At 33.8% G+C, this 72,089-nt stretch overlaps 4 protein-coding genes and 1 long non-coding RNA gene across 7 annotated transcripts in view; 1 reads left to right on the top strand and 4 right to left on the bottom strand.

The window, feature by feature from the left end:
• LOC115700249 (S-type anion channel SLAH1) overlaps positions 1-2,413 on the top strand; it is a 2,683-nt gene extending 270 nt beyond the window's left edge. The window contains exons 1-2 of the mRNA XM_030627816.2: positions 1-992; positions 1,921-2,413. The exon at positions 1-992 is cut by the window's left edge and continues 270 nt beyond it. Of these exons, the coding sequence (XP_030483676.2) occupies positions 93-992; positions 1,921-2,226 (1,206 nt within the window). The 5' untranslated portion in view covers positions 1-92 and the 3' untranslated portion in view covers positions 2,227-2,413. The remainder of the gene's footprint in view (positions 993-1,920) is intronic.
• Positions 2,414-20,444: 18,031 nt separating this feature from the next.
• Positions 20,445-22,051, bottom strand: LOC115701328 (mitogen-activated protein kinase kinase kinase 18). Its single transcript, XM_030629089.2, has one exon. It carries the CDS (start codon positions 21,868-21,870, stop codon positions 20,620-20,622), a length of 1,251 nt encoding a protein of 416 aa, XP_030484949.2. The 5' UTR covers positions 21,871-22,051; the 3' UTR covers positions 20,445-20,619.
• A 788-nt stretch (positions 22,052-22,839) lies between these two features.
• On the bottom strand, positions 22,840-31,797 carry LOC133030316 (uncharacterized). Its single transcript, XR_009684168.1, has 2 exons — positions 31,329-31,797; positions 22,840-24,381 (listed from the first exon to the last, which is right to left on the bottom strand). It is a non-coding gene; the product is annotated as an uncharacterized LOC133030316 (long non-coding RNA).
• A 22,441-nt stretch (positions 31,798-54,238) lies between these two features.
• LOC115699630 (aspartic proteinase A1) lies at positions 54,239-58,439 on the bottom strand. 2 transcript variants are annotated; one of them, XM_030627134.2, is made up of 14 exons: positions 58,126-58,439; positions 57,377-57,742; positions 57,236-57,296; positions 57,053-57,147; positions 56,853-56,965; positions 56,576-56,744; positions 56,425-56,464; positions 56,245-56,309; positions 55,616-55,729; positions 55,445-55,509; positions 55,178-55,337; positions 54,966-55,085; positions 54,728-54,816; positions 54,239-54,533 (listed from the first exon to the last, which is right to left on the bottom strand). In XM_030627134.2, the coding sequence occupies exons 2-14, from the start codon at positions 57,728-57,730 to the stop codon at positions 54,449-54,451; spliced, it is 1,530 nt and encodes a 509-aa protein (XP_030482994.2). In that variant the 5' UTR covers positions 57,731-57,742; positions 58,126-58,439; the 3' UTR covers positions 54,239-54,448. The 2 variants fall into 2 exon arrangements, with proteins under 2 accessions (XP_030482994.2, XP_060958931.1); XM_061102948.1 differs by having other exon boundaries at positions 57,377-57,844; positions 58,126-58,190.
• Positions 58,440-65,949: 7,510 nt separating this feature from the next.
• On the bottom strand, positions 65,950-69,369 carry LOC115701153 (probable WRKY transcription factor 31). Of its 2 annotated transcripts, XM_030628862.2 has the most exons (6): positions 68,595-69,275; positions 68,402-68,506; positions 68,154-68,310; positions 67,747-68,081; positions 67,521-67,634; positions 65,950-67,053 (listed from the first exon to the last, which is right to left on the bottom strand). In XM_030628862.2, exons 1-6 carry the CDS (start codon positions 69,021-69,023, stop codon positions 66,337-66,339), a joined length of 1,857 nt encoding a protein of 618 aa, XP_030484722.2. In that variant the 5' UTR covers positions 69,024-69,275; the 3' UTR covers positions 65,950-66,336. The 2 variants fall into 2 exon arrangements, with proteins under 2 accessions (XP_030484722.2, XP_030484721.2); XM_030628861.2 differs by having other exon boundaries at positions 67,747-68,310; positions 68,595-69,369.
• Positions 69,370-72,089: the final 2,720 nt, after the last annotated feature.

Raw genomic sequence — 72,089 nt, 5'->3', positions numbered from 1 at the left:
ATCTATATATATATATACCCACACCACACCGCACCATTCAAATCCATTCCAAATAGATATATACTCTTCACAGAAAAAAAGAAAGTAAACAAATGGATGAATCACACACACAAACCCAGATCCAGGTTGTGGTTGAATCACCCAAACTCATCATCAACAACGACACAGCATTAAATCTTCATAATAATAATAATAATGTGAAGACGAAGAGTAGTAGTACAAAGCAACCCATATTATCATCTATATTAACCAAGTTTCACGCTGGTTACTTCCGAATAAGCATGTCACTCTGCAGCCAAGCATTGCTATGGAAAATCCTAGTGGAACCAAACGACGACGTTCACTCATTACGACAAGTGTTTCGCCTGGTTCCCTCAACGGCCTTCAACTTCTTATGGTCCTTAGCTCTGTTCACGTTGGTCTTACAGTCCCTTCTCTACATCCTCAGATGTTTGCTACACTTCCAAATGGTTAAGACCGAGTTTCTTCACCAAGTGGGAGTCAACTACCTATTCGCACCGTGGATCTCCTGGCTTCTTTTGCTTCAATCCTCACCCTTCGTTACTCCCAACACGCTTTACTACCAAGTGTTCTGGTGGGTTTTTGTCGTCCCCATTGTGGTTCTCGACGTTAAGATCTACGGCCAGTGGCTGACCAAGGGGAAGAGGTTTTTGGCGACGGTGGCTAATCCAACGAGTCAGCTGTCGGTGATCGGGAACTTAGTGGCTGCTCGGGCGGCGGCGGAAATGGGGTGGAAGGAGACTGCGGTGTGCATGTTCTCGTTGGGTATAGCGCATTATCTGGTTGTTTTTGTTACTCTTTATCAAAGATTATCCGGGGACAATGCCTTACCGGCGATGCTGAGACCGGTCTTTTTCTTGTTCATTGGAGCTCCAAGCGTGGCAAGCTTAGCTTGGTGCTCCATTAGTGGCAAGTTTGATATCGCTTCTAAGATGTTCTTCTTCCTCTCGCTCTTCCTCTTCATGTCCTTGGTAAGAGTTTTTTTTTTTTAATTATTAATTAAAGCACTTAGTATTAAGAAAATTCTTAGAAATAGAATGAAAAGTGCATGTGTCATTTTTTTTAGGAACAAAAAGTCGTACTTGTTGGATACGGAAATATTTTGTGTCAAAATCTTCCACTAAAAGTTGTTAGGCTAAATGATGTCCCTTGAGTTTTAAAGAAGAATTAAAATTGTTTTTGAATTATTGAGATTGTTTGATTTAAAGACTTTTGTCAAATTTTAATAAGAAAAATCTAATATAGATGAAAGTTCACGAGCATAATTTAACAATATCAAAGTTCCAGAGACATGATTTGTTAGATATCAAAATCTGGGGAACATGATTTAGTAGAAAATTGAATAAAATAATACAAATATCTTTATATTTAATAATCTTAATAGTTCAGGAGAAATTTTTAAAAGCCAAAAAAAATTAAAAGACATGATTTGATGTATATCAAATTGAAGAACAAAAATCTTAAATAATCAAGGTCTTAAATAATCAATATATGATATATATTGCATAGGAAAAAAAATTCTAAAAATTTCATAATGTTAATGACTAAATAAATATATAATATTTTTTTTTGAAATGGGACTAAATAAATAATTCAAGTATATTTAAATTAAACCATTATGGCACTGTAGCGGCATCTTTTGTATTCACATATTATACATATGCTTTGTTTTTCTAATTTGTTGTTTGTCAACACTAGCTTAGTATTTATTGCACATAGTTCTCATGTTCAAGTGGACTACATATACGACAAAGAAATAAAAAGAGTCAAATAAGGATAGTAATAATATTATTAGGATCGAATAATAACTAATAATATATAGCATGGTTATATCGATCTCGTACATAAATTTGTATAGATTATATGTTATTGATATTAATTAATATTGAAATTTTGCAGGTTGCAAGGCCAGAATTGTTCAGGAAATCGATGAAGAAGTTCCACGTGACATGGTGGGCCTACTCGTTTCCGTTGAGTTTGCTGGCATTAGCTGCAATTAAGTATGCAGAAGAAGTAAAGGGAGGGATAGCACACGCATTAATGGTAGTTTTATCGGCACTCTCAGTCTTGGTGTGTGTGGTCTTAATAGCTGTCACTGCAGTTAATTCAAACATTTTGTTACCACCATCATCAACTTCTTCTACTACTAGAAGTAATACTAAAACTTCAAGTATAAGTAGTACTAGTAGATGTGACTCAAGATAGCAAATACATATATATTATAGGTACTTACTAGCTAATACTAAGTAGTAACATATTTAGTATAACTAATTAATTAATCTTTTGTTGAAATATTTGTTCGTAAATATGTATAAATTTTATTGGGTTTGATTATGACTTTATTAGTTATTAAGATCTTGACATCAATAATGTAGAATTTTCTTTTTTCTTTTTTTTTTCTCAAAAAGTGTTATTTCAAAGAAACAAAAACGGTTACGTAAACTGAGCTGTCCAATTGATTTCTTTCTTTCTTTCATTCTTTCTTTTTCGCCAACTTTCCACGCACGTTCGAAGGAAAGTTCGTAGCCTTTTTAAGATATATGAAAATGAAATAATTGATATAGGCTAAAATTTTGGAAAATTATATAATAAATCTCTTTACAAGGATGTACCGATACATTTCTATCCGTTTAAGTATTTGAAATAATTTTTTAGTCAAATTCTTTTTTCGTGGTCATGTAAATTATAATTATTTATGATATCTTGCAAAATTTTAAAAAATTTTAAAAAGTTTAATACGCTGAAAATTACGTTCAAATACTATGTTGTACGCTTGACTATTTTATTTTATAAGCATGTAAAATAGACTGTTTGAACATTATTTTCTATTTTATAAATTATTTTGAATTTTTCAAAATTTTATATGATATCTTAAATAGTTATAACGTACATGAATATAAAAAAATTAGATTAATTTTTTTTTTTCAGAATGTTGAAATAAATAAAGGGTACAATAATACATTCTTTTTAAAAAAGTGCATTGTAAAATCACTCTAAAATTTATATATGCTTTCAATTAAAGTAGCAATTCATTATTTTGTTTTGTTTCAAATTTCAAATCAATGTGTAACAGTTAACTATTAAGAATATAGGGATATGATTTTGTCCCATGATATATTTTCACGGAGTATATTCCGTAATACATTAGATGGGTCTCGGGGTACATTAAATGAGTATCAGGGTACGTTTCTACTTTTTAACCCTAACTACCCCTAGATCAATCTCAGCCGTCAGATCAGATAACTCTCTCATCTGACGGCTATCATACATCACGGATTACAATCCGTGAAAGTACAATAACATGACAAAATCCTAAGAATATATTCTTAGAAAAGTAATAGGCCCGATGGATATACAAAGAGAACAATTTTATTAGGTATGATATTATATAAAAAATAGTAAAAATTACCCAAAATATGAGAAAATTTTAAAAGTTTACTTTTTTATTGCATAAATAAATAAAGTTAAGTGGTTATGGATTTTTTATTTTGTTTTTCTTACATTTATATGGTTTTTTTATGCCATATTTTTGTATAAAAAGTAGAAATCTCATATTTTAAAACAAGAATAAGTTTTGCCGGAAAATTTGCTGGCACCGGAAAAGTCGCCAAAAAAGTTACCGGCACCGAAAAAGTCGTCAGGAAGATTACGGTCGCCAGAAAAGTCGTCGAAAAGTCACCGAAAGTCAACAGAAAAGTCAACGTCACCGGAAAAGTCAACGAAAAAATCAACGTTGCTGGAAAAGTAACCAAAGTAAATGTCTCATATATAACTAAAAATATAACCGGTTATATGAATAAAAACTAATAACTGAAACCGGTTATAATTGAAATATAACCGGTTCTGTAACATAATAAATAAATATAAATAACATAAAATAACTCAAACCAGTTATAATTAAAATAGAATCGGTTTCATAACAGTGTTATAATGAATAAAAATAAATAACACGAAAGAACTCAAACTGGTTATAACTAAAATAGAACCGGTTATATAACATAATGAATACAAACAAGTAACACGCAATAACTCAAACCGATTACAATTAAAAACAAAGAAGAAATCAGTTCCTAAAACATTAAAATATAAATTAAAGACAAAACTAGTTTCATAATAAAATACTTCATAACACATAATACCTCATAAAAATTAGTTATAATTTTTTTTAAAAAAAAATGTGGGGATCAAATGTCTCGTATATAATAAAAATAGATCCAGTTCTATAACTTAATGAATAAAAATAAATAACTCAAACTGGTTATAATTTAAAAATAACCGGTTCTGTAACATAATGAATAAAAATAAATAACACAAAATAATTTAAACCAGTGATAATTAAAATAGAACTGAATCTGTAATAGTCCTATAATGAATAAAAATCAATAACACGAAATAACTCAAAACCGATTATAACTAAAATAGAACCGGTTATATAACATAATGAATACAAACAAGTAACACACAATAATTTAAACCGATTACAATTAAAAAAATAAAAGGAAAATCAGTTCCTAAAATACTAAAACATAAATTAAAAACAAAACTAGTTCTACATCGTAACACATAATACATCATAAAACCGATTATAATTTTTTTTAAAAGGTGAGGATCAATTTGAAAAAATACTGAAGCATAAATATGAAAAGAACCAGCTCCGTAACAAAATAAATAACACAAATAATAACACACAATAACTAAAAATATAATATAAAAAAACCGTTTATATTTTAATTATAACCAGTTTGAGTTTTTGTGTGTTATTTATTTTTATTCATTATGTTATTGAACCGGTTCTATTTTTATTGTATCTGAGACATTTGATCCCCGCTTTTTTTTTAAAAAAAAATTATAATCGGTTTTATGAGGTATTATTGTTGCGATATTTAGCGCACGCAAGTGTACGTATCGTTTAAAGTAGTAGACTCACTAGGAGTGAGGTCGATCCCACAGGGAGTGTAGTTAAGTACGTTAAAATTAAACTTTTACTTCTATTTGGTTAAATAAAAAATAAAGAAAGAATTAAGAATAAGAAACTAGTAAGAAACAATTATACAAGAAAATTGAAAGTTAATAAAAACTAGGGCTTCGATTTCAATTGTTTTTATTGAAAGTTAATATGCAATAGCAGGCTTACTAAGGTAATTTATAGTCTTCTCAGATATATAAATCTCAATTACATGCAAACTTTCTACTCTCGTGATAAATTTAACATGCAACAGGCATTAAACACAGAAACCCTATAAGCTATCTAAACCATATAGGTACTCTCGTCCTATATCGAAATTCAGTTCTATTCTACTATAGCATATTTGACACTCACTTCTCAGATCTCGCATCAAAATCATAGACAGTTAATTGGTGATCAGGCAATTAAAAGTAATTAAGCACAAATAAAATAGAATACATAGAAATTAGGGGGAAAATTAATCATATTAAAACCATAAACAATGTTAAACAATATCCATCTAACCCTAATTAAAGTGTTTAGCTACACATGTTCATGAGAGCACAATCACACATATTAACTTTAAGAAAAGAGATGAAAATAGAGAAGAGAAGAATGCTGAAAACCCTCTGAAGAATGCCTCCAATATTGCAGTTGATCTCTCCACTTTGCATCTGTATTCTCTCTGTTTTTCTCTCTAAAATTGCTTGATGAAATCAATTCCATTCTTCCCTTTATATAGGCATTGAAGGCCTAAAAATATGGAAAAAAACGCAATATTTAAATTCCCATTCGGATTTAAATTTTTGGGAAACCTCAAACGAGATATTTTTTTTTCTGCTGCGTTGACTGATAGTATTTTGGCCATAACTCTCTCAATATTGCTCAGAATCGGACGATTCAAGATGTTCCGGAAAGATAAAAGAGAGATCTAGAACTTTCATGTTTTGACTTTTTCCAAAATCTGAACAAAACATCGTCGAATTAAGGCTTGAAGTTTCGGCTTGCACAATTTTCTCTATTTTAAATATCATGATATTTTTATCTTTTTCCCATCTTTTTCTCTGATATTTTTCTAATCTTCTTCTATTTTAAATCTGTAAAAATAAAAGATAACAAGCGTAAAAATGCTCCAAACACGATTAAAACTTAATTAAAAATATACTAAACTTAATCTAAAATTAATACTAAAAATAACCTAACAATTATGTGTTATGAAGTATTTTATTTGTGAAACTAGTTTTGTCTTTAATTTATATTTCAGTGTTTTAAGAACTGATTTCTTCTTTGTTTTTAATTGTAATCGGTTTGAGTTATTGCGTGTTACTTGTTTGTATTCATTATGTTATATAACCGGTTCTATTTTAGTTATAACTAGTTTAAGTTCTTTCGTGTTATTTGTTTTTATTCATTATAACACTGTTATAGAACCGGTTCTATTTTAATTATAACTGGTTTGAGTTATTTTATATTATTTATTATGTTACAGAACCGGTTATATTTCAATTATAACCGGTTTGAGTTATTAGTTTTTATTCATATAACTGGTTATATTTTTAGTTATAAATGAGACATTTACTTTGGTAACTTTTCCAGGGACGTTGACTTTTTTGTTGACTTTCCGGCGAATTTCCGGTGACTTTTCCGACGACTTTTTCGACAACCGTGATTTTCTGGTGACTTTTCCGGCAAAACTTATTGTTGTTTTACATATATGGGATTTCTATTTTTTTTTTACAAAAATATGGTATAAAAAAACCCATATAAATGTAAAAAAAATAAATAAAAAAAACCCATAACCCTATAGTGTTATTTATTTATGCCATAAAAAAATAAACTATACCCTCAATTCCTATATTTATGAAAATTTCCCTAAAAAATATTATATTAAGTTATATACATACTTAATTAAATTAATAATAATATAATACGGTTTTAAGTACTATTAGAAGTCAAACAGAATTGTTAATGAGAAAATTATATTCTATACTTATTTTTTATTTTTTATTGTAATTTTTACTTTTATTTTATTATTCTTTAATTTATATTCTATTTTATATGCATTCGAAATTCTAATTTTGATAAATTATGTGAGGTTATATTTGATATTTTGATTATAAAAAAATATTTATTAATAAAAATTATTTTAAAGTTATATTTAATTAATGTGTAATAAAAAAGAATAATCAATTTGCTTTTTTTTTTTTGGGCTTAATAGTATGCTCATTTGAAAAAGGCCCACACATGATATATAGAAGGAAAATTTACATTATGGCACGTTAATAGTAATTTATTTACTTAAATCATGTGATCTAATTTAATATAAAATATTATCTTTTATTATACCGTTTGAAAATTTTAATTATTTTGCTTTTAATACAATAGGTGTTAGGTGCTAACATCATCAGTATATTATAATTTTAGTGGCTTTAATTTATTTATTTTTTATTTTTAAGTAGGGATTGTAGAATATAGTCTTACTTGAGATAATTCTTTCTTATTGATTTTTTAAAAAATATTTTGCCACACGGTAAGTCTTTTGGGCTAAAGAGTATTATCATCACAACCTACATTTTATGGTGATCATTTTAATATGTAGGAAATATATATTTTATCGCCGTCATAATAATTTAAATAAACTATATGGTTGCTTATAGTGCTAATTATTAAATGCTCATTGATTACCTTTTTACAAAAGAAAACTTTATTTTATTTAATTGACTCGAGTTTATGTTTAAAAGTAGAAAATAAATTATTTTAATTAAGTGACTCAAGTTTATTTTTATAATTGGTTGATTAGTTTAGGTTATATGTGAGACATAAATTTGTAATTCTTTTTCAATTTATAGGTGGAATTTAAATTAATGAGTCCTAAAAATGTACATTATTTTCCATTTTGTTTGTTGTTTTACTTGTTCGTTAATCAGAATACATTTATATATAATTCACGTTTTATGATCATAAGTGACTAAAATATGTATTATATATTTTTTATAAAAAATATTACTACGCAATATATTACATAGAATCATTTACTAATTATGCAAGTTTCATAGACTAATAAATTAATTGGCGTATATCATTATGTTTGATTATAGTTTACTCTATTAAAAAATATAAAATGTTGTTCCAACAAACAGAAACTAGTAGGTTTATTGACATATATAATGGTAGACTATATGAAATAAAATAAATTGTCGTTCCAATATATATACGAAAAGAAAAATAAAAATTTATTTCAATATGCCAAAATAAACTAATAGATTTATTAGCATATACGATGGTAGGCTATATGAAAAATATAAACAAAGAATAAAAATTTGTTTCAATATGTTAAAATGAACCAACACTACAAAAAATTGCTACTTTTAGTGACAACTTTTTAGTCACAACATAATTTTTTTGTGACTAAATGTGACTTTTAGTCACAATAAAATATTATTTGTGACTAAAATATAGTATTTAGTTACAAGTTGTCACTCATTTAGTTTTAGTCACAACAAGTATTGTGACTAAAAATACATTTAGTCACAAAGAATTGTAATTTTTGTGACTAATACTTTTATCCACGGACCTTTTAGTCACAACATATGAATCATAATTTATAATTAGTCACAATTTTTTCACTTTTAGTCACAAGTTTTGTTGTGACTAAAAGTAAGATTTTTTGCAGTGCAATAAGTTTATTTGGCATATTTGAGTATATGCATATCTTTTTATTTTAAAATTGATGATTTTATCAAAAGTAACCAATTGGTATCTTATCGAAATCATAACTAATTGGTCTAAAAAAATATGTCTTATTAGTAATGATTTAAAAGTTATTTGTAACTCTAATCTTTACTCAATTAATCAAAATGTATATATTAATTTATAAAAAAATATATATTTTTAAAAACAGATTATTAAAATGGTAGTTTATTAGATGACAACTCATTATTTTGGAAAAATAAACTTAAAGTTATTCAAATATATATTAATATAACCTAAATAATTAATTAATCATTAAAATGTATACATGTAAGTTTTAGAGATAACCAAAAAATATCTCAAATTATATAATATAAAAGTGATACTTTTTTTTATGAAAAAGTTACTTATTGGTTTCTTATCAATATCATAAGTAACCAAAAGGTTACTTTTGAAACGCAGGAAATTAACAAAAAAAAAAAAAAGAAATTTCAGGATTAGTTTCATTTCAGGCATATTATTTTGAAATTAAGGTATTTTTTAATGATGTGGCAAGATATTATTGTAATTGAGATTTGTTAAGTTATTTTTGTAATTATTTTATATTTTATGTATATTTTTGAAAAAATCCCTATATAGAAAATCCTGTTGTTTAAGTTTCAAAAAAATCCTCTATACTTATTAGCCGTATATCTTTGAATACCTTTTGTTCTATTCTTTTGACTAATGCTAAAGCACCATGAGAGGCATTATTAATGGTGGTGATTGGAGAAATGTTTGATGATGCTTACAAGAAGCTAACTATAAAGATATTTGGATGCCAAATTAAAAAGGTAAATGCCAAAACTTAATAAGAATGCCATACTCATTTTTTAAATAAAATTATTTTAAATAATATATTAAATAGTAATTTATGATATTATAGTAACAAATTTGAATAGGGTTTACTATTAGAGTATTTTTAAAAGGAAGAATATTAAAAATAATATAAAATTAAAATAAAATAAAATATTAAATTATTAGATGATGTAGAGAATTTTTTGTAACTTTTGAAAAGTGCCACAATTAGAGACGCTCTAAAACGTGGCGTATCATTATTAATACATTTTGATCTCGAAATTTATATATTTTAACTTTATAAATAATATGAGAAATCACTACTAAATTATAAGACTCCACATTAGTATAATATTAAGTATTTTAAAGTGCCAAATAACATTACTCGTATATTACCTTAGTTCTGGAATTAGTGGAAATCCAATAATTATGCAAGATGCAAGGCTCATTTCTAAGCCGATTCGTTGAGACATGACAGGAAAAAAAAAAATTAATTAACATAGGTGTCGTTTGGCAACACTTATATTTTTTAATTTTTTAATCACAAAATGAAAGTAAAATTTTTGTTTTTAAAAAATTTATTTTTGAAAAACAAAAATGCCTTCTGTAACCACTTTTGTTTTTCAATTTTAAAAATAGAAAATAAAAGTGTGTTCTATAAAGTTCGTTTTATTTTTATTTTTTGATTTTATTTAAGTCGGGTCTAGATCCAGGGTCGGATTCGGGTTCAAGTCAGAAGCCGGGTTCAGCGCCAAAGCCGTGGGGAGGGAATTTGGGTCCGGATCTGGTCGTAATCAAAAGATTGATTAAGAAAAAAAAACTGTTTAAAAAAATATTGAAAGTGATTTTTTTTGTTTTTAAAATTTTGATTTCTAATTATAAAATTGAAAAGTAAAACCAGTTTTATAACATGTTTTTGAAAAATATTTTTACTTTTTCACTTTTAAAAATAGAAAATCGATTAAAAAAATGTTACCAAACGCTACCATAGTGAACAATCTGTGAAACAAAATGGTATAGTGAACGAATAAATAAATGAATGAAAATGATTAGGCTTTGTTTTTTAGTTATTTTGTGAGATATTTTTTAGTGGCTAATCTCTACTCCTTTTAGAGCATCTCTAATCGAGATGTGATGATGTAAAACTAAAATAAAATTTAGAAGAAAATTTATATATATACTGCTATAAATTAATGCAAATTTGGTATATCATTTTCTTGATGCAAAATTTGTATTCTCATAAGTAATATGTATTATTTCTGTTTATATTTATGCTATTTTGATTATTTTAATATTATATTTAACTATGGCATAAAATTACTAAAATAAATAATAAAGTTATTATTATTTATATTTGTAATAAAAATATTAATTAATATAAAAATTTTCAATTATAAATTGAAACACAATAAAAGTATCATTTTGAGATTGAGAGATTAAGTAAGATAGTTACTCTACTTTGATTTTTGCCCACATGGTATGTCCACATAAGCAAGATTGATGTTACGTGGAGTACAACCTGTTCGCAAGAAGACTAAGTTACCATGCACAACGTACCAGTTCACGAAGAGTCAAAATACCCAACCAGGACAAAGAGACAACAAAATGGCCAACTATAGGGGTCTGGCCGGACCATCCCTGGCCGGCCATGGTGCAGCATAGGCCACCAACTTCTCTTCTTGCAGACACTTTTGGTGTCTCTGTAGCTTTCAACTTGGACAGACATCCTCAGCTACGAATTGACTTCAACAACCCACGAAAATAAGGGTTTAATTTCAGTTATTTACCTATTCTTTAGAATAATTAATAAGTTATTTTCTTATTTATTTAGTATGTAATAAATAGGTGATATCTCCTCATTTTAAGGAATATCAACCTACAATCTTCTGTAAGCTCTCTCCTATATAAAGAGCACTAGGTTAAACCTAAAAGCTCTAAGTTCTTGAGTTCAAGCACTTGAAACCCTAGTTCTCTCTCTCTCTCTCTCTCTCTCTCTCTCTCTCTCTCTCTCTCTCTCTCTCTCTCTCTCTCTCTCTCTCTCTCTCTCTCTCTCTCTTACATGCCACTTGCAGTGTAGTAGAGACTAAGTCTCACTCATCTCACTTCCTTGAGATCTGCCTCATATTCTCACTATTGTAATCCAAAGACAGCCACTCTAGAACTCACAACACTTGTGATATGAGTGGTATTATCTATCATATCAATACAACTAAACGAGGAGTAGGTCATTACGTGCTAACTAAAGAGCCAAACCTCTATAAAATTACTGTGTCCATTTATTTACTTATTCTAGTTATTTACACATGGTGATTCTGATCATAAATAAGACTCCATTGTCTGTTAGCCAAATTTAAGGTCAACATTTTAGTGCTTTCATTGAGAGCGTTGTCTGTTGATCTAATCAAGCACCATGGATGTAATAAGGAGAACTCCGACTACAACTTCTGCTTCATTGGGTCTTCCTCAAGACCCCATGACTGTTGATCCTGATGTTCGTGTTCTAGCCACCACTAGAATTTCCACCAACCCTGCCAACCCAGAAGGCCCAATAAACTCGACCAACATAACTGGTCTGGTCGACCTTGCTAACCCGACTGGTCCTAATGAACAGCCTCTATCGTCCAGGGTAGATCCACCATTGGCACCTCACATAGAGGGTTTAGTCAATGTGGAGCAGCCCCCGCGAACCACGACTGACTCTAGTCCCTAATATTATGCTGGGGAAATAGGGCTAGGAATTGATGAACCTCATGTAGACTTGGGAGAAGACTTTGAATTGGCCAGACTTAGAGAGGTTGTATGCCAAGTCGGCCAAGCTGAAGAACCACACGATGTTGGTTGTGATGCATTTGCACAATAAAGACGCAAATTTCTAAGATAAATGGATGACCAGGAGTACATTTTCTGATCTCATCAGGTGGAGATGGACCACCATAACAAGGAAGCTAGTGACCTGATAAGGTGATTCAATGAAAGAAGTGTCAAGAGAGGTCAGGATCTGATTAGAGATTCTCTCAAAGGGAAACTCATCGAAAAATTGGGCAGGGTCCACAGGAAAACAGTCCAACTAAGCTCTTTAGGAACGAGAACGAACTTCCCCCTGCCTGAAGATGGACAAGTCCTGCCACACAGATCTAGTGGCGGGAGTAGCCAAACTCTGGCACCTGCTGCCATGGCACTACTACAAAACTCACATTTAGCGTCAATTTTAAAGTGACACATAAAGAATGTCTAAACTGACCCTATAACCACAGATGCAAATATTGAGATTTTCGCTTCATTCATTAACCGACGCCAAAAGTTTTTTGCTTCAGTTCATAACTGAAGCAAATAGTAATGTACTGACGCCAAAAGGTTTCTACTTCAGTTATAAACCGAAGCGAAGAAACAAAAAAAAAATCTGAACCGCCACCACCACCACACCTCATCAAACCACCACAAAAACCCATCACCAACAACAAATATTGCCACCAAACCCTATCGGACCACCACCAAAGCCCATCGAATCACCTAAAGTACCACATCGAACCACCACCATCCCATCGGACCACCACCACACGCCTATACTGCCTACAAAAAAAAAAACCAGAGAGAAAAAGAGAGAGTTCAGAGGAGAAAGATAGATCGTAGGAGAAAAAGAGAGACATTAAAGGAGAAGAGTGAGAGAGAGAGAAAGAAATTACCTTCGAACGGTCGTGGCGGCAACGTGTCTGAGTTGTTGGGGGTTTCCACTACCTGCGATGGCGACTTGGCTCCGATTTGAGCTGAGCGGTTTGGGACTTTCAAAAATAAAGAGAGAGAATGAGAGTTGATGGAGAAAGAAAGAATGTTAGAAATGGGGGAGGCGACTGGGGTTACTAAATCTTTAGGGTTAGGGTTTTCTTAAATGGGCCCGAAGCCCGTTATTATGTTTGATTTTTTTAAGAAAAAAATTAGGAAGTTTGCGTCGGTTGTGCACTCAGGCAAAAAGTGAGATTTTTGCATCGGTGCACAACTGAAGCTAATTCTCTAAAAACCGATTCTAAACCTGCGTCTGCCCATAACTAATGTCATAACCGACGCAAAATGTAATATTTGTAGTAGTGTGGGGATCGTCTAGGTATCTCTGGCTCTTTAACACCCCCACTTAGCCAACCTTTGGTCATCAGCCATTTAGTAGTGCACCTTTGGCCAACCTACAAACTGAGATTCCTCTCTAAACCATTTGGGAGCAAGTTGTTCTAAGGCCAATCTTTATCCAGCTAGGTTTGGGAACGGGTGGAAACACCATAGACAACATCAACTCGAGGAGTGAGAATCAAAGTGATATTGTTCCATCATTGAACAATCACTTTAGACAATTGGATCCACCAAACCCAAGCAATTAATGTGATCAACCCCTACCAACACACTGTTGCATCGGCCAATCAGCGGAGCACAAGCAGTCAGTCACTACCCAACATAGGGCTAGTTGGCCATGGCCAGTTGTTTGACCCAGGCTTGGCTGACCAGAGTCTGATTCCAAGCCTGGGGCTGGTCGACCATGAACATACCCTTTCCCAGGGTATGGACGACCAAGTCTTGGCTAACCCAGGGCTACATCCCAACCAAGAAGGGCCACTCAGCCAGGCTCCTACAGCATCAGATCTTTTTGTGCAAGCACAGTTGGACCAAATAAGAAATATGATAAAGGGCTTAGCTGGCCCAAAACCATTAGACCTTGAACTAGATAGGTCAAGGGGCTCTCCATTCTCAGCATACATCAATGCATTAAGTTCAAGATGCCAGTATGGAAGATTTATATTGGGCAAGAAGATCCTCTCGCACACATCAAGTACATTGAGATGCAGACAGATCTCCAAAAAGTTACTGGTGATGTGTGGTGCCAGATCTTTCCGGTGACTGTCGGGAACAACCCAGCAATGGTACTTCAAGCTGGCTCTAGAAAGATTCAATTCTTAGAATGAATTTTCATGAGAAATCTACACACAATTCTCATCCTAGAGACAGATACCATCACAACTAGAAGACCTTGTTGAGGTCAAACAGCAACAAGGCAAACCTTTGAAGGATTCTATCTAAAGGTTTATGGCCTAGGCAACCAAGGTCAAAGGCTTAATAGAAGAAGGCCATTATACAACCATAATGGGAGGTATCCTTCCGTTGAGTGACTTCTAGAAAGACATCCAGAGGATATCAACCAACAACATGAAGGAGTTCCTCGAACGAGCAAACAACATCATAAAACTGAAGGAAGACGTCAGACAAGCCCAAACAGGAGGAAAGTCAACAATATGCAGTCTCAGAGTGCTGTACAACCCCAAGACCTGACAAACAAGTAGGCCAGCACTAGTAGTGCCAACCAACCCTCCAATAGCAAGAATACTAGAGGCAAGCGCAACAACAACAGTTCTGGCTGGAGCAGTGTCAAAAAGGGAAAACCTGAGACCATTTACATGGCCACTCTAGCTACTTTCCCATACAAGAATCCCCTTCCTATTAAAAAAAGAGATGAGTAAGAGGGACATGTCTAAGTTCTGTCTATTTCATAATGATTTCGGCCACAACACCAACGAGAGTCAAAACTTGAAGAGGGAGATTGAATTCCTTATAAGAAAAAACATACGCCTTGTTAAAAATTCTCCCTAAAATATACCTGTTACATAATCATGCTCCTTTTGATAAGTTTTGTTTCTTTTATTGCTAAAATTTAGTATTTTTACCCACTGAACTTTGACCAATACTAAATTTTCTCCCGTTCATTAAAAAAAGTTAAATTTTCAAATTTTAGTTTTCTAATAATTTTGAAATTATTGAAAAAACCTGATAAAATTATTAACTTTATAAGAAAAAAAAATTAAGTTTACTTGAAAAACTTAAAATTATTACTAAAAAATAGAATAATTATCAATTTTGTTAAGAATACCCTAAACTTTTACATTTACAGAAATTTAATCATTCTATTAGGTTCTGTCCTATTATTCCATTTAAATGATGATGTGTCTTTGTAAACTGGTAACTTTGCCCCCTAAACTTTGACGATTATCAAATCGTACCCCTTCAAAGTAAAAATGAGAAAGATTCAATATTTTTTTAAATAAATCTTAAAAAATTAATTTATATCTTAAGAAAAAATCATTTTAAATGATTAAAAAATGAAAAATAAATTAAGGTGTCATTTGGTAATACTTTTGTTTTCTAATTTTTAATCACAAAATGAAAGTAAATTTTTTTTTTAAAAAAAAACAAAAATGCGTACGGTAACCACTTTTGTTTTTCAATTTTAAAAATAGAAAATAAAAGTGTGTTCAGTAAAGTTTATTTTCAATGTCATTTTTTGATTTTATTTAAGTCAGATCTAGGTCTGGGGTTGGATTCGGGTTTGGGTCAGAGGCCAAGTTCAGTGCCAGGGTCGTGGGGGATTTAGGTCCGGGTCTAATCGGAGTCCAAAATATTGATTAAGAAAAAAAAACTGTTTTAAAAAATGTTGAAAAATAATTTTTTTTTTTGTTTTCAAAATTTTGATTCTCAATTAAAAAGTTAAAAAGTAAAACAATTTTATAGAACATGTTTTTGAAAAATACTTTCGCTTTTCTAATTTTAAAAATGGAAAACTAATTAAAAATGCTACCAAACGCCATCTAAAATTTTTAAACTAATTAATTGACTTAGAAAATTATTTATTTTTTTATTAAAAAATTCATTTTGATATTAAAAAAATATATTAAAATTTTATTTTCGTAAAAACTAAATTTTACGGGAACAAACTTAAGTATATTTTGTTCTTCTCAAAAAATATAGATTTGTTTAAGCAAACATAATATTTTTTTAAAAAAAATTTAATTTATAACTTTTTTTCAAAATTAGTTTATATTTTTGTTGAATTTTTAATTATTTTCTGTATTTGTTAAGATATGAGTTTCTAAATATAAATAAGTTTGGTATTTTCTTCAAAAAAATTTAGTTTATTTAAATTATTTATTTAATTCTCAATAATTTAGGTTTAATTTTTAAGATACGTGTTTATAAAGAAAATAAAGTTTGAAATCTTTTTTAAGAATAATTTATTTTTTTAAGTAAAATTAATATTTTTAATTAATTTGATATTTTTATTAGGTTTTTTAAATAATTTTTATTATTTTTTTCAAAATTAATAGAATATTATAATTGTTTTTAAAATATAGAATATTACAATTTTAAAATATTTTTTTTTAATAAAATGGGGGCAAAATTTTGTATCGGTCAAAGTTTAGGGGGTAAAAATGCTAATTTTTAATGGTAAAAGAAACGGAACCTAAGAGAAGAGGCATTATTATGTAATTGTTATATTTTAGGGAGAATTTTTAACAAGCCGTATTTTTAGGGGGTAAAATTAGGTAGTGCCGAAAGTTTAGGGGCAAAAATGTTAATTATTGAAAATCAAATAAAATTATTGAAAATCTAATAAATAATTTAAACAAACTAAAGTTTTGTTAAGAGAAAATCAAACTTATTTATATTTACAAACTCATGTCTTAAAAAATAAAAATTTAAAATTATTTGAAAAAAATAGAAATTAAACCAAAAAAAGTTATGTTTACTCAAACAAATCTAGATTTTTGGAGAAAAAATTGACTCAAACTTGTTCCGGCAAAATTTAGTTTTTACAAAAATTGAATTTGTAATATTCTTTTTTTTATATCTAAATGGATTTTTTATTAAAAAAAATTAATTTTTTAAATCACTTAATTAGTTTCAAAATTTTGATTTCAATTTTAAGTTTCTTAATTATTCAAAAATAATTTTTTTAAGATCTAAACTATTTTTTAAGATTTACCAAAAATAAAATGTTGAATATCTTTCTTATTTTTATTTAAAAAGGGTACAGTTTCATAGTTGTCAAAGTTTAAGAGACAACATTATTAATTTACAAAGACACATGAGCATTTAAACGAAATAATGAGAGAGAACATTACACAAGGACTAAATTTTTGTAAATGTAAAAATTTAAGGAAAATTTTTAACAAACCAGAATAGGATCGTGTTGAAAGTTGAAGACAAAATTGTTAGGGAAAAAAATAGAAAAATACAAAAAAGGAAAAAAAAATTACAAAAATACTTTACGCCGGCCCATTAAATATTTATACAGTCCACATACAAATATTTACAAAAATACCACATGCACTAAGCCTTCAACTGTACAGAGCGAACCATGAAGATGAAAATACCTCGATCGTTTCAAAACCGCAAAACAACCAAAATGAAACCAAAACGAGGAAAATACAACTATTAATTCTGGCGAAATCAACTGGAAAAGAAGACCTGCAATGATCTAAACAGAAAATGACGAAAAAAAATCAGAAAAACTGTGAAGAAACTGAAATTACACATTTGTTTTCTGTTTTATTCGATCAAAATAACTCCCCCTAATATCGAAATCTATATTCATGAAATGTAGATCTGTAACAAACAGATCTGGAGCTCCCACCAAATCCAAAATAATATATGATGTGAAAAATTAAAAAAAAAACCTCATGAATAATACATCTACGTTATATACAGTTGCATTTTGATTGATTACTAGTTTCCAATATAAATATATTTTTTTAGAAACACAATAAGAAGAGTAAATTCGAATTAAGGTACAACCAGTTACGTATAAGTCTGTTTATTTTTTGTTTTGGTTGCCTTATAGTTGCATTATCGTTTTATGATAGTTTATATATTATGCAGGAATTTAATTTGACGGGGACTAAGAAATAGTAGTTATACATAGTAAGTTTTGTGCAAATAGTTGCATATTAGTTTTATAATGAAATAACATATGCAAGTAGCAAAACTATAGTAAAACTACTAAACAACTGTATATAAACTAAAATTCAAGAAAAACTCTTTGAACATCAACATCCATAATAAATCTCATTGTTACCCATTGATGATATAAAAATGGTCAGGAAACAATTAGACAAAAAACATATTAAAAAAAATACATACAAAAGGTGTTTACACTATTAAAAAACTATGAAAAAACTATTACAAAATGAGAAATAATCAAATGAAGAAACTGAAATGAAAAACAATAAAACATCTCGAAAAAGAAAAATAGAAAAAAAAAACAACAAAATAAAATATAAATTAAGACTAAACAAACGAAAATGAAAAACTCATAAAAGAACAAATAAATTAAACTTAAAAAATGGAAGCCCTAAAAACCAAACAAAACTAAAAGAAATGTTAAAATGAAAAACCTAAAATAGTAAAATCAATAAACACAAAACACACTAATGTCAAATACGAAAAAAATTTCAAAAAGGGGGGAAACGAAAAAGAAACCGAAAACAAACCTGAGATCGAACACCAGCTCCATCTTAATCATTTTTTGAGCATCATCTTGATGAATTTTTTCCTGGGCAGCAACCTTTGATTTTTTTTAGGAGGAGCTCGCTCATGTTTCGACAATTGAGGAACAAAATTTGGAGTCATTGTCTTAATCCTATTAGCTACAGATTTCAACCCCATTTTAGAACTTTTCTTTGGCAAAGGGAAAAGAGAAGAGTTCAGCTATGGAGGTTTTATTTTTTTAAAAAAAAAACTGAAAAGAAATTGAAAATAATAAAAAAAAAAAAAGAAGAAAAGAAAAAGATAAGGGAATGATGTAAGGTGTGATTGATATAAGTCATCAATCAATGACGTGTGTGGCTGCATGCATGGATTGTGTGTGCAAGTGGTAAAAGTGTAATAAAATAAAGTTAATCTGTATAAATATTGTTTAACCGTGTGAAGATATATATGTAATAAAGTGTGTATTTCGTATTTTGGTGTAAAAATTTCTTTTTTAATTATTTTTTATATTAATTAAAAAAAAAAGGCACTTTAATTAACGTTTCTCCAAGCAACCTTGTGTAAAGTGTTGTATTCCAAAGATATTAAAGGCCTTTACCAATATGCTCATGACTTCTAGAAACTTAGACAAGGGTTGCCTAAATAACAGGCAACAATTTTTTAAATTAGCTTTAATTAATAGTACAACGATTCTTCTTAGCCAACCCCTACCCCAATTTCGTCCACTCTATTATACTTACCAATAACTCAAATTCTCAATTTTTCTTAATCGTCTTTCTGAAGATAAAAAATTATCTATGATCTACATCATCAATGACGCTGAGTAACTAACTATAGTTGACTAAGATTTTTTCTATCTCTTTCTTGTGATTTGGCCACACTTCTCTATTGTTGGACATTCGTTCTTTTTTACTTTTTTATTTGGTTAATAATAAACTTAAAAATCCGACAAACTAGCTCTAAGATAGCGTAAAAGGAATAAGAATAAGAATATAAATATTATATATTAATAAGTAAATAAATAAAAACCATTTACAGTGCTTTACTCTAGCCAAACCCATTAATTTACACTTGGTAAAGCTTTAGCCACATATAGTGTCCCAAATATGTATAATCAAATACACAATAATATATTTCTACCTTCCCTTAAAGACTTGTTCTTAATAATATATGGGAAAAAAGGAAAGAGGAGAATTATAATTTGGATTACGGAAGTAGGTGATTGGTACTATTCCATCTAATTGACAGTTGGCTTAGTATAGCGATTTAAGAGCTTCCAATTTGACCAACTCATCGATAAAAATGAATATTAAAAAAGAAAAGAAAAATAGGCATTAACAGAAATGACCCCAACCAAGGTTGCACTACTCAGTCTCGGGTTGGTAAATGTGCTGTTATTATAGACATTATTTTTTCACTTCTTTAACTATTTACATTTACATCCAAACCTACCAAAAATGCATGCTCGGGAATCTGTAATAAAGATTGCTCACTTTGGAACTCTTGGAAGTTATAGAAAGTTTCCCAAATTAAATATACCTACTACAAATTACAAACAAAGAGTACGATGTAAGAGTTTTTTTTCTTTTCTTTTCTTACTTCAACAGTAAATTGGTTAGTTAATAATTAATTACCAATTCTCCTTTTAAAATTTTTGGGGGTTCTTTATTAATGATGAATATTTTGAAAGGGAGTTGTTCAAAAATAAACTGTGCCAACATATTAATTACTATGTTTAACATAAACTCACAGAAACTATTTCAGAAATATAATTTTGAAAAATCTCATCAGTGAAGAACAGTAAAAAAAAGATCTTTCTATAATTTCTATAATTTCAAAAATGTTGAACTAAGAGGAAGTAAGAACTTTTGTCTCTCCTTCTCAAGAATGAGATTATTCAAATTGAAAACAACATTTGTCTTCTCTCTAGGAGAAACCTCAAGAATGTCTGCCCTGTTTTTACCACTAAAATTTATATCTAATAATAAACTTGAACAGTCACAACTACTGAATGAAGAAGCTGAGACTGTTTCCCCTGACTCACCAACCGTATCAACTTCTTCGTCTTCATCATTACTACTACTTCTAACCGTGACCCAATTCTGTTCCAAACTCAATGTAGTATAATCCTCTGTTAGCGGTGGAGACGATGACAGCCGTCTGATCCTATCAACCGGCGAATCTCGACCGTTTGATACACTACCGAAATTGCTAAAACTCTCCAATTCATCTTCTAATGAATTCCATATTTCGTGATCGAGAATACTAGTAGGAGAGATAGATTTTGAATTATTCGATTCGTTGTTTTGCTTCAACTCTCCAATGAATGGATGCTTTAAAAGCTGACTCGCCGTCCACCTCTCATCTGGATTCCTTCTTAAACACTTCCCCAAGAAATCCCTTGCTTCGTCCGAAAGAAAACTCGGAATCTCCGGCGACTCACCGGAATAAGCAATCCTATAAAGAATCGCAATTGGGTCACTGCTATCAGGCCACGGCGAGCCTCCGCTTGCCATCTCGATAATAGTGCAACCCAGAGACCAAATATCACTAGGGAGTCCTTGGTGCTCACCACGCGCCGCCTCCGGTGCCATAAACATTGGCGTTCCGGCTATCGGTCCGGCGGAGTTAACCCTTCTAGCGCAGCCAAAATCGGCTATTTTTGGACCCTTTTCGCCGATCAAGATGTTCCGACCCTTAATGTCACAATGCACTATCTCAACAGAATGAAGATACTCTAACCCTCGAACGATTTCCCGCGTGTAATGTCCGATCAACAATTCGTCGAGTCTCCCGTCGCGGCTAGAAACGACGTCGGTTAGAGACCCACCGGGCACGTACTCGAGGAAGAGATTGTATATGGGTTTGTCGTTTTCTGTTGTAATGTCTTGACCAATGTAGCTCACAACATGAGGACTAGTAATAGAAGAAAGAAGGCTCTGTTCTTGTTGCAAAGCTTTAGACCGGGACAACTCGGCGGACTTGACGGCGAACACTTGACCGGACCGGGCAGAGGTAGCGACGGAGACTGTGGCCGAAGAACCTCGGCCGATGACGTGTCCCCTGCTCCAGTCCATTTGGGTGAGCCTAAGAAGAAAAGAGAAATAAATAAAGTTTGGAACTTTGGAAAGGCTTTACTTGGTCCTTTTGAGTAGGTTAAATTGGGGTTTATATATATTGGTGAGTGGTGTGAGTATTTAGTATAATAAGAATTCTAAAATGGTTAGTTTTTATTGGTTGGTTAGGTGTCTCTCCCTACCTCTAGGGAGAGAGAGAGAAAGACAGAGAGTTGACGATAGCTTTAACGTGAGTTATGAACGTGTCGAAATTTGGGTGGAGTTGACGGCAATTTCTGCCTGGTCTGATCATGTCTTGGCATAGTGTCACGTGGGCACGTGTTAAAGGTTGAGGATTTTAGGGTGTGAACAGAACAGGTGATTTATTTGGGATGGTACAAGTAATAGGGGATACGATACGGTAGCTTGGATGGATGATCCAAACTTGATTCTTTGTTTTGTAATTAGTGTATGACAAGGTGAGAGAGTGAGTTTTGCTTTAGGTATTGTTAATAATAATAATAATAATAAGTCTTTGAAAATGCTTAGACGGGTGGGGTTGAGCCACCAATATGGTTGAATTTTAGCATCAACTTTCAACATTTTGTATGAAGTTGAATTAGTGGATATGTGTCCTAACATTGTCAAAATTGATTCATTTCTTTTTTCTGGTATGAGCAAGAGGAATGTGGTCAGGTTTATGAATTTGGATTATTTTGTTACGTATTATTGTACATGTTCCTAATGTGAAATTGTGAATGTTAATATATGTGAATGTAAATTGTGAATTTGTCATAGTGTATGAATATGTGAATTGAAAACTATATAAAAAAAAAATTAGACTTAATTAATACAAGAAATTTGGGTTTTTTTTTTTATTATTTTCGTCTATAGTGATAATTAAAAAGGTGTATTTCACTTTTTTTAAAAAGAAAATTATTTATAGATTGTCAAAGTCAAAACCAACATAGTTTTTTTTTCTTCTTCTAGTTATAATAGTTTTTTAAAACTAGGCGAGTCAATTTACCACAACGCCACATGCTCTCTTTCATTTACATATAAATACTTTTTTTTGTCTTGAAAGATATATTTGACTTGTGTTATTCTTAAGCCACGTTTGCTAATAATTTTTCATTGTTAGGGCCAATTCACATACGTTTTAGGAATTATTTCACAAACACACCAAATAAATAAAAAAATTATAAAAATATAGTTTCATGAAATTTTAATTATTTTTACAATTCTTTTATTTTATTTATAAAAAATATGACCTTTTAAGTTGTACTCTTTTAAATTTTTATTATTTAGATGTTATTTTTATATTATTTTATTTAATTTTTTTTTTATAATTTTTGCGTTATTTTTATGAAAATTATCTTTTAAATATAAAAATATAATTTTTTTTTTTAAAAAATAATAATTTATGTAATTATCTTTTATGACCAATTCAGTTATGGTTTTTCACATTCTTTAACCAAAATTTAAGTAGCCAATTTGGTTAGAAGAAGGTGTCGATGTGTCGTGTGCCCATTTTACCTCATCAAGAAAAGTCAAATTTCGTACCAAATTTAATTAAAATTAGCTAGGGTACTACTTGAACAGCATCATCGCTTTACAATTTGTTTAATTATTGGATAAAAGTATACATAAATCTAATTGGGTAGTATCCATGTATATATGCTGACAAAATTTTGGTACAACTTAAATTTGAAAAAGTTGGATAAAGTTTTGGAATTTACTAAACTAACCCTCCCATTTGTATAATTATTTTCTTTTGCCAAGCATGTGTGCGCCGACAATATTTTTCTATAATGCTTTGTTTCAATGGTTAATCACATCTCAGTATCTTAACTTTAAACACATAACTAATTGTGTCCTCTAAGTAAAGCAATCATGATATGTGCATATATATATATATATATATATATCTCTGGGGTTATTTTAAAAGATATGAGAAAAATTATTAAGGTTATGATAAATATAATATAAAAAGTAAATACCACTAAATATGATATTATTTAACCAATTAAACTAAAAATATTGTTTTTTTTTAGAAAAAAAACCATATAAAACATTAAAAAGATATCTAAATTTAAAATTTATAAAAAATAAAAACTTAATTAAATTACCATAAAAAATATTAAAATTCCTTTCATATTTATTTTTTTAAAAAAATAAAATAAATAAAACTATAGTGATCGCCGAAGTTGTCACTCGTGCCGAAAAAATCACCGTAGTTTATTGCCGGTGCCGAAAAAGTCGTCGGAGTTGCTGCCGGCGCCGAAAAAGTTGTCAGAACTAGCATTGTCGCTGGAAAAGTCACCAAGAAACTGGTTTCTTGATGAAGAAACCGGTTTCTTGGTGATTTTTCCGGTAATTTTACCGGTGACAATGCTAAGTCTGACGACTATTCTGGAGTTTGATGTCGGTGCCGGAAAAGTCGCCGGAGTAGTTGCTGATGTCGGAAAAATCGCCAGAGTTATTGCCGGCGTCAAAAAAGTCGTCAGAATTGCATTGTCGCCAGCAAAATCACTAGAAAAATTACCAAGAAAGTGGTTTTTTCATCAAAAAACCGGTTTCTTCACCAAGAAAGTGGTTTCTTCATCAAGAAACTAATTTTGTTACATAACAATAATAACGATTATGAAAACAAAATAAAAATGATATACACTGAAAATAATTGAAAGCAGTTTCATCAATCAACCAAATAGAGGAAAAAAAATACAAAAAAAAATTACCAAGAAACTGGTTTCTTCATCAAGAAATTGGTTTCTTGATGAAGAAAAAAAACCAGTTTCTTGCTGATTTTTTCGGTAATGTCAATTCCGACGAATTTCCCAGAGTTTACAATCGGTACTGAAAAAGTCACCGGAGTAGCTGCCGCTGTATTAGTCGTCAGAGTTGCTACCAATGCTAGAAAAGTCGTTAGAATTGCCATTGTTGTCAGAAAAGTCACCGGAAAAATCACAAAAAAACTGGTTTCTTCATCAAGAAACCAGAAACCAGTTTCTTGGTAATTTTTCCATCGACTATGCCAATTCTAATGACTTTTCCGAAGTTTGTTGTCAGTGCCGAAAAAGTCGCCGGAGTAGCTGTTAGCGCCAGAATAGTTGTCAGAATTGGCATTGTCAACGAAAAAATCACCTTAGAAACCGGTTTCTTGGTGAATAAACCTGTTTCTTGGTGATTTTTTCAGTGATTTTTTCGGCGACAATGCCAATTCCGACGAATTTTTCGGTGCCGGCAGCAACTCCGATGAATTTTCCAGCACCTACCGCTACTCCGGCGACTTTTTCGGCACCAGCAGCAAACTCCGGTGATTTTTCCAGCATCAATGACAAATAAAACTTCCTAAATAAATAAAAACATTAAATATGAGATTTGAAAACCTAATTACATATATATATGGCATATCAAATACCATAAAAAGACCTAAAAATAAAAAAATACCGTATAAATTGATCAAACTTAAATGTGCCATATTTATCATAAGAACTTTTAAAATCCCATAGTAAGTGTAATTTCCTCTATATATATATATATATGGGTTCACTCTTAATGGGTATTACCCATGAATGAGCAAAATTAGAAAATTTTGAGTTTTTATACTTAATCTTTCTATCTAATTAAAAAAATCTCTCATTTTTATATCATATGGGCTGAGATTGTTCCATCGGGAATTTTTTTTTTTAAAAAAAAAAATAGCAAGAAAAATAAGAAAAGAAAGAGTTGAGTTTGAGTTAAATATTTTTGTATAACATATTTTTGATATAGTGTAAAAAGAGATATTTTTTTATATTTTTTTAATTAAGTAGTTAAATTAAGCATAGAAATTCAAATTTGTGATTTCATTATTCGTTATTAGATCAAAATTCGATGGTTTGATATTTTTAAAATTAATATTTATAGTTAAATTTGTTTAGTAAACATTCATGGGTAATACCCATTAAGAAGTGTTCCATATATATATAAATTAGAGTATGTTGGTACGTATTCACTACTACTAATACAAGAACCCAGTGAATTGCTGGCTACCAATATTAGTGTTTCTCCAAAGAACAATCAATTGATTGGGGTTCTTGTATTGATAGTAGTGCTAGTACCCATATACTCTAATACAACACATCCAATTAGCATATGAGAAACCAATTAATATTGGTGTGAGAAAATTACAATTGAAGGTGTAGAATCAAATCAATAAAATTTTAAACAATTAAATAATTAGCAATGACAAAATTATCAAATCGAGAACTATGAAAAATAAGAGCAAATAAAGTATTAAAAATACCAAAATATATACTGATTCAAGTTCTTTTCATTTTAAATTCTCTTTTGAGTTTGACTTTGATACTTTTGATCACAAATTTATCTTTGCTCATGATGAGCATATCATCCACATAGAGCAATAAGAACACAGCTGTAGATTGCTCCATATTCTTAAAATATAAGCAGTGATTGTATGTCGATCGTTTAAATCCAATTTGATGCATGTACGTATCAATTCTCTTATTCTATTGTCTAGGGAACTGTTTCAAACCATACAATGATCTATTAAGCTGGCACACTAATTTAACTCCTTTCCCTTCCACTTGAAACCATGGTTGCTTCATGTAGATCTCTTCATCCAGGAACCCATTTAGAAAAGTAATCTTGACATCAAGCTGTTCAACTTCAAACTCCAGATGTGCCTCTAAGGATAGCATCAACCTTATTGTCTTGTACTTTACCACATGTGAGAAGATTTTCGTGTAGTCTATACCTTCCACCTGAGTAAAACCCTTAGCCACTAACTTGGCTTTAAACCTCACTGGTTCATTCTCATTGATTCTCTCTTTCACTTTAAGAATCCATTTGCACTACACAATCTTCTTGTTCTCTAGCTTCGGGACAACTACCCAAGTCTTATTCTTCCAGAGTGAATCCATCTCCTCATCCATGGCTTGAAGCCATTTAGACTTGTTTCCACCTGAAACTGCCTCTTCATAGCTTCTGGGTTGTTCAATTTCAGTTTGTTGAACTACCGCTAGCGCAAATGCTATTATGTCTGCTTTCGTGAACCTAATTGGAGGATGAATCTCTCTCTGAGTTCTATCACGAGCCAACTGATAACCTTCCAGACTTGTCTGTCTGAACCCTTTCTATTACCTATGTTTGGTCTTCATTATCTTGTTCTTCGAGCTCCACAACAACTTTTGTTTGTGCATTGTCTTCCGGTTCCACACTATCTTTTGCCTGTGGACCTTCTTTCAGGAGCTTCATTCCATACTCCATTTCCATACTTGTAGTGCCTTTGTTTCCTATTTTTCCTACATCACACGGAGACACACTACCTTTCTTGGAGGTCAAGTGAGGATATTCTAACTCATTAAAAACAACATTTCTAGCAATCACAACCTTCGGTTTACCCTTTCTAGAAATGTAGATTTTATACCTCTTGGTTTTTGAGGAATAACCTAGGAATGTTCCCTTCACGGATCTAGTTTTCAGCTTGTCAATGGATTGGTGTACATATGATGTACACCCAAAAGTTCTTAAATATGTTAGGTTGGGGGTTTTGTGGTACCATATTTCATAAGGTCTTTTTAGGTATGTTACTCTATTCGGGCTCCTATTTATAAGATAGTTTGCGTTTGTTAAAGCTTCCCCCTAGAATGGTTTTTCTAACCTAGAACTGAACAGTAAGCATTTAACTTTGTTCAACAAGGTTCGGTTCATCCTTTTAGCAACACCATTTTACTCTAGGGTCTTGACTACAGTTCTATGCCTAATGATCCCAAAATATAGACACATTTTGTCAAATTCAGAGTTAACAAACTCCAACCCATTATTAGTTCTAAAGTTTTAATTTTAAGATTGGTTTGGTTTTCCACTTGAGTTTTTCAATTTCTAAACTGTTCCAGGCACTCATCCTTAGTGGTTAACAAGTAGGTCCAAACACACCGACTGTAATCATTAACTATTGAAAGAAAATATTGCTCCAGTGTGAGTAGGCACCTTGAACGGTCCCAAAGGTCAACGTGCACATATTGCAGTATCTTTTTGGTTGTGTGCCTTGCCGAAGTGAACTTCATCTTATGTTGTTTCCCTAAAACACAAGCTTCACAAAATTGTAAGGCATAAGATTTAAATTTTCAATTATACCTTGTTTATGCAATTCTTTGAGGCCTTGTTCACTGATATGTCCAAGTCTGTGATGCCACAACTTCATATCTGATTCTAGTCCTTTCACCATACTTGCCTACCTAGCTAGGACACTTTCTCCTTGGAGAACATACAAACCATTTATCTTTTCACTTTTCATCACTACCAAAGAATATTTGGTGATCCTCAAGCTTCCATGAATGGACTTGTATCCGTATCCTTCATCCACAAGAGCACCCATGATATGAGGTTTCATCTAAGGTCCGGGATGTGCCTTACGTTTGTCAACACCTTGATTTTACCATTATATTATTTGATGGCCACCTTTTCAGTTCCAATGGCCCTGCAAGAATGATCATTTCCCATGAGAACTTTACCTCCATCAACTGACTTATAATCAAAAAATGACTCTCGATTCGAACACATGTGATAAGTGCATCCGGAGTTGAGAATCCACTCCTTGTTCATTAAAGACTCTAAGATAGAGAATAATTCTCCGTCCATGGAGCAGTCATCACTATATTCCGTGATTGTAGTAGAGTCTTTCCCGTGGTGATGGTACCAGAAGTCCTTCCTATCTCCATTGTCAAATTTATTGAAGCCTTGTCGCTCCTTGTACTTCTTGCAAAATCTTTGCAAGTGTCCAGGCCTTCCACAAAATTAACATTTCCTTGTGTCCTTCTCTCTGGACTTAGATCTTGATTGAGATTGATGGTGTTTACTCTTTGAACTCACTTTCTTGGGTGATCTTCCTCTTGTCAAATACACTTTTTCTTTCTTGGATTCCTTATCCAATTGTAACTCAAAATCTTTCGACTTAAGTGGGGAAAGAACATCTTCTAATGCAATAACATCCATGCCATACTTGATGGCTGCCTTGACTTCTTGATATGCTATTGGAAGCAATCTCAGCAAAATAATGGCCTGGATTTCTTCATCAATTTTGTGATTTATATTTTCCAATCCTACAAGAATCTCATTAAATCTTTCAAAGTTATCATCTAAAGAAAGAGAAGAAATCATTCTGAAATCGTATAAACTTTATAGCAAATTAATCTTGCTAGCAATTGATAGTTTTAAGTATAATTCTTCCAATTTATTCCAAACTCCTTTTGTCTTCTTCTCTATGATGAGTTTCCTTCGAACATTGTTTGATAGATACATGATGATTATGTTATCTCTCTCATTTCTGCTTTTTTCTTTGGTTTCTTTTTTTCCAATAACTTCTCGTCTCCGAGAACCTTGGAAACATTATGGTGCACAAGGATTCCTTTCAGACTTTCTCTCCATAGAGCAAAAAGTCCCCAGTTCTTTCAAATTTCTCCAATTCAAATCTCGCCATTGTTGGCGTTCAAAGTTTCTTCAAGATTGCACTGGAAAGAATCTTAATTCTGCGTTCTTGATCGATTACTTAGCTCTGATTTGTGAGAAAATATGACTAAATGAGCAAAGTCAAATAAATAAAACTCCAAATAATTAAATAATTAGCAATGACGAGATTATCAAATCGAGAACAATAATCGTATGAAAAACAGAGGCTGAACACACGAGTTTGAAAACTCTATTAAGATGAGATTGAGATTTTGAGAGAGAAAAGATTGAGTGGTAGAAAGAGAGATGCAGAGAAAAGAGAGAGAGATTGAGTTTGGGTTTGTAAGAAGAATCTTCTGTAGATGAAGAAGATTCTTGGGTGTAAGTGTGAGAGTTGAAACACTTAGTGAGGACTCGACAGTGAATCTTGGCTCGACTGTACTGTACATATTCTTGCTCAATCAATAAAGGAAGATTGCGGTGGTGTTCTAAAACTAGAGTAGAGCCATTGATCACATCGATCTATCGGACTTGAACCAGTATATATCTTGGTGTTGATTTTTTTATTTTCTACATTTACTGTTTTCTAGTTTTTGATACTCTGTTTGCCCCTATTTTTCATACGATTGTTGTTCTCAATTTAAAATCTTGTCATTACTAATTGTTTGATTGTTTAAAGTTTTATTGATTTGATTTTGTACATTTAAACATTATTTTGCTTTAGAGGTAACATGAATACGTTGATGTAGAGTTCCCTTTAGGTACCTCAATATACGCATTGTCGCACTCTGCTTACCAAAATTTTGATAATAATGACGTGGCAAAAATGATGACATGTGGCACGAGGATACCGAAACTGAATTGATAAAGAATGTGTAAAGTCATGACTGTTGGTCATGATCGTTACTCATGACCGGATATCATGACCGTTGGAAGAGAAGTCTGACGGTCATCTTTCCCCCTAGCTTGAGCGAGGTGACTACCCCCAGAAGGACGGTGGACTAGCACCCTCATAAACAGGATAAACGATGACCACACACATACAAGATTCAAACTAGTCTAGGGGATATATACTACTTCCCCTACCTGAAATGCAATGATCTACATGGGGTTAATCTAAGGGTATACCCCTCAATCCCTATAGGGTTAGTATAGGGGTACACATCGTAAATCCCTAAAGGGTTAGTCTAGGGGTACACCCCTTAAACTCCTAAAGGGTTAGTCTAGGAATACACCCCTTAAACCCTAAAGGGTTAGTCTAGAGATATACCCTTATACCTCTGAAGGGTTAGTCTAGGGGTACACCCCTTAACCCCTGAAGGGTTAGTCTAGGGTTACACCCCTTAAACCCCTAAAGGGTTAGTCTAAGGGTATACCCCTACCCCCTACACCCTCATGGTACAAGTTATGCATTCCAGCTACGTAAGACATGGTTGATATGAGTACATCCTCATGATACCATGACTACCCACAACGTCAAAGGGGTCTCAGAGGGTCACCCCGAGATGGCAATTGACACCCTCCTTATGTTGGGTCTCGAGGGTCTCATCCCCAAGTATTAGCTTCTATCTCCGAAGGTAGTTAACGACCATGTCACACCCTTAGGAGACCCTCATCGTTAGTGGCTATTTAAAATATTTAAATCCTGTAATAAGCTCAAAGATAGTTACAAACCTACAAAAATAACGAGATATTATCACAAAAATCAAACTTCAACCACCTCTAAAAACCAAGGAGACGGTTGAGATAGCTTCGCATTGGTCACGTCTCCTGAAGCAAGATGCTTTGATGCAAATACAGACATTTTTTGCGTCTACAGTATACACGTCGGTTGGGGGAACAGACGAAAAAACTTTTAATGTCAATTAAAAATTGACAAGAAATGTACTTTTTGTAGTAGTGTATTTAGGGCATAAAATTTCAACAAGAACATGCTCTAAACTCATCATAACCTACAAAATCCTCAAAAAAAAAAAAAAAAAAAATCTAAAACCCTAAAAATCAACGAGAACAAATAAAGAACTTACCTCAAGGCTTGAACAACTCCAAGAGTTGGTTATTTTAGCTAGAAGATGGATGAATTGAGATGGAATTACTCAAATTTTTTGTTGGGTTCCTAGGGCTTCGAAGAGAGAGAGAGAGAGAGAGAGAGAGAGAGAGAGAGAGAGAGAGAGAGAGAGAGAGAGAGAGAGAGAGAGAGAGAGAGAGAGAGAGAGAGAGAGAGAGAGAGAGAGAGAGAGAGAGAGAGAGAGAGAGAGAGAGAGAGATGAAGATGGGTTGTAAAATTCTTATTTTGTGATTTATCTCTTTAATTAACGTACCTAATAATAATTTAATATAACTTAATAATATTAAATCTCTTACTTCAACCTAAGACTTTTCTAGAAAATCAAATGAAATAAAAAAAAATTAGGGATATTACTATTCTACCCTTAATTCAACCAACATCCAACTTTAAAACTTAGGGATATTTTGGTCAAAATTATCTACCCCAATAACCCGACAACTTAAGCATACCAACATATTTTCGTATAATCCAAAACTCATTCTATTACCGTCAGGGATGGAGCTACTCATTAAGTTGGAGTGGCCAGCCCTCCCCCCCCCCCCCCCCCCCCTATTTTTCAAGAAATAAATGTACACTTTACGTATATATAAAATAAATGTAAATAATTAATATATATAAGGTATGATATATTGTTATTGTGTACTTTTTATAAGTATTCAGATTTTATGTATTTATATAATTTAATTATAATTTATTAATTAAAATATAAGTTATTTAAATTACATATATTTTGTTTTATTATAGAAATTATAGTTTTATAATTTCTACTAAGGCTATACAAAATGATATCTTTAAATTAGAAATAAAAATATAAAATATAATAACTCTAACACTATTCAATAATATATATGAATATTTTAGGAAGAGGAAGATGAGTTTTGACTAATTAATTACTAATTACTAATGTATATGTTGAAAAAACTAAAAAATTTATTTTAATTTCAAAAAAATTCTATGCTAAACATTAATTAATATATAATATTAATTTTTTTTTTATGTAATTACTAATTATTTTGTCAAACAAGACAATTAAAATTTATATGTAATATTCACTTTTACATATAAATACATCATGTATTTTAAAATAGGCTAATTAGGTTTTTGGCCCCCTGAACTTTGACATGTACCAAATCATGCCCCCTGAACTTTTAAGGTCGTTAAAAATACCACATGAACTATTGAGATTGTTGGATTTAAGGACTTTTTGTCTAATTTTAATAAAAAAGTATAACATGGATGAAAGTTTAAAAGACATGATTTAGTACATGTCAATGTCCAAGGGGCATGATTTGGTAGATATCAAAGTCTGGGAAGCATGGTTTAGTACATAAACAATCACTGAAATAGTAAAATTGAATGAAATTAGATAAAAGTTCATAAATTCAACAATTTCAATAGTTTAGGGGATATTTTTAACGACCTTAAAAGTTGAGGAGGTATTATTTGGTACATGTCAAAGTTCAGGGAAAAAAAAATCCTAATTAGCAATTAAAATATAGTGTAATTACTAATTATAATAGACTATGTGATAATGTAATTTATATGATAGTAAGCTCTTATAAATAACTTTTGTGATGTGTAATATATAAAAAAAAATTGTTCAAAATATAATTTTTTAATAGTTGGCCACCCCAATGATTTAGTCCTGGTTCCGCCCCTGATTACCATCGTGACATTCTTGGCCAATTCATCGAGTTTCCACGGTCCCCGAACCCAAAATATTTTATTTCAAAAATAGTATATATAATACCCACATGTTCCAATAAAATCTCAGTAATTAATAAATTACGCTCATTTAATTATTATTTTTCTCAAAAGTTACTAATTATCTCATAATTAGCATTAGTAAGATTATAACCTTACTCTAAGACCTATATAACTACATATTTAATAAAATATGTCTAATTAAACAAAATTACATTTTTTTGGGTTAGTACACTCTCTCTCACATCTTACTGGTTTTTTTCCAGCCTCGCCTAGGTTGGGGTAGCTAAAAGAATGGGTTTGGAGTTCAATTGTTGGGGTGAGTCTCAGTTGGGTTTGTTGGGCGTGGCTCAGCTAGGTTTAGGGTGGTGGCAGGGGTGTGGCTTATTTTTCAGATCTGACTTATTTGTTTTATTTTATAGTTTGCGTCTCTTCAAAATCGACGGGAATTTGAAAAATATATATCTTCTTGTTTTGCGTTGATCATCAGTTGAAGGTACTGTTCATATGCATCTTTTGACAATTGTGACGGAAAAGAACTTTTCGCGTCTATGGTTATTACGTCAGTTTTGGCAACCGACACAAATTTTTTATATCACTTAAGACTTGGTGGGAATATATAGGCTTTTTTGTAGTAGTGTATAAGGTCAGTAACATCGTCTGAAAGTGCAACTAGTAGATTTTAATGATTCAAGTTACCAAGTTGTACATCTTTAAATTGATCGATTTCAAGATATGAGTTATGAACAAGAATTAAGCTTTAAGCAGTAAATCACACATCAATTTACAAGCTTCATCTGCACTGAGAACACATCTCAGCCGACTAGTGCTTGGGTTCCCCGAACCAGGGTAAATTCATCCACTATCAATCAAAGGTTCATATTACAATTTCCAATTCTCTCTAAAAGAATCAAATACAACCTTTTCAGCAAATAGTAATGAATTACCAACGACAATCAAGAACACTGATTGTCAATGCACAATCCCTTGTGCAGCAACTGAGCTCCTCTTCAACATGTCTTCAATCTGAAATCCCTTCAGATCTGATGATGAAGATGACACTGAAATCCCTTCAGTTTGAACTCAGCAAATCCAGATTCAGATCATTCCGCCATTGACGAACACTCTCAAGCTTCAAGATCTAACCTGTAATCACAATCACAAGAAACAAGATACGACTCTCTCTAATAACAACCGAAATAACTGTCTGAATGATTAATCGATAACCACTTTACTAACAGAAACTGATTATATATATGACCACAACGATAAGTCCAGCTGGCACTAACTAACACTTAAAAAGACTCTCGTAAACAAACGTTAGTGCAGATATAACAGACTAAAAATCCAGACACGACTAGACATTGAACAGAACATACACTGTCACAAAATAATAACACTAACATTCTCCCCCTTGACAGGTTATGTTCAATGACTAACACACAAAACTAAAGACCAGAAAATATTAATAAACCAGATATAAAAGTTTTTAGGAATATAACAAATCCACTACACAAGCAAAACAAATGACATATATCTCCCCCTTCATTGAATATGATCTGTAGGTTCCTGTGCTGTGCCAGACTCCCCCTGGGAAGGTGATCCTGTCGACACAAAGGGTGTTGCAGTGTCAGCTGGAGGATCTAGATCAGGTTGTGCTGAACTAGTGACTGGATCCAAGGCTGAAGGCTCCCCCTGCATATGTGCATTATTCCCAGATGTGTCTGATGAGGCGCCAAACGAATCACGATGAAACTCAGGCAGAGAGATGTCAGGCAGAGAATCCCCAGGAAAATGGTGCAAAAGAGTGGACTTGATAGAGCAAACCATTTGATACATTGAGGCCTCAAAGGCAAGCTGACGCTTTTGATCCTTCTTATAGCGTTTGGCAAAAGATTGAAACTCAGTAAACATTTGTACCTGCCAGCTGGAATCCGATAGCCCTTTGAACAACGGAGACTTGCCTTTACTCACTGTGGTTGCTGAGGGAGTGGTTGAAGAAGGCTTCCTGTTGACCACCGAGAGAAAGCTCTTACTGAGAATCGGATTCTGAACTTGATAATCATGCGTGGTGAGTGGAGGGTGAGCATCCATGAGAACCCGTTGAACTAAACTTGGAAATGGTAGCTTGTTACGAGTGCCAGTGGATTCAGATGCTTCCAGTACCCGGTCAAAGATGAGCGAGGGCAGATCAATGGATACATTAGTGCCTACAGCATACAAGAACTTGCCAATCTCAAGGGTAACAGCAGACAAATGAGAATTAGGAAACCAATTGTACAAGGCTACTCGATGAAGAACCTTATAGAATGGAGTCAAGTGAGTAACTAGTATTTCATGTTTGTCCCAAATATAGTCATCCCTGCCAGTTAGCACTCGACCCAAAGGAACTCTATGACCCCTAACAAAAGCACTCACACACCCTGGATGACCCTGAGCAATAACAGTTCTATCCAGATTGGCATAGAATTCTCGAACTAATATGGGGTGGGGAGCAGACAAGTTAGTGACCGTGTTGACCCATTTCCTAAGTTTTAAAAACTCATGCAGTTCAGGAAAATCATCTAAAATGACCACTTGTTCGAACCAAAGCTCACGACTACCAAACCACCGTTGATAGACAGAGGCTTTAGAGGCATCAACAAAGCATTGTACTGTTGCAGGGTCGACAGTTGATATAGGAACTTTGGGAAGTTTGGACTTTTTAGAACCTTTAGACGACCGTTTGGGAGATGACTCTGTAGAGGCAACTGGAGTGGGTTTTTTCTTGGATTTCTTTTCAGGAGGATGATACGTGGTGTCAGCAGAGGATTTTCTTTTGGGTTGAACACGTTCACTGGTTGGGGTAGGAATAGAGACCTTAGATGGAGGACGAGGAGGGCCTATAGGTTTCGAGGGAGACTAGTGACTCGACGAAGAACGAGTGACACGTTTGGACACAGGTGGGGAAGGAGATGAAAGAGAAGGACGAACCTTTTTAGAGATAGGAGGAGCCTTACCTTGAAATGTACGAGGTTTCTGACTGACCGGAGGTGAGGGAGGAGACGGAGTTGACTCTGAACTCGGGAAAGGTGCAGAACCACCAGCCTCCGACTGGTAAAGGACAATGTCACGACAGGGATTAGGCAATGCAGACGCGACAGTAGGAGGCACTGGAGGATCATCAGTCGACTCCATGGATGGAACAACCATAACAACAGGGGTTACTGCAATGGTTGTGATATTCTGCATGACAGAGAGAAAGGAATTTGGATGAAGCACAGCTTAGGGTTTCAGAGAGGAAAGTGAAGAAGTGAGACTGATCACTTTCCGTAGGCCTTAAGTATAGGCACCCTAACACAACTAACCAGGCAAAAAAAATGATGATGATTTTTTTTAAAATTTGATTTTTGCCAAATAAACCGTACGCGCCCAAATTGAATATTTACTACCACATCATACGGCACACTAAACGAAACAAACCAACGTCATCAGGCAATAAGTGTATCAAAGAAACCAGAACTGTGACAAATATACCACAATATATGCATTTAGCCCACACTTAGAGAAAACAGAAAAATAACAAAAAAACTTCAAGATACTCAACTTTTAAGGCAAAAAAAATATATCAGCTGATCAATGAACAGTGTTTCTGAGAGCACACGAACTGCACAACTAGAGCAACAAATCATTCCCCTGCCCCATCGACAATGATACTTACAAGAGCACTACACATTGAGTCTCCATTCGTGTGTGAACAGTGATCTCATGTGGTCCAAGAAGAGTGAAATTCAGCTGGACCACTCTCTCAATGAAGAACCAACTGATAGTTGGAAAATAACGATTTTTGTATTGTTGTTTTTTTTTTTATTTGAAGCCTTTTTTTTTTATATATCACTCTGGCTTTTGCTTGAGTACCCAGACATGGCTTTCACTCTCTTTCAGAGATGTAGCCGTCCTCTTTGAGTACCAAGAACTAATATAGAAGGAGCATACTACTTATTAGAACCAGGTGTATGAGAGCTCTTCCCATTGCATCTGGAAGAGGTAGCCTTTTTGACTGGGGAAGATTCAAATGTAGTAACAATCAAAGTAGTATATAGTAGATGGGGAAGGACAGAAGAACCATTGCTGAAGAACTGTGACATACATGCATACTCATAGACAAAATATATTGATCAGATGACACTAAGAACAGTTTAGATGGTACAGAGACCAATACATGTTCTTAAATGAGTAAAAGTTTGAGTATTTAAAGCTTTAGTGAACAAATCTGCTAATTGATTTGTTGTGGGCACATGAGATATTGACAGCATATTTGACTCAACTAGTTCTCGGATAAAGTGATACCTGATGTCGATGTGTTTGGTCCGAGAGTGCTGCACAGGGTTTTTAGAGATGTTGATGGCGCTTGTACTGTCACAAAAGATGGTCAGTGTGTGTTGAGGATACCCATAATCAGTAAGCATTTTATTCAGCCATATCAATTGAGTGCAACGGTACTGTTGCAATATATTCTGCTTCTGCAGTGGAAAGGGAGATGGACTGCTGTTTTTTGCTATACCACGAGACAAGGTTATTCCCAATGTAAAAGCAACCCCCTGAAGTGCTTTTCCTATCATCTATACATCCTGCCCAATCAAAGTCACTATATCCGACCAAAGAGGTATTCGTGTCACAACTATACCAAAGACCATAGTTAACCGTCCCAGCTAGATATTTGAAAATTCTTTTGACAGCAGAGAGATGAGACTGTTTAGGATTGGCTTGATACCTGGCACATAAACCTACACTAAAGGATATATCAGGGCGACTTGCTGTGAGATACAGTAAGCCACCTATCATACTTCTGTATAGAGTGGGGTCAACAGGGTCACCAGACTCATCTCGTGACAATTTGGACGTGGTGCCTATTGGTGTGTGTGCATGCTTGACCTGAGAGAAGCCAAACTTATCTAACATAGACTTGACATATTTAGACTGTGAAATGAATGTGCCATGATCTAGTTGTTTGATTTGGAGTCCTAGAAAGAAAGTAAGGTCACCTATTAAACTCATTTCAAACTCATTAGTCATTAAAGTGACAAATGTTTGGACTTCAGTATCACAAGTTGAGCCAAAAATGATATCATCCACATATATTTGGGCAACAAAGATTCCTTTGTCAATATGTTTAATGAATAGAGTGCTATCTGCAGTACCTCGAGTGAAGCCATGAGAGATGAGAAATGAAGTGAGTCTATCATACCACGCACGTGGGGCCTGCTTCAGTCCATATAAGGCTTTATTGAGCTTGTACACATGGTGTGGATGATGTGGATCTTCAAACCCCTGTGGTTGTTTGACATAGACTTCCTCTTGAATTACCCCATTGAGGAAGGCACTCTTGACGTCCATTTGAAAGAGTTTGATCTTCAAGAAACATGCAATGATAAGAAGCAGCCGAATGGATTCTAATCGAGCCACGGGTGCAAATGTTTCATCAAAGTCGATGCCTTCGACCTGACTATATCCTTGAGCCACAAGTCGTGCTTTATTTCGAGTCACTGTCCCAAATTCATCAGACTTGTTTTTAAACAACCATTTTGTCCCTATAACATTTGCACCATCTGGTCGAGGGACCATTATCCAGACACCCAGTCTCTTGAAATTTCCCATTTCATCCTGCATGGCAGCCAACCAGAACTCATCTAATAATGCATCTCGAACACTTTTGGGCTCAATCTGTGACAGATAGCAGGCAAAGGCTAACAAATTCTGCAGTTTACGTCTAGTGACCACTGTATCATTCGGATTTCCTATGACAGTGGCCTGAGGATGAGCTTTCTCAACCCAGGATGGGGGCCCGTTTTTATGAACTTTGACCTGTTGGGGTTCATTGGTCAGGGCACTATCAACTTCATTTTCTCTTCCTGGACCACTGACACTGGCTTGATTGTCACATGATATGCCTGATGCTGTATTTAGAGACTCTGTAGAAGTATCAGGGTACACTTGAGGCTGTCTAGTGAGGACTGGTCTAGAGCCTGAGAGAACAGGAGAGTCATCTTCGATCCACGCATCTTCATGTCCTTCTAAATCATCAAATTTCACATTCATTGATTCAACTACAGTGAAAGTCCGTTTGTTGAATACTCTGCAAGCCCGACTGTTGGTGGAATACCCCAAAAATGTTCCTTCATCACTCCTGGGATCAAACTTGGTCAAGTGATCCCGATCGTTCAGGACATAACACGTACATCCAAAGATATGCATGTGGCTCACGTTAGGAGGTCTTCCTTTCCATAGCTCATAGGCAGTTTGAGAGGTACCAGTGCGAAGATGAACTCTATTGCACACGTAACAGGCAGTATTGACAGCTTCAGCCCAAAATCGTTTTGAAATATCCTTGGCCTGCATCATGACCCGAGCCATTTCCTGTAGTGTTCTGTTTTTTCGTTCAACAACTCCATTCTGCTGAGGAGTTTTTGGGGCTGAGAACTCGTGGTGAATTCCCATGCCATTACAGAACTCTGAGAATATGGAATTTTCGAACTCTTTTCCATGGTCACTTCTTAGTCGAAAAACTTTTCCAACTTTGGAGTCTTTCTCAGTTTGCAATCTCAGTATCAAGGCAGAGAAGGATCCAAATGTGTCAGACTTGTCTCTAAGAAATTCAACCCAGGTAAACCGAGAGTAGTCATCCACCAAGACCATTACATATCTTTTCCCACTGATACTTTCATTCTGCATTGGCCCCATTAAGTCAACATGCATTAGTTCCAGCACACGAGAGGTGAGAAGTCTATTAATTGTGGGATGAGATGCCTTATGCTGTTTTCCAAGCTGACATGGACCACATACTCTTTCCTTGGAAACTTTCATGTCAGTAATTCCCTTTACAGCTTGAAGCTTCACCAATCTTCGGAGATCTCTGTAGTTCAAGTGTCCCAGCCTGTAGTGCCATAAGTCAGGTTTGTCCAAGAAGGTCCTGTTGCACACTATGGTATTGCACACAGCATAGCACTAGTCTACAGTTCTGTTTCCTGTTAAGACAACACACCCATCAGATGAAACTAAACATTGAGTTTTAGTGAAACTTACAGAGAGATTGTCGTCACACAATTGACCGATGCTGATGAGATTTGCTTTGAGTCCTTTCACATATAAGACATTTGTCAGGTGAGCTGCTCCATTCACATTTACATCACCTCTCCCAGCAATCTGTCCTTTGTTGCCATCCCCAAAAGTGACAGATCCTCCTTTTTCATCTTTGAAGTTAACTAGCAATTTCTTATTTCCAGTCATGTGACGCGAACATCCACTGTCGAAGTACCACTGACCTTCAACAAAGGCAGACAGAGATAGCTTTGCAACCAAACCAACATCAGAATTTGGTTTGGACTTTATTTTCCATTCTCGACGAGGTTTGCGTCCATGTGACTTATTTGGAGGAGGGAAACTATTTGGTCGATTGATCATGGCTTTCAAGTAGTTCTGCAATTTGTAACACTTAGGACGAATGTGACCTCTCCTATTACAGAAATGACATGTAGGAATGAAATTGTCATTCTGTGGAAAGTTGTCAGCATCAGTCCTCCTTCCTTCAAATTTGAGTTTGGTGAGTCCAGTTGGAACCTGTCTCCTCTCAGATGAGTCAGATTCATTAATGGTGACTAAGGTGTCAGGAGACCCATCTTCCTTCTTTGATGAATTGACATTGGAGGGTAAGGAATGCTCAACAGACAATTCATTCCCTTGCTTGTAAAGCATCTTATATCCTAATGAAGTTCGATCACCATAGGGCTTCTGTAGCTGTAGGGTTTGATTGATGGCAGCAGTGCCTGGGGGAATGAACTGTAACGCTTGTTTGGTTCGGATTAGATCAGCTGTGAGTTTGTAAATCTCATTCTCCTTTTCATCAAGAAGTCGGTTGAGGTTTTTGACAGAGTCTTCTAACTTTCCTTTTTCAGTCTCCACTTGCTCAAGGGAGTTCTTTAGGGCACGAATCTGTTTAGTCATGTACTCCCATTGTGCAAACATTTCTTCATAAGCATGTTGACGACTCGTGCCGTCTCGCTTCTGATGAGGTGGAGACTGCATCATCTTCAGATTCAACTGGATTACAGCTTTGGGCCATGAATGCAAGTACCTGCTTCTCCTCATCTGATCCTTCACTGGTTGTGGAGTTCTTTTCCTCATCACTATCACTCCAAGTTGCTGCAAGGGCCTTTTTCTTTTTTAGTGTGTTGGCACACTCAGCCTGAATGTGACCATATCCATCACATTCTCTGCACTTAATCCCTCGCCCCTTTTGGTCAGTAGAGGCTTGTCCTGGTTTGAAATTTACTCCTTTGTTTCTCTTGAGCAGATTTTCTTTGTCAGCTGGTGAATTTTTCCTGTAGTTCTTTTTCAATAACTTTGCATAGTTTCTTGTTAACATGGCAACAGTTTCATCTGTAATGCCATTTAAGTCCTCCGTAACGTGGTTTTTGTTTTCTTGGTGAATAAGTGCAACGCCAACCTCTGATTTTTCTTTCACCATCTCCTTTTGTTTCTTGGTTTTCTTCCACCTAGACAGTGATAGCTCATAGTTTTGTAATGATCCGATGAGTTCATCAAGATCGAGTTCCTCAATGTTTCTCATTTCTTCGATAGAGGTAACTTTGGACATGAATCTTCTGGGGAGGACACCAAGCACCTTTCGAACCAGTTTCGAGTTAGAGTAAGTTTTCCCCAGAGCATATGATTCATTAGAAATGTCACAAAGTTTTGCATGGAATTCAGCCACGGACTCATCCTCCTCCATGGTGAGATTTTCGAAAGCCTTTGCCAAGGCACGCAGCCTTGATTTCTTGACAGCATCAGTTCCCTCGTTCTTAATCTTTAGCTTCTCCCAAGCTTCCTTAGCAATTTCACAATTGGCTATAACCTTCAACTGGTTAGTGGAGACAGCGTTGAACAAGGCATGAAGAGCCTTTGAGTTGAAATTTGCTCTTTCCATTTCAACAGTGGTCCATTGACTCATTGGTTTGGGTATGACGATTTCATTCTCCATCATCGTTGGTTTCCACCACCCTTCTTCTATGGACATCCAGACTCTTTCATCAACAGCTCTCAAGAAAGCACGCATCTTGGTTTTCCAGTATGGATAATTGGCTCCTTCCAGCATAGGAGGTCTCGAGGTGGAGCCTCCTTCTCTGAACATTTCCATCCTGCACACAGAAGTGATAAACAGACACACAAATGTTCTGTAGTTCTTTGAGAGAGAACTCAGTGGAAGTTAGTTGCAACAGAATCGATCGTCAAGGTTGATTCAAGAATCAACAATCAAGAATCATACAGTAGTAGGATCTAACACAAATTTTTATAAAATTTCAAGCTCTGATACCAATTGAAAGTGCAACTAGTAGATTTTAATGATTCAAGTTACCAAGTTGTACATCTTTAAATTGATCGATTTCAAGATATGAGTTATGAACAAGAATTAAGCTTTAAGCAGTAAATCACACATCAATTTACAAGCTTCATCTGCACTGAGAACACATCTCAGCCGACTAGTGCTTGGGTTCCCCGAACCAGGGTAAATTCATCCACTATCAATCAAAGGTTCATATTACAATTTCCAATTCTCTCTAAAAGAATCAAATACAACCTTTTCAGCAAATAGTAATGAATTACCAACGACAATCAAGAACACTGATTGTCAATGCACAATCCTCAGGCAAAGAATCGAGCTCCTCTTCAACATGTCTTCAATCTGAAATCCCTTCAGATCTGATGATGAAGATGACACTGAAATCCCTTCAGTTTGAACTCAGCAAATCCAGATTCAGATCATTCCGCCATTGACGAACACTCTCAAGCTTCAAGATCTAACCTGTAATCACAATCACAAGAAACAAGATACGACTCTCTCTAATAACAACCGAAATAACTGTCTGAATGATTAATCGATAACCACTTTACTAACAGAAACTGATTATATATATGACCACAACGATAAGTCCAGCTGGCACTAACTAACACTTAAAAAGACTCTCGTAAACAAACGTTAGTGCAGATATAACAGACTAAAAATCCAGACACGACTAGACATTGAACAGAACATACACTGTCACAAAATAATAACACTAACATCGTCCTAAGGCCATCTATCACTTGCATGTTTATGATTTGTTTCTCTTTAAAAGGAAAGTTCCTGAATCTCGATCCCAAGGCCTTCGCGTGAACTCCTCCAAACAGGTACCACATCATACTTCGCTATGGTGGTAACATTTTTTTTTTGACGCGGTGATCAAAATCACACATGATTAACAAAGCAGCAATCCACAATTGGTGGTGGGACCTCCTCTAACCAGGATAGCTCATCGTCTAACCGAAGGGCATGTTTTGCCAAACCATGTGCTCTAAAATTCGTATCCCGAGCCACATGGGACAAAATTGCCCTGGAAGTTTAGACAATAAAACTATGACATCCTCAAGTAGCACACCCAGCTCATTAAAGAAGACCCTTTCTTTGTTTACAGTTGTGACCAAAGACAACGAATCGAAAAAAACCTCTTTAATTTAGATTCCACATAAAAGAGCCCAATTAAGTCCAACCAAAAGTGTCAGGGTCTTAATTTGTAATACAGAAATACGATCTGAAAACATAAAAAAACCAGAAAATACCTCAATGACAAGCTATAAGTAGAAACTATAGACAGAAACTACAACGAAAAATAAAACCCAAATAAACGATGAAACTAAGAAAACAAAGAAAATACAAAAGAAAAAACTAGCCAAAGGGATCATTCTTTGGCTAGTGAAAGAAACCATAAAATACAATACAAATATTTTCCTCAAAAGGAGCAAATCATATAAGGCTTGACACATCAAAACCTGATACAAATACGCTCAAAAACTGAAGTACCAATGGCTAACTAATTTATCTAAAAGCGTCTATCCACATTACATAAAACACCACCAAGTACTACTCAAACACGAACCTAGAACATATTTTAAAAGTTTGTACACATCAAAAGTTTGCTTTAAACTATCCAACTGTCTAAACTTTAAGAGGTTAGCATAAAACTGACCTCACTCTTTTAGCAATTAAAATATAATAGCCCTTAAGTCAAATGAAACATGTAAATCTAGACTTAATACTGTTCAAGTATAAAACCACCACATGTTTAACGTGCCGAAATTTGTTTAAAACTTTAAGCTAAAAAATTTAAAGGGTTATACAAATCGAAAAAATTTGCCTTAAAGTAAAAGAAGTGTCTAAATTTAGTAACATTTGTCCAACTCGGCAATGTGGACAACACTAGGATTCTAATATCGATGGTAGCAATATTTTCATTTTTATTTAACAAAAACACTTATTTATAATAATACTATGTACCAATGACAATAGAACACTTGATTAATAATCATCTACCTTCATAATATACAAAACGTGGTAATTAAAATACTTGAGTGACTGATTTTATTAATTAATTAATGGTAGGAATGGAGGTGGTTAATTTAGAGGAGAAGCTAAAGTGTGGAATCAAAGCAAAAGACCAAACCAAACAAGTGGCAAAAGAGGTTGTAACTAATTCAAAAGTAAACTATTTAATACTAAATATTAAGCTGCCGGCAGAGAAATTTTAGTATTTTTTAATTATAAATATAACTATATATATATATATATATGATCATCATTATTTCACTGAAAAAAAAAAAAGGAAAGAAAGAAGAATTGAAGTAAGAGACGAACAACTCTAATTAAGAATCTACTACAGTAATATACGTAGTAGTTGTGCCAATCTAAATTTTCTCTCAGTTGGTTGGACATATATATAAACCTATGCGTGACTTGTAAGATTACTAACCATGAAGGGATTTTTCTTCACACGCGACACACGTGTGTACATATATAAATCATATATATTTATATATGTACATTTTATTTTAACTTGTAATAAATAAAGTCTCGTAAGGACCAAATTGAGGAAACACGTGTGTATGTCGAAGCTAAAATGCACGTTTTTAATGTATATATATATATATGTGTGTGTGGTTATGGAGGTGACTACGTTTCAAATTTTCCTGAGTTTATATTATATTATATGTAATAAACTTGAATTTAATTAATTAAAAGAATTATTAATGGTTCTTTCGTCTTTCAACCTCCATTGATGGCGTATTCAATAAAATCGATATGTCTTTGTCTCACGGCAGTGGATAAAGAATTTAATGCTTATTTCTTATCATTTAATTTACATAGCTGTACTAACAACAGAATATATAATGAGATAATATATTGTTTCTATCATTTTAAGTATTTATTTGAGTAGAGAAATAACAGCCTTTTTTTATTGCCATTTAGTACAAGAAAGTCGAACTTCACTCATTAATTATATAAATATAATATATATATATTGCCTTAGATTGGTTGTATAATTATTGTACGAAAAAGCACTGCGTGATATTTTGTTATAAACATATTTTATTTATTTATTCTGCGTACCCACCAATCCTATCCTACGTACTCATTCATATAATTTATTTTACTTTAAAAAAGTCCATTTAATATGATCTTTCTTTCTTATATAATTCATATATCAATATAAATACTTGCCCAGTTTTAAAATTGATGGGAAATGAACTTTTAAAAGTCATTAAGAGTGTTCGATGTCATACAATATTTTTGAAAGAAAATGGAAAATATTATTAATTAACAGGTAATTCATTAATTAATAGGTAATTCGATGATAAAACTTACAAAGCAAAATCAACACTAGCAGGTTACTAAGCCATTAAATGAAAGAAAACTCTACCAACAATCTTAACTAAGAATCCAATAAGCACCAGCATCGAAGAATTGTGAAATGTATTAGACTTTTAAAAACAAATTATACATTTAACAAAGTCCACATATCAATAACTATTATTAGTCAATAATTTTCTAATAAAAATTAGAAAATATCAATCCAATTCTTTAAGTAATAAATAATAGAAATTACACGACTAACCATATTCTGACACTCTATCATCAAAGAATGAAGCACGAAACACAAGATCAATGAGCAGATCTAAGTGACAGAGAAAAATTATGACACCCTTGCACGAGCAGCTTGAGCCATATATAAAATACTTACTGTTGATTAAAATCCACTTATAACCAGTCCCTTTACAACAAATATCCACATCAGCAAAGCAAAAATAAAAACAAGTAAACAGACACAGTCCTAGGGTGGCTTCGCCTCTAGTGGATCAAGACTTAGTAATTAATTACAACTGAAATTGTAACTAACTCTTAAGATCTTGATCAACCGACTTTACACAATATAAATACATGAATCAAAGAGAAGAAACTTAGATCTAACACACAAAAAACCAAATCAGAAAAATACAGAGAGAGAGAAAGGAGAAAACCCTAGTTCGAAGACTTCAGCTCCAAGATCCAACCTCGAGAATGCAGATCTCATGGTGAGGAGACAGAAGGGATGAGTACATGCACAACAACAAACAAACAGAGTTAGATCGAGAAGAAAATCACAAGGAAAATCAAATAAAACTTGTAAAAACAAAGAATCGAGTTTACCTGATCAGATCCTGTGACAGGAAGCTCCAAATGACTGTATTTTGCCTTTGATCTAGTGGATATCAAGCTAATATCTGAGACGAGCTTGACAGAGACGTAGCCCTAATTTTGGGGTGAACTCTGAAACAAATCTAGTGATTTCTTTCCTATTACTTGTTTTTCCATTTGTCTAAACCTAAAATCTATGGGTGTGTGTGTTTGAATCTGGGTTTTCTGGGTTTGGAATCGAGCAAGTTCTAGGGTTTCGACTTGTGGGTTTGTGAGGCTGAGTGATTGAGTGCTAGGGTTTCTAGACCCTTCTCAGAGTATTTAAAATTCTGATGATCAAACGACACAAGGTTGAGTGTCGTGTTGGTCATACGGTGCCGTTTAAGTCTAAAGCTTAAGTTAGACTTGGAAAGGTCGATTTTGACCTTGATACTGATATTAAAAGGTCTTGTTGGTGTAGGGCAAAAGGGTAAAAATCCTACACTTACTACCCAAAACAAAGTCCTCATTAGTCTTAAGATCAGGGCCAACCCTGAGGTGAGACGAAGGAGGCGGCCGCCAGGCCCTCCAACGCTTAGGGCCTCATTTCGAAAAAAAAAATTTAAAATATAGTTAGTAATAAAATTATTTTTGCCAGCGTTTTTTATTTTATACTAGCAAAAGTTCTAATACCAACGTTGATTTGCGAACTCATTTTACCAACAAATCAGAAGTAAATTCTATTTTACTAGTGCAATACCAAACTTTTGCAAGCACAAAAATATGCTGGCAAAAGTGACATTTCTTGTAGTGTATGCAACATATTATTTGATTTCGGTATGTTAAGTTTCTCCAAAGGTCTCAAAATTTTGCAATATAACTTAAATAACTACAAGGTACACGATTATAAAAAAAATTAGACTGACGAAATAAGTAAAAATATATCGGTGCATTCCTTTTAAGAATATGCATTATAGAATTTTCCAATAAAATATTATTAAATACTTCCCACAAACTTTATTGTAGGGCACCTATGGTACAAAATATACCAATATTTATATTTGAATTTTTTATATCTTTATTATCTATAATGATATTAATTTCTGATTTGTTTATTTTATTTGTTTTTTTTTTTTTGAAAAAAAATATAGCTACATGAAAATGATTATTCATATATTTTTTATTTTCAATGGAAACTTCGAAGCCTTTAAAAGGTCTATATATCTGTACATACTATCCATTAAACTCAAGGCATGTGGCTTTTGAAATAGCACTTTTCCGCCAGAAAGGTGGGTGGTGTATAGATATTATTTAGCTTTTTCTTTTTCAACTTTTTCTATATAATGATAATCAAAATCATTATCATTATTATTATTATTGCTTTGGAATCTTTTTAAAAGCATCAGTTTTATCTTTGGTGTGCTTTTTGTATTTGTTTGTTGAGCGAATGAAATTTAAGAGGTTTGCTTTAAATTAAGACTAGCCAAGAGGTTATATTTGGTTTGGCATTGGCATGATATAATAGGGTCGTTAATGGGCAATTCAATGAGTACAGATAAGATGCCTTGGGTTTATTTTGCTTGCTTTCTCCGCTAGCTATAAACAAAACTGGTTAATTAAGTGTCACGTTGATCCATCCATGTCCATACAAAATTATAATTTACAATCAACACGTACAAATCTAATTCTCTTTGGTATATATATTTACTTATAATCACTTACTACTTACTTTGATGTTAGAATTGGAAAAGAGAAAAGGAAATGGTCTTTTTTTTCTCAATATTTCTACTATCTTGTTTAAACACGTGGAAAAGGCAAAAAGTTGTGCTTCTAGAACCAATCCTGATCATGTAAAATGGGTACATTAGAGAAAATGATTGGTGATTAAGGAGTCTCAATCACTGCTTAACAGATTGATTTTGGCATGCTGGGGTGGGGCCTGGGTCTCTCTATACCTATATATTATGTAGGTATTATGTCAGCTTAAAGTCACGTCTAATTCAAAGGAATAGCTACAAATAATTATTGTAAAATGAAGGGTGTTCACACATTTGTTACTTTTTATTTTATTTAAATATAAATTTGATATTCTATATTTTTAATAATATTTATTTATTACATGTATATTAAAATTATACTTATTTGATATTTTAAATTTAAATTTTATACTTATTTGATATTTTAAATTTAAATTTTTTTAATAAAATTTTATCAATACAATTATCAGTGTAAAATTTTATAAATTCTTAATTTACATTTAATTATTTGATTGTATATCACTGATAACTGTTTGGTTAAATTAATAAAACTGTATTGATTAAATTTCACTTTAGGATATCAAATATGTATAATTAAAAAATATAAGGTACTAATTAAGTATTATTAAAAATACAAGATACCGAATATATTTTTCACGAAAACACAACGTACGAGTATATTTCCTAAAATCAATAGATGCACCTTAGCTGCTGCTGCTCTCATCTCATTTTTGGATTTCGTATTAATAAGTTTTGTCACTATTTTAATTGAATTAATCTTACTTGACATTAATGCTGTGAATTTTACATAATAACGCCTCTTACATTCTATTTTTATGATAAAATTATGTAATCTTTCCTTAAAAAATAAATAAAAATACATGTAATCTTTTTTAGAATATCTACATTTATATATAATGAAGTTTTTTTTTTTTTTTCCTAACAATGTTATATAATGAAGTTTCAAACCAACAACTAAGCCTAAATTGTCAATCTCTGATCACTACATAATTGTGGAAATATCATTGTTATATAAATATATATATATATATTAATGAGTAGTCTAATTTTATTATAATTATTTTTTATTTATTATAGTTAGTCTATTATTTTAAATATATATTTTATATAATTTTGTTGAACAAATTAAAAGATCATTTGTAAGTATTATTTTCCAACAAGGGTTAAAGTGTGATATTTAACCACCCAAGTTATAGATATTACATATCTGCTACAACCTAGAGCTCGGATTGTGATAATACCTCCACTGATTTGTGCACTTCAATGGTGTCCAACTCTTTGGCATCAAAACCCCCATCCTTCGATTGATTAATGAACTCATTTTCTTCATTGTTCTTGGGTACCATGATAACTTGTAGCTCCCTTTTCTTGCAGCAATGTCTCAGTGACCACTTATCATCATAGTGGAAACAAAATCCCTTTTGTTGTTTGAGTTGAATATCTGAATCAGTGAACTTCCACGGCTCTTGCGGATAGGTTAGATTGCACCAAACAATTAGAGGAAAAATATCGATACTTGAAGGCTTTATTTTTTTCTTCAATGTCTTGAACAAAATCTATTTCCTTGTCCATGTTTCAGGGCCTATGGATTCACAATTTAGCTTTTAAAGGAGGGAGTAAACCATTCATGAAAATGCTAAGTTGCACAGGGGTTCTACAATCTTTAATGGTGTCAGTAACTTAACAAATTGCTTCATGTATTCCAATACAGACCCTTCTTGTCAGGCATGTTACAAATTGTTACAAATGTGGTAATACCAATCTCTTCATTTCTTCTTGGCTGTGAATCGTTCTCTTGTTTAGGTATGTCAAAAAGATCCATTTAGTTGGAGTGGGTTGGAGCTCCGATCCGGCGGATCACCTCTGATTCAAAACATTCGGATACTTATTGGATCTTGGGTCAGATCTGCTCCGCCTCGCTTAATTTTTTTCTGGATCGGATCTGATTCGACCCGATTTAAATTTATTTAAAAAAACTTAATTTAAGACTTGACCCTAGACTTGGACCTGGACCCGGACCCTGACCCGGGACCCGGACCTAGACTTGGGACCAACCCAGACTCGGACTCAGATCTAGACCCGGACCCCGACCCCATACCCTGGACCGGAGTTGGGACCAGACCCGGACCGGAGTTGGGACCGAACTCGGACCGGGATCGAATCGGACCAGGACCAAACCCAGACTAGGACTGGGACTCGGGACTGGACCGGACCTGGGACCCGGTCTGGACCCTGACCTGGACCCGGACCCTGACCCTGGACTGGGACTAGACCGGGACCCGGACCGGACCCGGGACAGGATCCAGACTTGACCCAGATCGGACCCGAGACCCGATCCGAACCCCGACCCGAACCCGGAACTCATACCCGGACCGGGACCCGAACTCAGAATTTAGGCCCGAACCCGAACTCGGACTGGGACCCGGACCCAAAAACCCAAAACTTGGACCCGAATCCTGACCCGAGACCCGAACCTGGACTGGGACATGAGACCCAGACCTGGACCCAGGACTCACACCCAGACCCAAACTCGGGTCCAGACCCAAACTTGGACCCGAACCCAGACTCGGACCGAGATTCGGACCTGGACCCAGTTCCTGACTCAGACCCAAACCCGGACTCGGACCCAAACTTGAACCCGGACCTGACCCGTTGTCGGTGTTGGGGTAAAGTTTATTAAAAATAGGGATATTGGCGGCTAAACCACCTAAACTTTACGGTTTGTAACATTTAACCACAAAAGCTGAAATTTTTGGCAGTATAACTACCTAAACCCTGGTTCCGTTTTGCTCTGCACACCTCCGTCCAAAAATCACAGTTAAGTGTCACGGTGAATTGTCCACGTGTACACACTTGTACACGTGGCAAGATTTTAGTGGTCCACGTAATATTAATTTGAAAAAATAATTATAAATATTAAAAAAAAATTAAAAAAATTAAAAATATTAAAAATATTTTTTTACTTTTTTTTCTTTTTCCTTTTCTTTTTTTTTTTTAAATATTATAAAAATTATTTTCTTTTATTTTTTTATTTCCTTTTTCCTTTTTCCTTTTTTTTTTTTTTTTTTTAACTTCTTCTTCTTCTTCTTCTTCTTCTTCTTCTTCTTCTTCTTCTTCTTTATTTCTCTCTCTAATTGTAAACCCTAGCTGCAACATTTTATTTTTATCTCCCCGTCACTCCCTTCCTCTCTTTGCTCTCTTGCTTGACGGCGTTGTAAGACCACAAACTGCTGTTGCCAGCGTCGATGGTCCTAGGGACCTCGAAACCTTGTTCTTTGATTCCAAAAACCCAAGAACCTAACCTCCTCCTCGCCATCTTTCCCTCTCTCCTTCTCTTCCATTTTCCCGATGCAATGACAGCTATATAGCCGTCCACGATCCTGGGTGGTCCAACAGGACCATGGGATCGTGTTCCCTAGATCCCCAAAACTAAATACCCTTATTTTTTGAGAGCGAGAGAGAAGAGCTTTAATGGTGGCTTAGGTCGCACGAGAGCAAGAGAGAGGAGAGGGTCTGAGAGCGAGAGAGAAGAGAGGAAGGGAGGCGGTTGCACCATCCACTGGCCTTCCGTTTCCACCGAGAGGGAGGAACAAAGAAAGAGGGGGGAGGCGGCTGATGGAAGAGATGAGCAGCTAGGGTTTTTTTTTGGTTCAGTTAAGAAGAAGAAGGAAAGAAAAAGGAGAAAGAAAAAAAAAAGAAAAAGGAAAAAAGTAAAAGAAAATATTTTTTTTTATATAATTTATTTTTTTTATATAATTTTTAAATTATTTTTTTTAAAAAAAAAAAGAAAAAGAAAAAAAAAAGTAAATTTTTTTTTAAATTTTTTTTAATATTTAGATTATTTTTTAAAATTAATATTACGTGGACCACTAAAAACTTGCCAAGTGTACAAGTGTGTACACGTGGACAGTCCACAATGGCCTTTAACTGTGATTTTTGGACAGAGGTGTGCAGAGCAAAACAGAACCAAGGTTTAGGTAGTTATGCTGCCAAAATTATAGTTTTTGTGGTTAACTGTTACAAACTGTAAAGTTCAGGTGGTTTAGCTGCCAATATCCCTTAAAAATATATTATCTTTACACAATCTATTAATACATGTCAATACCAAACATAGTATTGTATTTAATAATACTAATACAAAATTAAAATGGATATAAAATTATAAGTTAATATTAAAATTCTTAAAAAAAAAATGTCTCGGGTCGGATCTGATCCGATTCGAGTATCTGATCTAGCGGGGCAGATCCTTACATGATCTGGATCACGTCGGATCATAGCCGGATCAGATCAGACCCGACCCATTTACACTCCTACTCTTATTACTCTCATATTGGTACCATAGTAAAGCGTCGCCAGAAAAGGAAATGAATACGACCTAAATCTTTTCTTCTTCATCAAAGTCGTGGCAAGAGAAGAACCTTTATGCTTGTAAAATCCAACTCGTGTGTGAAATGTATGTCTTGCTGGCCCATGTTGAAAAGTCCCTGCTCCGAACTCTGATTCAGGAAAAAACCTACCATTGGAGTGATTCATGTGGTTGTTGGTCCCTGTTCCAACATTGTCCCGCTGTGTTGTGGTGCCATGGGGGTCACTAAACCCTTACTTTCCTCTTTTTCCTTACTGTCAGCAACTCCAATAACGTCCTCATTGGATTCTTGGACAATTCTTGACTTGAACCTCCAATTGAGTTCTTTATTTTTCTTGAAGTTCTAAGAAGTAAAGGTGTTCACCTAATCTAATCCGCACTATTGCTCATAGTGTATCAGATTCGCGCTAAGTGCAGATTTCATTTTTTGGATCCAATCCAATTCGCACAATAGCTCAAATCCAATCCAATCCGTAAAAGTACGAATTGGATCAGTTATTTTAGATTGGTTACTTTTTCATATTAAATTATTTAATATTTATGGAAAAATATTTTTTTTTTTCAGATAACTAGCAATAAAATAAAATAAATTATAGTTATTTTATGTCTCTAACAGCAAATTAAAATAAATAAAATAACAAATAATAAATTCAAAGAAAGAAAAAATATTGTATGTATAAAGAAATGTTTAATTTTGTTTTAAATTGTATATGAAAAAAAAAATATAAGAATAAAATACAATTGATCTGTTAAGTTTTGAAATATAATTGTATTATATGTATTAGACTTTTAAATTACTATTTTTTTTACTATTTTTTTTATATATATATATATATATATAAATATGTGTGGATTAGATTTGATCCGTTATTTTTACATGTCAATCAATATCCAATTCGCACTTGAATTTTGAATTTTCCAATCCAATCTAATTCGCACAAGTGTAGATATCCGCACTTTGCGGATTGGATTGTACATATTAAATTTGATCAGCTATTTTATGAATACCTCTACTAAGAAGGCCTTGAATTGTTGTTGGAGCGACTCTTGCAATTGCAGTTGAAGCTGAATAGCCATTTGTTTTTTGCATGGAATCATGGAGTAAAATTTGAAACCTCATTCTTCAAATCTGATTTCAATGCTTCAAATTTTGATAAGATATTGTTTTTTTTTTTTTTTTTTTGAAATCTGATAAGATATTGTTATAGAGTAAAATTATATATCCAATTTTGAAGAAAGAGGTAAGCATTCCTCCAAATGATGAAATAAAAGAATAATCTAGCTTTAGTTATTCTCTTCCACTAGAGTCTATTCTCTTCTATTTCCAAACTTAGAAATGAATTCCTCCCCTTTATTCATAGGTACTAGATAACATAAAACAGTGTCAGCTAGGTGTACTAAAAACTAAGACATAGCCCTTTAAAATAAAAACCAGCTAGATAAAAAAAAAAAAAAGTCCTCTAACCTAGCTTAGGTGTCCTTTTGTTATATCACCATGTTTGTGTGTATGAGTGAATGTATAGTTTAAACTTCATGCACATATAAATAAGCTGTCATTGTACATACATCATCTTGATTTATATACAGATAGAATAGATGAGTAAGGTTTCATGTCCATAGTAGATAGTACAATTGCATTAGTTAAACGATGAAGCTAATATAACAGTTAAGGGTTTTCCCCATAGATACAAATTAAGCAAATGTAAAATGAGTTGGAAGAGCTTCTTCGTCTAAGCTGCCTCAGCAAATCCAACTCTCATTTTCCCATAATCGAACACTGTGTGGTAGCGACCCATAAATACATCTCCCAAAATCCTACAATATTATATGCAGAAGCACCAGTATCAGTAATTTACTAAGAAATGAATAGAATTCATGGCTCTGATGATTTGATCCTTTTAGTTACTTAAATGAAGCTCCTTAATGGTGTTATTCTAATTATATTTTATGGTAAAAACATGACACAAAGATAAGAATATGGTAATAGAAAGAGGTAAGATTTTAATTACCAGAGAGGTCCACGAGGAGGAGCCACATCCAACGCAATGAATCCGCTAAGGCATTGAGCTGCGGAACCCTCTCCCACTTTGAGAATGTACTGATGGCAACAAACACCAAAATTTATAAGCAGCTAATAGCAGCTCGGAACTCGCTAAAGAGAGTGAACTGAAATCTTTTTTCATAATCAAGCTTGCTAATTGGGACTTTTAAAGTTTAAAATGACCAAACTGAAGAAGTCTGCTATACCTGCTCTGGAGCAAGGTCAAATAATTTACCACCGATGGTGAATGAAACACTTGGCATGGATGATAAGCTGCTGCAATCAACAGCTGACTCGCCATTTGGACTGGGCAGCCGTTCACAGAGCTGTGATTTTAAACATTTGAGGGCATGATTAGCTTGCATCAATTCATTATTATCATGCATGTATTGATGAGTAAGAGACAACAAATATTTACCTCATTAACGTAGTTCAATATCTGCTCTTCAGTCATATTACGGTTTAGCTGATTTTGAATCCATACTACTGCCATCTCACAAGCAGTACATGGTGCACCATGAAGACTGCTATCGTGTTTCCTTCCCAATTTCTCATCAATCACACTTTCAATTCCAAAGCTGTAAATATATATGGAAACAATTAAATTAGAAGATAGATACAGCAATCATTTGAAATAAAGTTAAATGAACTTTTCCTCGAACAGCCAGATGTACTTTCATCTCACCTAACACCTCGAGTTCCGTCAAAAGCACAGAGACCAATTTGAGAGCAAATTTTTTTAGGTTGTGTCTGTAGATCAAGCCAGGAAGAAGAAGAGGAAAACATCGGATGATTTACTATAGGAGACTTAAAATGGGTTGTATGAAACGAAAATATAAAAAGCAACATTATGTACCTTAGCAATCAGCAAATCTAGTATGGTTTTTCCATATTGTGTCACCACTGACTTGCATTGCTGGCTTACAATACCAGAAGCTCCAATGGCATGGTTGATTTGAGTTATTATAGTCTGAAGAATGGTAACAAAAAGATTATAGCAAGATTACACAGAACGATTTAAATTTACATACAACAAATGCCTCACATAGTGTATACGCAAGTGACATCATTTAACTCAGATAAAAAAATTACCAAACATTTAAATATATCTTTAAATTGGGGTCCCCTACTAAGTTTACAATATTTGGGAATTAATAAACTATAGCAGTGGTTTGTTCCAAAAAAAATTAAAAAAAAAAAAAACTATAGCAGTAGTGGCCATATAGCTGCACAAAAGGACTTGAACTCAAAACTTTGTGGGAGCAAACCACAATACCACATGACTAACTATTCATTTGAGTTTTCCCTCACAAGTAATTTTCATAGCATAATTCACGTTTGAGCATAAAACAAAATAGAAGTAAAAGAAAACATCATCATAATTTGGGGACGTACAAATATTTTTACAACCCAACTCACTATACAAGGGTCTTTTTTTTCAAATATATATATAAATATAAGACTTGATTTACAAAGCACACATACCGTAGGCCCTGCCAGTAGGGAGGTTCCCGAATCGGCAATTGCAGCACATCCATCAGCACAAAATCCTGAAAATAGTGATAATGATAATTTCTTAGTATCATAACCAATCATTAAGACAGAAAGCCAACCAATAAATATCTCAACAAAACAAGATCCGAGAGGGAATTTCCATGTAATTACCGGTTGTTTCCCCATCAACTAGGACATCACCCATATCAAACTGCCAACAAGACAAAACAAAAAGGTTGACTGAGTTGAGAAATAGATTTTATCACATTAACAAGAAAAATGGCCTAAAAAATATGAGAGGTTGGGAGACTATTTAGTTAACCTGCCAATAGCCTTTCTGAGTCACAGGAACATATGTGTGATTCCCCTTGAAATGATCAGAATCCACCCCACCAAATACTATCTCGCCCCCTTCTTCCCCTTCGATATTGCGATTCAACCAAAATGAAAAGACTGGATCCTTTACAAGTCCTTGACTGACCATACTATACCTATAATAACAAGTAGTTGTAACCGCTAAGAACATTGTACAGCTAGGATTGAAAGATTCAAATGAAGTTTTATGGCATGTGTAGAGGCTGAGATGGATAGATTTTTACCAGACAGGAACAGCATTTCCTACTGAGATCTCTTGAAATCCAAGTCCTAGTATTCCATCAAATTTAGCAGCCACGAACGTGATGCCAGGCTCTTTGGTTGCCTCGATAAAATCCTAATAGTTTAAGTAATATTCATTAAGTGCAACTCTATATTATGAAACAACCAGATACAAATTTTATCTTTTTGAAAAGAAACATACCTGATTTTGAACAACAAGTTCACCAACTTTGACATGGTCCGCACTAAAAAAACCTGAAATTGCTCCAGTACCATAATGAATTGCAGCTGATTTCCCTGCATCAAGAATTAAAAGAAAGTTCAGAAATTCAATGGTAAAGAAAAAAAAGCATGAATCTTTTGAACTGGGACAAAAGGAACAGACCATTCTTTGTGTAGGTACTTGATTGACCAGATTTGTACTTGGAATGAAAAAAACAAGCAATCTGAAATTAAGGGGACATAAGGACAATTGTTGAAAAATTTCAAAAACTCCAAATAATAATGGAAAAAAGACTATACATACTGAGAAATAACACTTTGACGAAGGCACCCATAGATTAGAACTTCCAGTGTCGAATACCACAGTAAACTTCTGTGAAGGTGTGCCAATGCCAATCTCACCAAAATACTGAGCATCCATGTAATTCTTTAGCTCCACAATCTCAGCATCCTCAGAGCTTCCATGGAGACCATACTTTCCACTTGGACTCTCCTGTTCTGTAGCAACATTTCGTCGATGGAGCCTAATTCTTTGATCTAATTGTTTCTTATTCAGTTGAATTCTGATCAACCCGTCATTTTCAGCAGAAAACACCACAGGTGACAGAAGAACCCAAAGAAAAAGAGCAACCAAACGAGCATCGTTTTTGGTACCCATCAATCACTATAACTGGAACAGCAACAAAAGCAATTTTTGAACACAATCTTCCTCAAAAATCACATATTCAATGTGCCAACTTTTTTTGAGAATTTTCTTCTATAACGATTACACCTCCAATTAGCCAAAAAATTGCACAGAATTAACCAACAGACCACAGCATTGAATATGACATCAAGTCCTTTAGTAGAAATTTTGGGTCACAAAAAACAAGTCTAATACAACTACCTTAATCCATAAAAAGAAAAAACAAATCGATTAAGCGATCAACATTTTATTTTCTCAATATTTAATAAACTATATAAGTATACGAATTGGATAAATTTATCCACAGAAATAAACACTATCAAATAATCAAATAATAATTTTGAATCAATCGAAGAAATTAAACTTACATTAGTTGTGAGTAGGGGTTGAGACTTGAGAGGTGAAGTGCAGAAAATTTTGAAATGTTGAGAATGAAACAAAGCAAGTTAAGTCAGAGTCGGAGCCTTAGAGAGAAAGCAATGAGCAGAGGAAAGTTCTAGTGTATGGAGGAGTATAAAGCTTACAGTGCTCCCACCAATTGATTAGACTGAAAGAACATTATCTAAAGGTCAACAGCTTAGTTGGTACATCTAAACGAATCTTACGACAGTGACGTGTTAGTCCAGTTGTAGGAGGCTAAACTCAACTAACATTCTAGTGTTGACACATAAGATAAGCTACCTACCTGTCCTTCTCTTTCAGTCCCAACCTTTGTTTTGACTTATTGTTAGTCTGTGCCTTCAAAGTTTACAGAAGCCCATTGTTACTTCTTAGCCCATAAAATCCAGTCCAATCCTATGAAGAACCAATACTTTAGGGGGTTTTATAATTCTATACGTAAAATCAATTAATTTATAAAAATACCAATTTTCACGTCAATACTAATTCCTACCAAAAATACAAGAAAAAAAATGTAAAGTCACGCTTCTTAAAATTTCATGTATTCCGAATTTTAAAAAAGTAACTCTTACGTTGTTTTTGATATAACCTTGATTCGGTTAGCTTCTATAAGATTTTTTTTTTAGCTTTTAGAATTAAAAACGTTCTTTTAACACAACCTTGTTTCCGTTAGCTTCTATAGGACTTTGAAGACCTTATCAAGCAAATTGATATGACTTTATCTCACTTCCCCAAGCCACTAAGGCTAGCTTAGTGGTGAGGGAGGGATGGGAAAAAGGGAGAGGTCATGGGTTCAAACCTAGGACCTTGAAGCTATTAAGCTATTAAATGATTGTAAAATATCTCAAGAAAAAAAAAAAAAATATCTCAATTCTCCAATGCCTCAATCTCACATGTTAAGCATACGAGAAACACATTCGCCCATGAACTTGCAAAGTTAGATTTGGGGTTAAATGAAGTTACAATTTGGATTGACAATGACCTTTGTAATCTTTATGTCTCTTCTTTTTTCTTAAGGGCATCCCTTCTCCAAAAAAAAAAAAAAATAATAAGATATGTACTATGTAGCTTTTCCTAAAAGAATTTTTGAGAAACTACTTTTAAAATTAAAATAATTTACATAATTTCTAATTTATTTATAAAATATCTTTTTTAAAGGGAAACTTACAAAAATACTGTAAAATAGGGAAAATTTTACAAAAATTGTATGTGGCGAAAATTGCATGACAATTTGCAATTTTTCCTTACCTACATTTGTGCTTCATTTTATAAACGACGCAATAGGTAAAAAAAAAAGTATTTTGGCAATCGATATGGCATTTTCGAACTGACGTAATAAGTGTTTTGTGGCAGTTTTAAAATGTCATAAATAATTTTGCATCATTTCTAAACCGACGCAGAAGATAAAATAGAAAAGTGCATATTTTGCGTCGGTTTATAAATGTAGATAATAAAAAACTATTTGCGACTATGGTATATACGTCAGTTTTCTTAATCGACGGGAATTATACTTTTTGTAGTAGTGATTTCTCTTCATCTTAAGTCTAAACTTGAAGTATGGTTTAGTTTTCTAGCAAACAAGTTAGTTGATGAGTTCTCACCGTCAGCATTTGGTGCTGTCTATGGGAACGACAAGCTTAAGCCAAGTCGTTTCTTTACACACAATCGATATAAAATGCCTAGATGCTCTCGCCGCCTTCAGGACATGGAGATTCACCTTGACAATAATCAGTTGATTGCTTCGGGGTAAGACCTCCCTCCACCCATTGTCGGAGAAGGAGGCGCTAATGGTCACAGACTTCTAGCAAGAGGAGAAAATGTGAACATTATCAGGCCTTAAGTAGGAGGAGAGGGAACGAGTGGACAAGATCTCAAACAAGGCAAGGAGACAATCGCTGTGAAGAGATCCCAGTGAACAAGCAGCACGACGGAGTAACCACCTTCATCATAACCGAAGGTAAAGGTGTGACATAAAGGAAGAAGGTCCCATCTTCACCAAGGCACCCTCCACCACCAACACCGTGAAATCTCGGTACCTTGTAGCATCGCCCCAGAAAGGAGAAGCGAGCCAACTCTGTGAGTCAAAAATCCCAAACTTGCCACTATGAAGACGAAATAAATGATCTTCCCTGGAAGAACCAAAGGCTGAAAACTATGGTGGCTGACATGCAAAAGGTATTGAGCACCATTCTCAGAGGCGAAACTCAAGGTTCACATTTTTTCGTATAAAAGTTACTAATAACTCTATGGTATAGAGTTATTTTTATTGGCTTTAAACTTGAGTTACTCATGGTTCGCACTTTTCGTACAAAAGTCACCAGTAAGAGTGCGAGATCCCAATCGTACATGGTGACGGAGAGAACTCCATGTCATCAACGGATGACACCACAAAGGATGAGAGTGGAAAGGCCCTATCACAAAATAAGAACCCAAGAGGTCATTCAAAGCAACATGAATCTACCCACCGGGGTAAGATCACAACGAGGGAAACATTGTGTAGACTTATGAAAGCACTTTAGCCAAAGAATCTTATGCTAGGAGACACTGCGCTTGCACCCCCTTTTCAAGAGTAAAGCAAGCAAAAGGTGTCATCCCATAACCATGGTGGAAAGTCGCACAATAATGGGATGAGAGAATTACTACTCACAGGCTCCATGCAAACCACATGGAAAGTCCAAGTTCCACTCACCAACTCTCAAGAAAGGATGAACAAGAGAATAAAAAAGCTAGAAGTAGAGATGCAGGATCTACGTCAAAAGATGGCTATCACATTAAAGGGAAATTCAGAGGATGATGAGTTTGATGAAGAATCCCCTTTCTCAATGGAAATTCAAATTGAACCACTTCCACCCAATTTTAAGGAGTCTCGCATGACGCCATATGATGCTACAACTGATCCAAAATACCATCTAAGAGGTTTTAATGAGCTAATTAAGATGAAAAATGTGTCATGCAAGATAAGGTGCCAATACTTTGTGGTTACACTTAAAGAGGTTGCATACAAGAGGCTTGGACCAGGAGCAATTACATACTGGAAATAATTTTTGGAGGAATTCTTTCAACAACATAAAGTGACGAGTGATTACATTGTGCCTGTAACGAGTATCACAAATGTAAAGCAAGGAGAGAAAGAAAGGTTAAAGAGATACATCCAGCACTTTATTGCCAAAGTCGCCAAAGTAGGAAAGATGTCCAACGATGAACATAAGTTTGCCATACCTGCTGGAATATAGAGTCTTAGAGATGGACATAAGTGAGTGTCCTTTGGGAAGCTCGTCAGACCCTTATAGGGTCTATTAGACAATACCCCAATACTCTTAAGCTGATACATTCAAGTGAAGTCTCTGCTATACAACTTGTAAAAATTAAATATCCAAAATATTCCTATAAGTAAAGTTCTACTATGCGAGAAAAAGTTCTTAGCGATAGCAAGTTTGCTTTTAGTGTGCAATAATAAATTAAAGAAGGCACTCATGTGGGCCTCTGAGTTAAAGTGAATGACGCTGCACACTTGGGGGTACCAAAAAACAGAGAGGGGGGGATTTTTCAAATCGACAAGGACTAGCTACCCTTAATCGACAAGAGAAATACACCTACTTCTTCCCCCCCCCCCCCCCTTAAAAAAATTTACTTAGCAAAAAAACAGTCTTGAAAGACACTCATGGTCTAACGCTGAAACGAGAGGGACGCCTCTCGAGAGTAAGCAAATGCTTATAAATCAAGAGGGTAGCAAAGTCAAGTACAATAAGCTCCCTCACATCTAAGTAAAAGGATGAGTAAATAATAAGAGGATGAGACCGCTGAAAGAGTAATACTCCCTCAAATGAAAACCTGCTTACCATATATAGTGGGGAAAGTCACTTGGCCAAAGAGTAACCCTCAGAGTCACTCGCCCAACGTTAGTTACAAAAATTCACTTGGCTAAAGAGCAACCTTCAGAGTCGCTCAGCCAACATCAATTACAAAAATTATCTGGCCAAAGAATAACCCTCAAAGTCACTCAGCCAACATCAATTACAAAAGAAATTTGGCCAAAGAGTAACCCTCAGAGTCACTCGACAAACATCAGTTACGAAAGTCACTTGGCCAAATAATAACCTTCAGAGTCACTTGGCCCACATTAGCTAAAAATGTCACACGGCCTCGTGACCTCACGGTGACCAGAGTCACTCGACCAAAAAGTAAAGAAATGTCACGCAGCCCCAAGAGTGACTCAAAGTCACTCGGCCTCATGGTGACCAAGGTCATTTGGCCGCATGGTAACTTAGATAACTCTGCAACAAAAAGTAAATAATAGGAATGAGACTCGAAAGGGTGATCTAGGGAAGGATCAAACCCAGGACCTCTTAGACAGGGTGAGAAGAGTTTTCCATTACACTAAGGTGTTGTTATGAAGTGAAATTCAAGCAAGGGAGGCTCCTGGGCACATCCTTATAGAACACAAAGAAGACAAGATTCACACTTTAGAAAGGAAAATTCTCCAAGTCACTCAGTCAACAAGAATAGTTAGAAGAATTCTTGTAGACTGGGTTGCAAGTGTTAACCCTGAAATTTGGCGCTGCTAACTCTCAAGATAAGTCGACAAATAATCAAAAGACTAATAAGAACGCATTCAAAAAGCTTATTCACTCGGCGTGCATTTCTCAAAATCATTGTTGATACTTGTAGCTCCAAAACAAACCTCGTAAATTGTACATGGATGTGTGAGCATTGTCTATGTGTGCGGGAGTTGGGGGCTCGCCTATGAGCCCATGAGGGAGGCTCGCATGCGAGCCGTGGGGTGTGTGCTTGCGTAGGTTGGGGGCTCGCATGCGAGCCCATGTGGGGGGCTCACATGCAAGCCATTATGTTGTGTGCAAGTGTAACGTGCGTGCGTAGCTTGGGGGCTCGCATGCAAGCCATTGTGTTGTGTGTGTAACGTGCGTGCGTTTGTGTGTGTAGATGGGCGCTCGCGTGTCAGCCCATGTGGGGGCTCGCATGCGGGCCGTGCTATGCTTGCATTAGTGTGTGAGTTGTGTGTGCATTGGGGGGCTCGTATGCGAGCTGTGCATGCATGTGTGTGTGTTGAGTGTGTGCATTGGGGGCTCACGTGCGAGCCCATGTGGGAGGCTCGCATGTGAGTCGTGGCATTCATGTGGGTGTTTGTATTGTGTCGGGTGAGTTGCGTGGTGTATGTGTGTTGTAGACGTAAGGTGAAATTTAATTTGAATGCGCGCTGAAGAGAATATCGTTAGAGGAAGAATCAAAGGACAAGGCTTACAACCACGCCTCCTAAACTCTAAGATCAAGGAGGTACGACTAGTGGAGGGAATGCACCTACAAGGTCTAAGGACCCGACCAAGGGTACACTAAAACCATCACGTCTGCGACCGGGGACCACCTCTACGACCGGGAACCACCTGACACCAAACAAAGGTACGAGGCGCAAGATGACCTCCTGCACTTGCAACTTAATAAAGCGACAGCTTGTCTATTTGGGACCACCATGTAACTCAAGCAATTAAAGCCTATAAATACCCCATTCTCAAATGTGAGAGGGGGTGGGAAGATCAAGCTTGTAATATTACATTGAGAGTAAATAGAAAGTTTATCATTTTCTCTTCATTTTAAGATAGTAATTTGAATTTATATTTCATTTTTCTCTTCATCTTAGATCTGGGCTTGAAGTATAGTTTAGTTTTCCAGTCAACAAATTAGTTGACGAGTTCTCACCATCAATAGTACGTAATTACAAAGGAGAAGAATGTCTCTTAAATAAGAAATAGGCAATACAAACTTAGCTCAAATTGTTACAACCGAAATAGTTATAAACTGAACTAACAACTTTAATTAACATCCTGCTTACAACAACTACAGTAGCCGATAAACCAGAGAAATACATTTACAAAGTACAGGTTATTCTAAGCCAACTATAAATTCGAATTAATGGAGCTAGCTAATTAGGCATTGTGTTTCCTCTATACAAGGTTACTCTATCTTCGAGTATAGAAGGTGGTGATATCAGTTAACTATTATTTATTAACCCCATAAATATCTACCTATACTTGTTATTTCTATACAGGACAACGAAATAAATAAAGTTATCCTTGCATCTCTGTTGAATATATAAAGAAAATTAAAGACTCAAAAACCTCGAGCACGTCATGTAGATAACAGAGAAATGATCATGATATTAATAATTCTCGTCTCTATTGAGTAAGCTACACGGAATTTAAATATATGTTTTCTATATATGTATTTTAGTTAAGAAAAAAAAAAAAAGAAAAAGCCGGCGAAAGACAAATTCTATGTTGTATAACAAAATGACCCTTGTATATTTACGCGCGTGACTACTCCAAAGGTCGTCAAATTATAACCAGTACTACATTATACACATACAATATTACATATAATTAAAAATGTACAGATAATTAAAGAGTAGCAGTAGATAGATAGAACTTAGAGGCACCCATGTATATACTATATCAGAACTATATATATGTATAATTAATTAAGCAATTTATTAGTCATGTTGTTATTTCAAATTAATGATGAACTACAAGTATAGAAAATTGCTAAAAAGTACCATAGGTTAGTGTTTAATATTTTTTTTAATGTACTGGTATTAGTGTAATTAAGTATATAGTTTTATATAATTTAAAAAATAATTTTTAAAAATATCGCTAACCAATAGTACTAGACACTACTTATATGCAATACGGGAAATACTATTTTAGAGTTTTACAAAGGTTACTAATTAGACCATGTATTTTTTTAAATAATAAAATGGATCCTATATTTTCTAAAATGGTAAAAGTAAGACTCAATTTTCAACAATTTTATTTTCTAATATAATTAACTTTAAGATAAATTCTAATACGAACATATATAGAAGATATAACTAATTTTGTCATAACATTTTTAGATCAGATTATTATTAAGTTTTATTTTGACAAAAAATCAGTTCATGATTTTATTTGTACTATTTTAGAAAATATAAAATCTATTTTATCATTTAACAAAATAAAAAATTTAATTAATAACTTTTACAAAATACAAAATCCAAAATAATATTTATCTTATATAATAAAATAATAAGTATATGACTTTTACTCAAAGAAAGTATAATTATATATGGAATATTAATTATGTAGACGGCATGAAAAAATGGACGTAGTCACGAGTAAATAATGCATCAAGGTACCCACTCTTGGACGGTGGATAATATATAGGTGGTCTAATAAACTTTGGCATGAGAGAAAAGAAAAAAAAAAAAAGAGAAAATAGTATTAAGAACAATCAAATGTGACAAGCGAAAAGTCACTTTCTATCTCTTATTATTAATTACTACATCTCTTTCTTTACGTGTCAAACAAATCCAAACCCTTTTAACAACTCTTTCTCTTTCTCCCTCTCATCACTCTTCTCTCACAGACGGTTTTGTTGACTCCTTTTCTTTAGCCTTGACTATACCACTCAGTGCACGTAACTATAACTATAGAATAAAATCCACTTCTTCTTCTCTAAATTACTCGTTTTTGTTTTTTCTCCAACTTTATCTCTTTTTTTTTGTTCTGTTCTTCTCCGGCTTATATGTATGTATGTTTGAAATTTAAAGTCTTTAACATTGTATAAAACATTGACAAAAAAACAAAACTTGATATATAATATGTAACCAAACAAAACAACTTTCATATATATAATTTTGGTATGTTTATGATTATTTAATTAATTAATTAATTACTTGTCCATTCGTTATATTTATAATAGATATGACAGCAGGTTAAGCATTTTTAAAAAAAATTAAAACCATATAAATAAATATATTCGTTTTTCTCGTAGGATAAACATTAATAATACACATTGAATAATCTAGATAAATATTAAATAAACTTCCCTTTCTTCATTTTTTCCTATTTCTTCTTCTGCAACACTTGGTTACATTATTATCAAGAAAGAATGAAAACAAAAAAAACAGTTGTGTTTAATCCAACTGTGTCCTGCCACAAATGTGGAGAAATAACTGAAAAAAAAAACTATATATTTTCACATATTTTTTGTTGTTCTTTATAGAAAAGAAAAGAAAAATTCTCTCTCAAAAAATAATGAAGCAAAATAAAGAAGAAAAAATAAATAAAAATCGGCAAGCTCCCGTTAAGGTATATATATAATACTATAGATACTAGCTAAGCTCAAACAAGCTAGCTGCTGTTGCTATTGGTAACATTGACATTATTTCCGTTATTATTGGTATTGTTATTATTGTTGTTACTCACGTTATTCGAATGAGTCCCACTAATGATGGAGGTGATAGCGGCGGCTAAAGCAGCTGTAAAATTGGGATCGGCGGCAATGGCAGCGGTGGCTGCATTGACACTTTCACTCAAAGAGTTTTGTGGCGGGGAAGAAGAGGAAAAGGAGTGGTGGCCTAATAAACGAGCTGCCACCGTTGTTGGAGCCAAACTATTTTCTTGTCCAAGTGAGGACATTTGAAGGCCAGAGAATTTGGATTGGTTGTTGTAAATAGCCTGACCTCCTAAGATTTGAGGCAGTAATGCTGCGGCTGCAGCTGTGGTGGCCGAGCTTGCGTTTTGCTGCAAAGCTAAGTGGAATTGCGGCGGTTGAGGTGGCTTTTGGAGGTGTAATGGGTTGGGGGATTGAGTGAGGTCCAATGTAACAGTGGGAAATGGTGCTGAGGCTGATATAGTGGCCATGCTTGAGGAGCAAGGAAGCATGGCCCTTGCTAGAAAGTTTGAGTTCATTATGCCATCTGAGCTAGACATGGAGCCAGATAACAACATTCTTGCGGCCGACGATGTTGTCGACGCCATCGCCATCGCTGGAGGTGGCAATGGATGGTTGTGATTGCCTTCGTATGTTGTCACCAGGATCGTTCGATCTTCTGCACATCTTTGTACCTTCACATTTATAATTGTAGTGTAGTTTAGTCAATGAATATATTTATAATTGTAACAACTTGTATTTAAGTTTTAGTCAATTAATGTTTCAGTTTGGAGACTTTGATGTGTGAACAAATTAATAATAAATCTGAACGTTAAAAGAAGAAAAGAAAAGCGATTTGCAGACTATTTATTTTTCATTTTTAAATTTATCACTATTTTTTAGCAATACTTAGCTTAGGATTCCCCACGTAATGAAATTAATAATGAAAGTTGTAAATAGTAATTCAATTTATTTCTTTTAAAAGAGCACAAAAAGCGTCACTAAAGTTTTTTTTTTTTTTTTTCTGTGTGTACACTTTAATTACTATACAAAACAAAAGTGACTTAATTTTAAAATATCATCATATACTTTATTACTAAATATAGTAAATAATAATAAGGTCAGTAGTCAAAATTACCTAAACGAAAGTAAATTAACTTACTTGCTTTCGAACTGGGCAGCCAGCAGCCATGGTGCATCGATAATAAGCTCGAGGACATGGGTTCCCCTTTGCCATTTTTTGGCCGTATTTACGCCATTGACAACCATCAGCAATCTAAAATTTCAATAAATAATAAATTAAAAAATATTCACATAAAAAAATATATAATTAGAAAATATAATTTCCAATTTAATTTAGATATAATACATAAGACGTGTGTATATACCATTGGAGCCTCGGATCGAGCTCGAACTGAAACTCGAGCCTTTCGCATAGTAGCTTCAGTTTGATCAGAATCTTTGACAGAGCCAGACGACGTCGTTCTGGGCAACTTGTTTGGAACCCAACCAGCTTGAGACGATTGATCTGGATCACTATCTTCTCTCCCAATTAATGCTCGGTTGACTTCCTTCTTTTCCATCTGATCATCTCCGCCGTGTCCATTTTTCACCAATTCCGATCTTCTTTCTTCCGATGAAGACAGTGAGGTCTCGTCTGCCTCTCCATTATTGGCAAGCCCAAGATCCATAAATCGCCTCGGCACCACTGGCTGTACTTTTCCTTCATTAATATTAGTACCGTTTGTAAGATTAATATTTTGATCATCATCATGATCATTATTATTATTATTACCATCTTCTAATACTTTTTCATCGGACTTATTTCCAGTTTGCGTTATGTATAGCTGCATCTGTAGAGCGTTGTAGCTGTTGGTCACTTGGTCAAGCGCGATTTTCAATCGCTGGTTCTCAGATTTCACTCGTTGAAACTCAGTATGAAGAACCACCAGCTGAAATTATTGAATTGATGATACAAAATTAATACTTTATTCATATATTAAACATCAAATCTTAATCCATGTTATATTTATATATACATACCTCAGTTGTGGGCTTTTTGTCCTCTGCAGCTGCGTCGTTTGATACACCATCATCTACCATTGATTGTTCACTACTCGTGTTTGTTGTGAGAAGATTCAAACCAGTCTATAATTTGATGAATTAAAACTAATTAGTTTATTTATATATATATTATATTACCAAAAAAAAAATGTAATTATGTATACATACTCACGTTTACATTCATGTCTATATCAATTTGTTCATTAAAACTTTTGTGATGATCAATCATATCATGATAGGAGGAGGGAGAAGGCTTGATATCCCGGTTTCTGTTCTCGGCAAAGAAATCCATCTCGTTGATAATGACCGTCCGATTATTATTGTTATTTTTCTCATCGGATGGCTCTGGAGAATTGTTATCTTTGTGGTGGGTGTAATTGAGGTTGACTGGGAACTGAAGAGTTTGATGATGGTGGTGATGATGTGGAGGAGACCTTTCATGATGATGAATGGTACTGCTTGCATCCATGGAATTAATAGAATTATTACTGATCTTGTTGTTGTTGTTGAAGTCTTCTTCAAAGGAGTTGAGTACTGTAGGTTTATGGATAAAGAAACCAATTGGATCTGAATCAATGGGGAGTCCACTTCCTTTGGCCATAAATCAAGAAAAATTATAGAGAGAGAAAGAACAGAAAAGAGAGAGGATGAGAAAGAGAGGGAGAGAGAGGTGTCAAATCTTTGAATGATATGCAATGGACTAGGCATTAAAAAAGGGAAGTTGAGACTTTAGAAGAAGACCAAATAGTAGTAGTACTAGCAACAGATCAGAGGTGTGGTATTTGTGCTAAAATGTTTTCTATTTCTTAGATTTGAAAATAAACACATCTCTTTCTTATTTTTTTTTTTTAATTTCTTTCTGAAAAATTCATTTTTATATATCTTTTTAAGGGTATTAAAAACAAATAGTCATGTCATGTTATTTGTAAACTTGCATATATCACCCAAATGTGAGGGCATGGTTTATAAGTTGGGAGCTTTATTAAATACCATATGAGTATATTCTAATTTTCAAAAAAATTAATATTAATAATATTGTCTTTTCAACTACTCTTATATAAAATATAGTCCATTTTTGTTCAAAAAAAAAAAAATACAGTCCATTTCAAAAAATGTATATATATATTTATAAAATAAAGTCTTTTTTAATATTTAATTTGTGTATACAGTTTTGTTTTTTCTTATATTTAATAAAAACATCTCCTTTTTCCTCCGATCGAAATTCAGTCGACATAGAACATTTTTTTTAAAAAAATTAATATATATACTTAAATTGAACGTATAGAATTTTTATTTATTTATTTTAATTCAAACATCACGCAATTGTCCTTAAAAAAAATTATGCAATTTTATTTTTTTGAAAAATAGGGAATTCATAAACTTAAGTGTTTATAATAATTACTTATAATTATAAATGAATTGATATACTCTCAAGAGTGTTTATAAGTAATTTTCCATCTAATTCACAATGCAAACATATAAGGCTACCTCAATATTTTCCAACTCAAATTGCATTTCCACTGTGAAACCTTCTTACTATAGCATTTATGGTTATTAGAAGTGAAGGATTCCGTTAGTAATAGTGGTGGGGTCCGCTAGTAATAATCCGCCAATAATATTTCTAAAAATGAGTATTAGCAGCGGACTGACGCTCGCCGCTAATAATAGTGTCAGACACATAAATTGACATTATTAGTAGCGGCAAACCAATACGCCTCTGATGCTTTTTTTTATTTTATTACATGTTAATATTAATAACAATTAAAATTAAAAATAAAAATATTGCTCATTTAGATACACTACTACAAGAAAAGGCTTTTTATCCCGGTTTCACTAAAATAAAAACCAGGATATAGGCCAATAAGATAAAAGGTATTTAAAAAATCGAGATAAAGGAATACTTTTTATCCTGATTTTTTCATGAAAATCGACATTTTATCTCGGGATAAAAAGTATATATCCCTTTTATCCTGGTTTTTAGAGAAAAATAGGATAAAATGGTACTTTTAATCCCATTTTTGATGAAAAAACTAAAAGGTACCATTTTATTCTACTTTTTATGAAAAATCTGGGATAAAAAGTCACCTTAATTTTGATCCCATTTTTCAAAGGGCTATTTTCAAAAATATGGGAAAAATTATTAAGGTTATGATAAATATGGCATAAAAAGTAAATACCACTAAATATGGCATTATCTAACCAATCAAACTAAAAATATGGTTTTTTTCTAAAAAAAACCCTACAAAACATTAAAAAGAAATCTGAATTTAAAATTCATAAAAAATAAAAACTTAATTAAATTACCATAAAAAATATTAAAATTCTCTTCATATTTATTTTTTTAAAAAAAATAAAACAAATAAAACTATAGTGATTGCCGAAGTTGTCACTCGTGCTGGAAAAGTCACCGGAGTTTACTGTCGGCACCGGAAAAGTCGTCGGAGTAGCCGCCGGTGCCGAAAAAGTCACCGGAGTTGCTGCCGGCGCCAAAAAAGTCGTCAGAATTAGCATTGTCGCTGGAAAAATCACCAAGAAACCGGTTTCTTGATGTTAGAAACCGGTTTCTTGGTGATTTTTCAGTAATTTTACCAGTGACAATGCCAAGTCCGACGACTATTCTGGAGTTTGATGTCGGTGCCGAAAAAGTTGTCGGAGTAGTTCCCGGTGTCGGAAAAATCGCCAGAGTTATTGCCGGCGTAAAAAAAGTCGTCAGAACTGGCATTGTCGCCAGCAAAATCATTAGAAAAATCACCAAGAAAGTGGTTTTTTCATCAAGAAACTGGTTTCTTCACCAAGAAAGTGGTTTCTTCATCAATGAACTAATTTTGTTACACAACAATAATAAAGATTATGAAAACAAAACAAAAATGATATACACTGAAAATAATTGAAACCAGTTTCATCAATCAACCAAATAGAGAAAAAAAATATAAAAAAATTACCAAGAAACTGGTTTCTTCATCAAGAAACCGAAAAAAACCAGTTTCTTGGTGATTAGCCCGATAATTTTTCCGTGACAATGACAATTTTGACGAATTTCCTAGAGTTTATCGTTGGTACCGAAAAAGTCACCGAGTAGCTGTCTTGTATTAGTCGTCGAGTTGCTACCAACGCTAGAAAATTCGTCGAGCCATTGTCGTCGAAAATTACGGAAAAATTACCAAAAACTGGTTTCTTCATCAAGAAATCAGAAACCAGTTTCTTGGTAATTTTTCTGGCGACTATGCCAATTCTAATGACTTTTCTGAAGTTTACTGTCGGTGCCGGAAAAGTCGCCGAGTAGGCGCGTCAGAAAAGTCGTCAGAATTGGCATTGTCAACGGAAAAATCACCAAGAAACCGGTTTCTTAGACTTTAAGAAACCGGTTTCTTGGTGATTTTTCAGTGATTTATCCCGCGAAAAAGCCAATTCCGACGAATTTTCCGGCCGCGCAAAGAACTCCGACGACTTTTCCGGCACCGACCGCTACTCCGGTGACTTTTCCGGCACCGGAGAACTCCGTGACTTTTCCAGCATCAATGACAAATAAAACTTCCTAAACAAATAAAAACAGTAAATATGGGATTTAGAAACCTAATTACATATATATGGCATATCAAATACCATACAAAAACCTAAAAACAAAAAAATACCATATAAATTGGCCAAACTTAAATGTGCCATATTT

This window comes from Cannabis sativa, chromosome 8 (genome assembly GCF_029168945.1).
Source record: "Cannabis sativa cultivar Pink pepper isolate KNU-18-1 chromosome 8, ASM2916894v1, whole genome shotgun sequence".
In the NCBI taxonomy this organism is placed as follows: Eukaryota; Viridiplantae; Streptophyta; class Magnoliopsida; order Rosales; family Cannabaceae; genus Cannabis; species Cannabis sativa.
The sequence above is the reverse complement of the archived record's forward strand: the minus strand, read 5'-3'. Positions and strand labels throughout refer to the sequence as shown.

What these genes read in the sequence shown, in the direction of transcription:
- LOC115701328 (XM_030629089.2), bottom strand. Translation starts at nt 21,870, where the DNA reads ATGGACTGGAGCAGGGGACACGTCATCGGCCGAGGTTCTTCGGCCACA.
- LOC115699630 (XM_030627134.2), bottom strand. Translation starts at nt 57,730, where the DNA reads ATGGGTACCAAAAACGATGCTCGTTTGGTTGCTCTTTTTCTTTGGGTT. An exon ending in TATTGAACTACGTTAATGAG is followed by an intron (nt 55,086 to 55,177) that starts GTAAATATTTGT and finishes TTAAAATCACAG; the next exon opens with CTCTGTGAACGGCTGCCCAG. An exon ending in TTGACCTTGCTCCAGAGCAG is followed by an intron (nt 54,817 to 54,965) that starts GTATAGCAGACT and finishes TGTTGCCATCAG; the next exon opens with TACATTCTCAAAGTGGGAGA.
- LOC115701153 (XM_030628861.2), bottom strand. Translation starts at nt 69,023, where the DNA reads ATGGCCAAAGGAAGTGGACTCCCCATTGATTCAGATCCAATTGGTTTC. An exon ending in ATATAGACATGAATGTAAAC is followed by an intron (nt 68,507 to 68,594) that starts GTGAGTATGTAT and finishes ATCAAATTATAG; the next exon opens with ACTGGTTTGAATCTTCTCAC. An exon ending in CTCGATCCGAGGCTCCAATG is followed by an intron (nt 67,635 to 67,746) that starts GTATATACACAC and finishes TTGAAATTTTAG; the next exon opens with ATTGCTGATGGTTGTCAATG.